This window comes from Tachyglossus aculeatus, chromosome 6, assembly GCF_015852505.1.
Source record: "Tachyglossus aculeatus isolate mTacAcu1 chromosome 6, mTacAcu1.pri, whole genome shotgun sequence".
In the NCBI taxonomy this organism is placed as follows: Eukaryota; Metazoa; Chordata; class Mammalia; order Monotremata; family Tachyglossidae; genus Tachyglossus; species Tachyglossus aculeatus.
In genome coordinates, this window is record NC_052071.1 from 6,384,619 (window position 1) to 6,455,049 (window position 70,431).

Consider the following 70,431-nt stretch of genomic DNA (forward strand, 5'->3'; position numbering starts at 1 on the left):
GGATGAAGACTGCGAACCCCCCCGCGGGGCAACCCGATCACCTTGTAACCTCCCCAGCGCTTAGAACAGGGCTTTGCACATAGTAAGCGCTTGATAGATGCCATTATTAGTATTAGTCTACTACCAGCCCCTCCCCTCCCTGCTATTGGTCCGGACCCTCCCTGAAGGCCCCGCCCCTCGCCTCTTCCTATAGATCCCGTCTCCTACAAGCCCCGCCCCCCGGCGTCGCGGGCGGAGAGAGACGTCACTTCCGCTTCCGGCGGCCGAGGCCGGGTGAGGAGAACCGTTCCGCCCTGCCCCGCCCCGCCCCCTCTGCAGCCGCCGCAGTGCTTAGGACATAGTAAGTGCCTAACGGCTGCCGTCCTTGTCGTCGCCGCCTTTGTCAAGAGGGTCGGGGGGCCGCAAAACCGCCAATTTCCCCGGCCGGAAGTGGGCGCCCGACCGGAAGTCCGGGCCCTGGGGGCCGCCCCTGCCATCGCTCCCGGCAGCCCTTGCGGCCTGGCCCTCCCTCGCCTCAGCTACCCTAACCCCGACATTCATTCATTCATTCATTCATTCATTCAATCGTATTTATAATAATGATAATGGCATTTATTAAGCGCTTACTATGTACAAAGCACTGTTCTAAGCGCTGGGGAGGTTCCAAGGTAACCAGGTTGCCCCCCAGGGGGCTCACCAGCTTCCTCCCCATTTTACAGATGAGGAAACAGGCGCAGAAAAGTTGTGACTTTTTTTAATAGTATTTGTTAAGCGCTTACTATGTGCCAAGCACTGTGCTAAGCGCTGGGGAGGTTCCAAGGTAACCAGGTTGCCCCCCAGGGGGCTCACCAGCTTCATCCCCATTTTACAGATGAGGGAACTGAGGCGCAGAAAAGTTGTGACTTTTTTTAATAGTACTTATTAAGCGCTTACTATGTGCAAAGCACTGTTCTAAGCGCTGGGGAGGTTACAAGGTGATTAGGTTGTCCCCCGGGGGCGCTCACAGTCTTCATCCCCATTTGACAGATGAGGGAACTGAGGCCCAGAGAAATTACTTTTTTTTTAATGGCATTTATTAAGCGCTTACTATGTGCCAAGCACTGTTCTAATCGCTGGGGAGGTTACAAGGTGATCAGGTTGCCCCCCAGGGGACTCACCAGCTTCCTCCCCATTTTACAGATGAGGGAACTGAGGCGCAGAAAAGTTGTGACTTTTTTATTATGGCATTTATTAAGCGCTTACTATGTGCAAAGCACTGTTCTAAGCGCTGGGGAGGTTACAAGGTGATCAAGTTGTCCCCCGGGGGCTCACAGTCTTCATCCCCATTTTACAGATGAGGGAACTGAGGCCCAGAGAAGTGAAGTTACTTTTTTTTTTAACGGCATTTATTAAGCGCTTACTATGTGCTAAGCACCGTTCTAAGCGCTGGGGAGGTTACAAGGTGATCAGGTTGTCCCCCGTGGGGCTCACAGTCTTCATCCCCATTTTACAGATGAGGGAACTGAGGCGCAGAAAAGTTGTGACCTTTTTTTAATGGCATTTATTGAGCGCTTACTATGTGTCAAGCACTGTTCTAAGCGCTGGGGAGGTTACAAGGTGATCAGGTTGTCCCCCGTGGGGCTCATAGTCTTCATCCCCATTTGACAGATGAGGGAACTGAGGCCCAGTGAAGTGACTTTTTTTTAATGGCATTTATTAAGCGCTTACTATGTGCAAAGCACTGTAATAAGCAATGGGGAGCTTACAAGGTGATTAGGTTGTCCCCCGTGGGGCTCACAGTCTTCATCCCCATTTTACAGATGAGGGAACTGAGGCGCAGAAAAGTGAAGTGACTTTTTTTAATGGCATTTATTAAGCGCTTGCTGTGTGCAAAGCACTCTTCATCGCTGGGGAGGTTACAAGGTGACCAGGTTGCCCCCCGTGGGGCTCACAATCTTCATCCCCATTTTACAGATGAGGTCACTGAGGCACAGGGAAGTGAAGTGACTTGCCCAAGGTCCCACAGCTGACAATTGGCTGGGTGGGGATTTGAACCCACGACCTCTGACTCCCAAGCCCGGGCTTGGGAGCCACGCTGCTTCTCTTCCGCTTATTGTGTGCAGAGCGCTGTACTGAGCGCTTCAGAAGTACAAGTCGGCAACATATAGAGACAGTCCCTACCCAACAATGGGCAGTGGTTAGTTCAGCTCGTCTACTACAGCGTGTCTGCCAGACGTAGTGAGCGCCTTGTCCCCCTAGCCTGGCCGCACCAGAGCACAGGCCCCAGAGTCAGAGGGTCTTGGGTTCTAATCCTACCCCGCCATTTGTCTGCTGGGTGACCTTGGGTGAGTCACTGCACTTCTCCGGGCCTCCGTTCCCTCACCTGTAAAATGGGTTGAGGCTGGGAGCCCCACAGGGGACAGGGTCCTACCCAATTTGCTTGTGTCCAGTCCGGCGCTTAGTACAGTGCTTGACACATAGTAAGCGCTTAACAAATACAGTTATTTTGATTTTTGCTGTAGGGTCACCGAAAGCCGAGCTCCCCCTCCTTCCCCCTCCCTCCCCCACCCTTTTTAATAATGGTATTTTTTAAGCACTTACTATGTGCCAGGCACTGGACTAAGCGCTGCAGTAGGTAGGAAGCAGCGTGGCTCAGTGGGAAGAGCCCGGGCTTAGGAGTAAGAGACCGTGGGTTCAAATCCTGGCTCCGCCACTTGCCCGCTGTGTCACTTTGGGCGAGTCACTTAACTTCTCGGTGCCTCAGTTACCTCATCTGTAAAATGGGGATTAAGACTGTGAGCCCCATGTGACGACCTTGTATCTCCCCCGGTGCTTAGAATGGTGCTTGGCACGTAGTAGGCGCTTAACAAATACCATTATTATTATTATTATTATTATTATTATTATTATTATTATTATTATTATTTTACAAGATAGGTTGGACACAGTCCCCGTCCCACATGGAGCTCCCAATCTTCACTCCCTTTTTCCAGATGCCCTTTTCCCTCCCTTTCCCAGTTCTCCTGGGAGTCAGAAGGTCATGGGTTCCAATCCCTCCTCTGCTACTTTTTTTTTTTAATATCAATCAATCAATCATTTATTGAGCGCTTACTGTGTGCAGAGCACTGTACTAAGCGCTTGGGAAGTACAAGCTGGCAACATATAGAGACAGTCCCTACCCAACAGTGGGCTCACAGTCTAGAAGGGGGAGACAGAAAACCAAACCAAACATACTAACAAAATAAAATAAAAGCATTTATTAAGCGCTTACTATGTGCAAAGCACTGTTCTAAGCGCTGGGGAGGTTACAAGGTGATCAGATTGCCCCACGGGGGGGCTCACAGCCTTGCTCCCCATTTTACAGACGAGGGAACTGAGGCCCAGAGAAGTGAAGTGACTGGCCCAAAGTCACACAGCCGACAGTTGGCGGAGCCGGGATTTGAACCCATGACTTCCGACTCTAAAGCCCGGGCTCTTTCCAGTGAGCCACGCTGCTTCTCACGTGGCCTCGGGCAAGTCACTTCCCTTCCCTGTGCCTCAGTTCCCCCATCTGTAAAACGGGGATCGAGACAGGGAGCCCCACGCGGGACAGGGACTGTGTCCAGCTTGATTTGCTTGTACCCTCCCCAGCTCTTAGTCCAGTAAGCGCTCGGTAAATACGATTGAATGAGTCGATGAATGAATAGCACGGTGTCCGGCACATAGTAGGCGCCTACCAAATACTGCTATTATTATTTTTCTTTCCTCCGCCCTTCCCCTGTTTCCCTCCCTCCACCCTTCGCCCCCCGTGGGGTCACCGTGCCAGGGTGGGAGCGGGCACAGGCCGCTTCTCGACTGTGAGCCCGTTGGTGGGTAGGGTCCGTCCCTATATGTCACCGACTTGTTCTTCCCGAGCGCTCAGTACAGTGCCCTGCCCACAGTAAGCGCTCAATAAATACGACTGAACGAATGACCAGGCCCCGGGGCAAGGCACTGGTACCCTGTTGGATCTAATCCTCATTACCCTGCAGGCAGTTGGTGGGGCTTTTCCTCCAGCTCTGAGCAGAGAAAGGCCTGAAACTTTAGTCATCATCATCATCAATTGTATTTATTGAGCGCTTACTATGTGCACAGCACTCTACTAAGCGCTCGGGAAGTACAAATTGGCAACATATAGAGACAGTCCCTACCCAACAGCGGGCTCACAGTCGAAAAGGGGGAGACGGAGAACAAAACCAAACGTACTAACAGAATAAAATAAATACAGTCGACTAAAGTACTGCCTCCTCCAAGAAGCCTTCCCTGATAAAGCCCTATTTCCTCCCGCCCGGCGCCCTCTCCCTTCTGTAGCATCTTATGTATTTGGATCTGTGACCTTTGGGCGGTTGATAATCGCCCCAGAGCACTCGCGTACCCACCTGTAAACGATATATTATAAATTATTTAAATTAACGTCTGCTTCTTCCTCTAGACTGGAAACCGTGGGAAGGGTGGGCGTCTGCGGGGTTGTATCCTCCTCTCCCGAGGGCTTAGTACAGTGGCTCTGCCCACCCTCAGTGCCCTATAAATAATAATGATAATAATAATGTTGGCATTTGTTAAGCGCTTACTATGTGCAAAGCACTGTTCTAAGCGCTTGGGGGGCTACAAAGTGATCAGGTTGTCCCACGTGGGGCTCACAGTCTTAGTCCCCATTTTACAGATGAGGTCACTGAGGCTCAGAGAAGTTAAGTGACTTGCCCAAGGTCACACAGCAGACATGTGGCAGAGCCGGGATTCGAACCCATGACCTCGGACTCCAAATCCCGGGCTCCTTCCACTGAGCCACGCTGCTTCTACCCCCAGTGAAGCCAGTTTAGTCTTGGGCGGAAGCAAGGCGGACTCTGGACTGGGCCCGGGAGCCAGACTTAGTCAACTGTATTTACTGAACGCTTACTTTGTGCAGAGCACTGTACGAAGCACAGGGGAGAGGACTGTGTAACGACAATAATAATGATGATGGTGTTTGTTAAGCGCTTACTATGTGGCAAGCTCTGTTCTACGCGCTGGGGGGATACAAGGTAATCGGGTGGTCCCCCGTGGGGCTCCCAGTCTCCATCCCCGTTTTCCAGATGAGGTCACCGAGGCCCAGAGAAGCGACTTGCCCAAAGCCGCACAGCCGACAAGTGGCGGAGCGGGGATTAGAACCCGCCACCTCGAAGGGGGGCTTAGTCCGGGAAGAGATGGGCCTTCAGTAAGGCTTTGAAGAATAATAATAATAATGTCGGTATTTGTTAAGAAAAGGGTCGTATTTCAGGCTAGAAGCCGTGGTTAGAATGCCGTTCGCCACCTGTGTGACTCGACTTCCCCGGGGCCTCAGTTTCCCTCCTGCCAAACGGGGATTCCCATCCCCGTCCTCCCTCCCTCTTGGACCTTGGGTTCCGTGTGGTCGTGGGACTGACCCGGCCGTCGTCCACCCTAGCTTTTGGCATGAAGTAGGCGCCTCTGTGTCACGTCACCCTCGTCTCGGTCGTTACCAAGGAGCCGTCGGGGGGGTCTGGCGGACGACGTCTCGGGTCACGGTTTAGCAACAGCCTTTATTGAGCACCCACTGGGTGCCTTAGTAAGTGCCGGGGATACACAGGGCCAAGAAACGCGCCCACGGGGGGCTTCCAGGGGACGCGAAGATACCGTTTTAGGCCAATTCCGTGCGATCGGGGGGCGTCCTGCTCACCACCCTCCATCCCCTCACCCGCAGCGGCGCCGCCTCTCCTCCTCGGCTCTCTGCGGGCGTCTGCTAAAGCGCTCCGGGGGTGCCCCTGCCTTCAAGGAGCTTATGCTGTAGCGTGGGAGACGGAGCACCGTCAGCGGTACCTATTGAGCACCTGGTGCGTGCAGAACACTGTACTGAACGCTGCCGGGGGGGGTGTCCCAGTGAGTTGGGAGGCACGCTCCCTGTCCTCAAAGAGCTTACGCTGTAGCGTGGGAGACAAACACGGTCAACAGGAACTATTGAGCACCTCTTTTTAGACTGTGAGCCCACTGTTGGGTAGGGGCTGTCTCTATATGTTAACTTGTACTGCCCAAGCGCTTAGTACAGTGCTCTGCACACAGTAAGCGCTCAATAAAAACGATCGATGATGATAGTGTGTGCAGAACACTGTACTAAACACCGCCCGGGAAGGGGGGGGGGGTCCCAGTGAGTCGGCAGACACGCTCCCTGCCCTCAAGGAGCTTAGGGTCTTGCGTGAGAGCAGGCCCCACGCGGCAGTACCTACTGAACTGTGTGCAGAGCACTGTACTAAACGCTCCGGACGAGGGGGTCCCACCGAGTCGGCAGACACGGTCCCTGCCCTCAAGGAGCCAGCGCGGGAGACGGGCCCTAGTCAGCAGGATCGGTCGAGCGCCCGCTGCGTGCGGAGAGCGCTGTACTAAACGCTCCGGTGGGGTCGCGTCGAGTCAGCGGACGCGCTCCGCACCCTCAAAGACCTGACGACGCGGCGTGGGAGACGGCGCACCGTCCGTGGGCAGTGTCCACAGCGCACTGTACTGAGCGCTTGGGCGAGGACAACAGCGCTCTTATGGCTGATGTCCTGCCCTCGGGGAGCTTCCAGCCGACAATCCAGAGCGGGCGCGACCGGATCGGGGCGTCCATACACTTCTCCTGCCACCCGGGACCCCTCCTTCCTTGCCTCCCGATGCCCCAGGTGTCCTTTCCGCGGCCTGGGCAGGGAATGTGTCCGTTGATTGTTCTACTGTCCTCTCCCCAGCGCTCAGCACAGTGCTCTGCGCACGGGACGCGCTAGCTAAATACCACCGAATGAACGAGTGGCTGAACCTAGGTCCCCCTCTCCACCGTCCGCTCGTCGTGGGCAGGGAATGTGTCTGTTTATTGAACTCTCCCAAGCGCCTAGTCCAGTGCTGTGCACCCAGGACGCGCTCAATAAACGCGACTGAACGAACGGACCTGCGGCCCCTCTAGGCTGTCAGCTTGTCGTGGGCAGGGAAGGCACCTGTTTATCGTTCAGTACAGTGCTGTGCACACGTACGTATGACTGATCTATCGATTCTGAATCGCCGGCGTGAGGAGGTTTCGGCCTCGGGGGCGTCTCGCTCCCAGGACCCCCGTCCCCGCAGGCCGTCCTCCAAGGGAGCGGGGGGTGCGAGTGGGAGGGGGATATTTTATGGACGGGCCTAGCCAAGGGAAAGAGCTATAGCTCAGGGCAGTGCTGTCCTCTTTCGCGTGACGTAGAAATGTACACACTTTGTTTAAATACTACGCAGCGCGGCGGGGGTCCCGTCAGTTGGCCCAAGGGAGGTCAGAGGTCAGGCTGAGCATCCCCCAGCCTCCTCCCGCCCCCCGGCACCGGCCACGGGGGGCTTCTGGAAGTTTGGGGGGCCCCCCGGCCGGACCGCCCGCCGCCCCCCCCGGGGAAAGCCACGGGTTCCCACCGAGCTGAACGCCTCCCGACCGGGCGGAGGGAGAGGCGGAGGAGGCCGGGATGCGGAGGGCCCCCTTTATCGGGGCGAGGGTCCGGGGCGTCAGGCCCAGCGTCCTCTGGAAGCGAAGCCGCGGCTGAAGGAGAAGCCCACGTCGGAGGCCTTGTACTTGCCCCAGGCCCCGAAGGGAACCACCACGGCCGTGCTGTTGTCCTCCGCGCCAAACTGGATGGCCTGCGGGCCCGACGGACAGGAGGGTCAGAGGTCGGGGGTCGCCCGGTCGGCGGGGACGCGGGCGGAGGGGTCGGGGGACAAGGAGGACGCGGGCGGGAGGTCGGGGGTCACCTGGTCGGTGAGGACGCGGGCGGCGTCGGCGGGGCTGGGGGCCTGGCTGACGCAGTCGCAGATCTCCTGGCTGTTGACGGTGAAGTTGATGCCGTCGGTGGTCAGCACCAGGAACCCGTCGTCGCCGTGATTCAGCTGCCGTCGGCGGGACCCCGGTGGGGGAGAGGGGGGCGGGGAATGAGCCCGGACCCCGCGCCCGCCGCTGCCCCGTCGGACACGGTCCCCGCCCCGGGGACTCTCGGTCTGATGCGGGGGAAGCAGGGGTGGGGGGCTTACCCCCATCTTACAAGGGATGATGATAATAATAATGATGGTATTTGCCAAGCGCTTCCTATGTGCCAAGACTGCTCGAAGCGCTGGGGGAGATACAGGGTTGCCCCAGGACTCACCGTCTTAATCCCCGTTTTCCAGATGAGGCCACGGAGGGCCAGAGAAGTGAAGTGACTTGCCCAAAGTCACACAGCAGACAAGTGGCGGGGCCGGGATCAGAAGCCACGGCCTCCACCGAGCCACGCCACCCGAAAGGCGCCGGGCCCCTCTCTGGCTTAGCCGCTCGAGGGCCGGGGTCACGTCTCCTAAGTCCACTAATAGTAATAATAATAATAATAATGGCATTTATTAAGCGCTTACTATGTGCAAAGCACCGTTCTAAGCGCTGGGGAGGTTCCGAGGTGATCAGGTTGTCCCACGGGGGGCTCACAGTCCCCATTTTCCAGATGAGGTCACTGAGGCCCAGAGAAGTGAAGTGGCTTGCCCAAAGTCACCCAGCTGACAGGTGGCGGAGCCGGGATTTGAACCCATGACCTCTGACTCCAAAGCCCGGGCTCTTTTCCACTGAGCCACGCTGCTTCCCACTGTCCTCTCTTTTTTTACTCTATTTATGTATTTATTTATTTTATTTGTCCATATCTATTCTATTTATTTTATTTTGTTAGTATGTTTGGTTTTCTTCTCTGTCTCCCCCTTTTAGACTGTGAGCCCGCTGTTGGGTAGGGACTGTCTCTAGATGTTGCCAATTGGTACTTCCCAAGCGCTTAGTACAGTGCTCTGCACATAGTAAGCGCTCAATAAATATGATTGATGATGATGATGATGATGTCCTCAGGGATCTTGTCTGCGGCCTAACTCGACTGTCCTCTCCCAAGCGCTTAGCCCAGCGCTCTGCACACGGGGGTCTGTGAAGTCCTTGAAGGTGGGGGGGTCGCGCCTACTGATGTTATCATCCTCTTCCCAACATTTCGCCCAGCGCTCGGCACATGCTCCGGTCCACGGGTGGGATCGAAAGCCGAAGGGGGTCAGAGGTTGGGGGTCACCTGGTTAGTATACAGGACTGGAGTACTCTCCCAAGGCCCCCGTCGCCCCTTATTTTGGGGGGCGGGGTTCGGGCATTCTGCCCCCTGCCCCCAATTAATATTAATAATGATGGCATTTATTAAGCGCTTACTATGTGCAAAGCACCGTTCTAAGCTCTGGGGAGGTTACAAGGGGATCAGGTTGTCCCAGTTTTAATCCCCATTTTACAGACGAGGGAACTGAGGCCCAGAGAAGTGAAGTGACTTGCCCAAAGTCACCCAGCTGACAGGTGGCGGAGCGGGGATTTGAACCCGTGACCTCTGACTCCAGAGTCCACTAAGCCATGCTGCTCGGGCCTGAGGTCTTCAGTGCCAGGTTGTCCCACGGGGGGCTCACAGTCTTCATCCCCATTTTACAGATGAGGGAACCGAGGCCCAGAGAAGTGAAGTGACTGGCCCAAAGCCACCCAGCTGACAGGTGGCGGAGTGGGGATTTGAACCCATGACCTCTGAATCCAAAGGCCGGTGCAGTTTCCACTGAGCCACACTGCTTATTATTATTATGATTATTATTATTATTATTATTAATCTGCCCAGGATCAGGGGGCGAGAGGGGACAGCCCCTCGCGGACCTGATGAGCTTGGGTCCACTCCAGCGCTTAGCACAGTGCCTGGCACATGGTCAGCTCTTCCCACATTCCGTAAAGAGGAAAAGGAACGAGGCTGCCCGCAGTGTCGGACCGTCCTCTCTGACTTGCCCAAAGTCACACAGCTGACCGTTGGAGGAGCCGGGATTTGAACCCATGACCTCTGAGTCCAAAGGCCGGTGCGGTTTCCACTGAGCCACACTGCTTCTCGTTATTATTATAATTATTCATCATCACCATCAATCGTATTTATTGAGCGCTTACTATGTGCAGAGCACTGTACTAAGCGCTTGGGAAGTACAAATTGGCAACACATAGAGACAGTCCCTACCCAACAGTGGGCTCCCAGTCTAAAAGATTAATAATAATCATTATTATTATTATTATTAATCTGCCCAGGATCAGGGGGCGAGAGGGGACGGCCCCTCGCGGACCTGATGAGCTTGGGTCCACTCCAGCGCTTAGCACAGTGCCTGGCACATGGTCAGCTCTTCCCACATTCCGTAAAGAGGAAAAGGAACGAGGCTGCCCGCAGTGTCGGACCGTCCTCTCTGACTTGCCCAAAGTCACACAGCTGACCGTTGGAGGAGCCGGGATTTGAACCCATGACCTCTGAGTCCAGAGGTGCGGTTTCCACTGAGCCACACTGCTTCTCATTATTATTATAATTATTCATCATCACCATCAATCGTATTTATTGAGCGCTTACTATGCGCAGAGCACTGTACTAAGCGCTTGGGAAGTACAAATTGGCAACACATAGAGACAGTCCCTACCCAACAGTGGGCTCCCAGTCTAAAAGATTAATAATAATCATTATTATTATTATTATTGTTAATCTGCCCAGGATCAGGGGGCGAGAGGGGACAGCCCCTGGTGGACCTGATGAGCTTGGGTCCACTCCAGCGCTTAGCACAGTGCCTGGCACATGGTCAGCTCTTCCCACATTCCGTAAAGAGGAAAAGGAACATGGCTGCCCGCTGCGTCGAACCCGTCCTCTCCCGAGCGCTCAGCCCAGTGTCCCGCACGCAGTCGGGGCTCACTCAGCCCGGAGGACCCGCGCGTTTTGGGGGAGGTAGGAGGGCCGGGTGGGCGGTGCGGGGGGGGGGGGGGTCCCTCACCATGATCCGTTTAGTTTCGGGCTCGGCGATGACCCCGCTGGCCTTGAGGTCGAGGTCTCCGATGCTGCGGGTCATGGCCAGCCGGCCGTTGACCAGGGGCTGCCCCAGGCTGTTCCAGGCCACGAACCCGCCGCTCCTCTTGATCCTGCCCGACGACACGGGGGCCCCGGGTGGAGCGGGGGTCTCCGGGGGCGTGGGGCCCGAGGGGAGGGGGACGGGCATCACCGGGCACGGGGCCGGACGGAGGTGATGATGGCACTGATTAAGCGCTACGGTGTGCCAAGCACTGTCCTAAGCTCTGGGGAGGTTACAAGGGGATCAGGTTGCCCCAGTTTTAATCCCCATTTTACAGATGAGGGAACTGAGGCCCAGAGAAGTGAAGTGACCTGCCCGAAGTCACCCAGCTGACAGGTGGCGGAGCGGGGATTTGAACCCGTGACCTCTGACTCCAGAGTCCACTAAGCCATGCTGCTCGGGCCTGGGGTCTTCAGTGCCAGGTTGTCCCACGGGGGGCTCACAGTCTTCATCCCCATTTTCCAGATGAGGGAACTGAGGCCCAGAGAAGTGAAGTGACCTGCCCAGTCACCCAGCTGACAGGTGGCGGAGCGGGGATTTGAACCCGTGACCTCTGACTCCAGAGTCCACTAAGCCATGCTGCTCGGGCCTGGGGTCTTCAGTGCCAGGTTGTCCCACGGGGGGCTCACAGTCTTCATCCCCATTTTCCAGATGAGGGAACTGAGGCCCAGAGAAGTGAAGTGACTTGCCCGAAGTCACCCAGCTGACAGCTCCCCCTTTTAGACTGTGAGCCCACTGTTGGGTAGGAACTGTCTCTATATGTTGCCAATTTGTACTTCCCAAGCGCTTAGTACAGTGCTCTGCACATAGTAAGCGCTCAATAAATACGATTGATGATGATGATGATGACGACAGGTGGCGGAGCGGGGATTTGAACCCGTGACCTCTGACTCCAGACCCACTAAGCCATGCTGCTCGGGCCTGAGGTCTTCAGTGCCTTCAGTGAAGCAGCGTGGCTCAGTGGAAAGAGCCCGGGCTTTGGAGGCAGAGGTCATGGGTTCAAATCCCAGCTCCGCCAACTGTCAGCTGTGTGACTCTGGGCAAGTCACTTCTCTGGGCCTCAGTTCCCTCATCTGTAAAATGGGGATGAAGACCATGAGCCCCACGAGGGGCAACCTGATCGCCTTGTAACCTCCCCAGCGCTTAGAACAGGGCACATAGTAAGCGCTTAATAAATGCCATCATTATTATTATTATTATGCAGTGCAGAGGCCCCCGGGTGCCCGGAACAGGGTCCTGGCCCATGAGAGGTGCCCAGGACAGTGCCCTTCTCAGGGTAGGGGCCCAGTACAGTGCCCTGCTCATAGTAGAGCCCCAATAGAGCGCCCTGCACGAGGCAGGTCTCCCAACCAATGTGTTGCCCATGCAAACTAGGCACTGTGTCCAGTGCCCGACCCATGACAGGCACCCAGTACAGCACCCTGCCTGAAGTAGGGACCCGGTATGACCCCCCGCCCACAGGATGGGGGGGCGCGGGGCGGGTACCTGGCCTTCTCGTCCTTCCTCTCGGGGGTGTGGTCGGTGGTCAGCTTGAGGGGCTTCCCGGCGCGGCAGAGGAGGGCGCGGCTGTCCCCGACGCTGCCCACCACCAGCTCGATGCCGTCCCGCAGCAGGGCCACCGTCGCCGTCGTGCCCGAAGTCTGCCCGGCACCTGCAGGGAGGGTGCCCACGGGGCCGCGGGTCAGGGGTCGCCGGGGGGATCTTCCCGGCGGCGGGGATCGTCCTCTCCCGGGCGCTCAGTTCAGTGCTCGGCACACGGGAGACTGTGGACGCAGCGGTCTCGTCTACCAACTCTGTTGGATTGTCCTCTCCCCCGTGCTCAGTACCGGGCTCTGCGTACAGCAGAGCGCTCAGTAAATACCATCGATGGATGGAGCTCGGGGATGCCGACGGGAACCCCGGGCTGACCGCTTTCGCTGGGGGCTGGACTCCGAGATACAAGAGAAAACAGTTTTTCTTTTTGGTTTGTTCCTTCTCTGTTTTTTTGTTAGGGTATCAACTGTTTCCTATACGCCAGGCACTGTACTAAGCGCTGGGGTAGATCCAAGCTAATCAGTTCGGACCCAATCCCTATCCCACTTGGGGCTCACAGTCCCAGTCCCCATTTTCCAGATGAGGGAACCGAGGCCCAGAGAAGGGAGGCGACTTGCCCAGGCGGCGGAGCCGGGATTTGAACCCGGCCGTGCTGCTCCTTGTTAAGTGAAGGGACTCACCCAAGGTCTCTCACCAGACAAGCGGCCGAGCCGGGGATTAGAGCCAGGTCCTCTGATTCCCAGGCCCGGGCTCTATCCACTAGGCCGTACTGCTTCTCTTGGCAAAGTTCCCTGCGAATGTCTCTCAAGGAAGGAAGCCCCCTTCCATTCTTGTGCGTTGGGTGGGAATGGGGCGGGCAGATTTGTTTTGGCGAAGACGTAAGCCACCCCTGGGGTCTCGCATTACCCCGGCTTTAAATAGCCCCAACTCTCCCTGGAGAAATTCCCGCGAGCTCCTCGCTCCCCTCTCCTTCCCAACAGGCCGAGGGAAGCCAGGGATATTTTGGGCGGGGTGAGCTGGAGTTTCTGGCCTGGAGAATTTCCAGACCGGAGAGTCCCCCAGGGCTGGAACCGTTCTCTCCTGGAGAACCTCCAGTCTGGAGGGTTTCCAACCTCAGAGAGCCCTCGGTCCTGGAGTTTCTGGTCTGGACAGCCGTCGGCCTGGACGGCTTCTCCCCTGGAGAGCCCCTGGTCTGGGGACGTTCCCGTCTGGAGAAATCCCCCTCCTGGTTGGGAGCGTCCATTTCGGAGCACCCTCGGTCTTGGAGATTCAGATCCGGAGCTTTTCTGTTCCGGAGGACCCCCGCTCTGATGGGTTTCTGTTTCTGGAGAGCCCCTGATCTGGGGAGTTTCTGGTCCGGAGACATGCCCCTTCTGTCCCAGTCCGGACAGTTTCTCGTCTGGACAGCCCCTGACGTGAGGAGTTTCTGGTCCGGAGAGCCCCCGGGCTGGATAGTTTCTCTTCTGGAGAGACTCCCCCCGACCCCGACCAATCTGGAGTTTCCATTTTAGAGTGTCCTCAGTCGTTCTAGTCTTGTGAGCCCCCACACTGGACAGTTTCTCTTCTGGAGAGCTCCCAATCTGACCAGTTTGTAGTCTGGAGAGATTTCCCCCGACCCCCATCTGGCATTTCCATTTTGGAGCATCCTCGGTGTTGGGGTTTCTGATCCGGAGAGTTTCCGTTTCTGGAGAACCCCCGGTCTGAGGAGCGTCTGTCTGGAGAGACCCCCCCTCAATCCCACTCTGGACAGTTTCTCTTGTGGAGAACCCCCGGTCTGAGGAGTTTCTGGTCTGGAGAGGCACCGCCTTGGACGGTTTCTCTTCTGGAGAGCCTCTGGCGTAAGGATTTTCTGGCCTGGAGGGGCCCTGGTCTGGACAGTTTCTCTTCTGGAGGGTCTCCGGTCTGGTCTGATCGATTCATCGGTTGATTGATTGGAAAGTGACCCAACTCATAGATCTTCCCAGAAGGTTGGCTTTCTACCCAAATCCCCACCTCAGCCTGGCGTGCTGGCAAAGATGGCCACACCTTGGGAAAGCCCACGAGCAGTGCAGCCTAGTGGGTAGAGCCCGGGCCCGGGACTCTGAGGACCTGGGTTCTCGTCCCGGCTCCTCCGTTTATCTGCCGGATGACCCTGGGCAAGTCACTTGGCTTCTCCGGACCCCCCCCCCGCAGAACGGGGATTCGATCCCTGTTCTTCCTCCTGCTTAGAGCGGGAGGCTCACGCGAGGCCTGAGGATGCTTAGTGCGGTGCTTGGCTAAGAGCAAAAACAGCACAGCGACGGACACTCTGAGCCCACCTCTCAGCTTCACAGAAGCCGAGTCCCGAATCCCCCCCGCCCGGCTCCCCTTCCCGACTCGGCCGGCCCACGCCCCTCCGGGGCCGGGCGGGCGCCGCCGACCCACCGTCCGCTGCCAGCCGAGTGCTCTGGGCAAACGCTCGGTCGATGTCCAGAAACGCCCTGGTCAGCGCCGCTTCCAGGTCCTCGTCTTTAGCCAGGAAGTCCCTGCCAAAAATCCCTGGATGAGAAGCGGGCCTCAGCCTCAGAGCGGCTTCAAACCGCTGCCTCCGCCCTGGCCTCTGCCTCGGCCTCGGCTCTTTTCTCAGCCTCAACCGTAGGCTCGGCTTCAGCCTCAGCCCCAAGCCAACGGCGCCTGTGTTCTCCCCTGCCCTCCACCCTCGTGCTGGGGGACCCTCCCGGAGATCCTTGTCTCCCCCAGGGACCCTGTCTCTCCCGGGAATGCAGACCCTCCTGGGGGGCTCTGTCTCTCCTCAGGGCCATGTCTCTCCCATGGCCCCGTGTCTCGTGAGGACACGGACCATCCCGGGCATCCTGTCTCTCCCGGGGGCCTGTCTTTCAGTCAGTCGTACTAATTGAGATGTCTCTCCCTGGGGCCCGATGTCTCCCAGGGGCACGGGCCATCCTGGTGGCTTTGTCTCTCTGCGGGAATCCTGTCTCTGCTTGGGGCCTTGTCTCTCCCGGGGAGTCCTGTCTCTCCTTGAGGCCCTGTCCCTTCTGGGGCCCGATGACTCCCAGGGATACAGACCATTCTGGGGCCCTGTCTCTCTCAGGGAATTCTGTCTCTCCCGGGAGGCGGTGTCTCCCGGGGACCCCATCTCTTCTGGGGACTGATGTCTACGAGGGACACAGATCATCCCAGGGGCCCTGTCTCTCTTAGAGCCCCTTCTCTCCTAGTGTCTCCCTGTTGCTCACAAGGCCATCTTTCCGGGGCCTGGTGCCTCCCGGGAATCCCATCTCTCTGTGGACCGGTGTCTCGCGGGGGCCCTGTCTCTCCCAGGGGCCTAGCGTCTGTCTCGGGACCGATGCCCGTCGAGGGGCCTATCTCTCCCGGGAGCCGGAAGGTCCCCGGGGTGGGGCGGGGGCGGCCGTACAGGATGTGCTTCTCCATGTGAGTGTTGCAGAAGTCGGCGGCGGCGGGGCCCCCGTGCCCGTCGTAGACGGCGAAGTAGAGGAGGCGGTCGCCGAGGCGGGCCCGTCCGTAGCGGTCCTCGTTCTCCCGCCGCTTGCCGATCTGGCTGGCGCAGCCCACGTTGCGCAGGCTGAGGCTGGGGATGGGGTGGCCGTAGTGGATGCTGGGCGGCAGCAGGATGGGCTCGTCCAGGCGGTTGTCCCAGGCCCCAAAGGCGTCCCAGGCGGCCGAGGGCCGGGCCGGGGGCGGGTCCGGGGGCCCGGAGGCCGGGCGGCGCCGCGACGTGGAGCCCCAGCGGGGGCCGGGGGCCGGGGCGGGCGGCAGGCGGGAGGCCAGCAGGGCTCGCCGGCGGGCCTGGCTCCCTCCGCCCCGCGCCACGGACAGGAGGGCCGCCGTGGTCATCGCGCCGGCCCGGGGGCCGGCCGGTCTTGTGGGCCTGTGGGGGAGAGACAGAGGGAGTGACAGAGATGGAAAAGGGAGACGTATGGGGAGAGAGACGGTGAGAGAAATGGAAAAGAGAGAAAGGTGAGAAAGTGGTTGGTGAGAGAGAGGGAAAGAGCGAGAAGGGGGACACAGAATGGGGACAGAGAGACGCACAGAGAGGGAGAGGCAAAGACGGAGACGGAGAGAGGGAAAGGGAGAGATGTGGGAAAGAGAAGGGGGAGTGAGAAGTGAAAAAGAGAAGGGGAGAAAGTGAATGGCAAGAGGAGAGGGAGAGAGAGAGAAAGGGGACACAGAGAATGGGGAGAAACAGAAGGAGAGAGAATGAGAGAGAGAGAGGGAGAGGCAAAGACAGATATAGAGATGTGGGAAAGAGAAGGGGGAGTGAGAAGTGAAGAAGAGAAGGGGAGAAAGTGAACGGTGAGAGGAGAGGGAAAGAGAGAGAAGGGGGACACAGAGAATGGGGAGAAACAGAAGGAGAGAGAATGAGAGAGAGAGACAGAGGGAGAGGCAAAGACAGACGTAGTGAGAGATGTGGGAAAGAAAAGGGGGAGTGAGAAGTGAAAAAGAGAAGGGGAGAAAGTGAATGGCGAGAGGAGAGGGAAAGAGAGAGAAGGGGGACACAGAGAATGGGGAGAAACAGAAGGAGAGAGAATGAGAGAGAGAGAGAGACACAGAGGGAGAGGCAAAGACAGACATAGAGAGGGAAAGGGAGAGAGTGGGAAGGGGAGAGACAGAGCGAGAGAGGTGGGAAAGAGAGAGAAAAGGAGACAGTGAGAGATGGGAAAAAGAGAGAGAATGGGGAGAGAGGGAGAGATGGAGAGAGGGACAGAGAATGGGGAGAGGGAAAGAGAGATGGGAGGGACAGAGAGGAGGGAGAGGGGAGCGAGAGTGGAAGTTATTGCCCACAGGAAAGGCCAACAGGTCCTGCCTGTCCTCATGAGCGGAAGCCCTGCCCACCTCAAAACTTGTGGCTCAGAGCTCCAAGCCTGGATAGAAGCCCATTAGACTGGGTGCGCCTCAAAGGCTAATTAGGTTGGATCCAGTCCCTGTCCCACAAGGGGCTCACACTCATCATCCCCATTTTACAGATGCGCTCACTGAGGCCCAAGTGAACCGAGTCGCCCAAGGTCACACGTGGCGGAACCCAGTTCCTTCTGACTCCCGGGGCCAGATTTGCCGGGCGCTGGCGGGCGGCCGGGCAGCGAATGGCACGCCGCCCGTCCGAGACCCCCCCGGTCTGCACTGCTGCCTGGGTTACGCACAGTGCTTTGCGCTATGTTCGCTCTCCCCGGGGACACCCCGCTCTCCCGGAAGCCTCCGCGGCGAGGTGGTGGGCCCGCTTCTCCGGGCTCCTCGGAGGGTCTTGTGACGCCGTCACAAAGGAACCCCCCCTCCTCCTCCCCTGCCCCTCGCCCCCCTCCCCGGAGGGGCCGGCCAGAGGCAGCCAGCCTGCCCTCGGGGAGCTCACAGTCGCCCTGGTACAAAGGGAACAAGGTGGTAAACCGCCACCTCGTCTCCTCGTGACGGGAAAAGGAAATGACGACTGGATAAGACTGGAAGCTCCTTGAGGGCAGGGGTCATGTCTGTCAGCTCTGTCGTCCTCTCCGAAGCGCTCAGTACAGTGCTCTGCACACAGTAAGCACTCAATAAATTGCATTATGACTCCCCCCATTGGAGCAGAAGCTCCTTGAGGGCAGGGGTCACGTCTGTCAGCTCTGTTGTCCTCTCCGAAGCGCTCAGTACACTGCTCTGCACACAGTAAGCACTCAATGAATTGCATTATGACTCCCCCCATTGGAGCAGAAGCTCCTTGAGGGCAGGGGTCATGTCTGTCAACTCTGTTGTCCTCTCCCAAGCGCTCAGCACAGTGCTCTGCACACAGTAAGCACTCAGTAAATTGCATTATGACTCCCCCCATTGGAGCAGAAGGGCCTGGTGGGCAGGAAACAGGTCATGTTGTTGTTCTGTACTTCCCAAGTGCCTAACTCCTCGCTTTAGACTGTAAGCCCCTCATGGGGGGGGGGGGGGAATGTACTAAGCGCTTAGTACAGTGCACCGCTCAATAAGTAGGAGTGAATGAATGAAATGTGCCTACCAACTCTCGTATTGGACTCTCCCAAGCCCTGAATACAGTGCTCTGCACGCGGTAAGCGCTAAATATAATCGATAGATCGATCGGTTGATTGATCGGTTCTCCAGGCTTGAAGTCAAGGATGTTATCGATGATGATAATCACCACAATAATAATAATAATGCAGTTTGTTCCACAGTTACTGCGTGCCGGGCGCTGTGCTAAGCACGGGGGTAATCCCCATTTGACAGGTGAGAAAACCGAGGCCCGGAGAAGTGAAGTGACTTGCCCGGGGTCACACAGCAGACGGCTGGCAGAGTCGGAATCGGAACCCAGGTCCTTCTGATTCCCAGGCCCGGGCTCTTTCCGCTGCCTGCAATGGGTGGGTTTTTCTAGTAGGGCGGTTTGGTTTTTTGGGCGGTTGATTTTTTTTTAATTGTACTTGTTAAGGGTTTACTGTGGGCCAGGCAGTGTACTAAGCACTGTGGGAGCTGTTCTTGGCAAGCTTGGGGGCTCGAGGGGGGTGGTCTCAGCCTGGGGTCACCCCGAATTGCTCCCTTTATTCCCCCCTCCCTCAGCCCCAACGCACTTGCGTCCAGATCCGTCATTTAATTTCTCCCCGTGTCCGTCTCCCCCGCTAGACCGTCAGCTCGCTGTGGGCAGGGAACGTGTCCATCCACTCTGTTCTGCCGCCCTCCCCCAAGCACTTAGTCTGGGGCGCTGCACACAGTAAGCGCTCAATAAATACCATCGACTGATTGATTCGATTAAGGATTCCTCGGGCCCCTCAACCCTGTCAATCGATCGATTGATCTGTGCGCTGAGCACTGGACTAAGGCCTTGGGGCTTTAAAAATATCACAGACACATTCCCTCTCCCCCTCGTCCCCCTCTCCATCCCCCCCATCTTACCTCCTTCCCTTCCCCACAGCACCTGTATATATGTTTGTACATATTTATTACTCTATTTATTTATTTATTTTACTTGTACATATATGTATATATGTTTGTACATATTTATTACTCTATTTATTTATTTATTTTACTTGTACATATCTATTCTATTTATTTTATTTTGTTAGTACGTTTGGTTTTGTTCTCTGTCTCCCCCTTTTAGACGGTGAGCCCACTGTCGGGTAGGGACCGTCTCTAGATGTTGCCAATTTGTACTTCCCAAGCGCTTAGTTCAGTGCTCTGCACATAGTAAGCGCTCAATAAATACAACTGATGATGATGATGATGATGTATATATGTTTGTGCATATTTATTACTCTATTTTACTTGTACATATCTATTCTATTTATTTTATTTTGTTAGTACGTTTGGTTTTGTCCTCTGTCTCCCCCTTTTAGACGGTGAGCCCGCTGTCGGGTAGGGACCGTCTCTATATGCTGCCAATTTGTACTTCCCAAGCGCTTAGTACAGTGCTCTGCACATAGTAAGCACTCAATAAATACGACTGATGATGATGACAGTCAAGGGGGGGGATAGCAATAGATATAAAGAAAATTAAGGATTTGGACGTAAGTGCCGCGGGGGGGATGAATCGAGGGAGCGGGTTGGGGCCTCTTGGAGGAGATGGGCCTTCGATACGGCTTGGAATGGGGGAAGAGCCATTGTCTGTGGGATCTGAGGAGGGAATGCGTTCCAGGCCGGAGGCGGGATCAATCCATCAATCAATCATATTTATTGAGCGCTTACTATGTGCAGAGCACTGTACTAAGCGCTTGGGAAGTACAAATTGGCAACACACAGAGACAGTCCCTACCCAACAGTGGGCTCACAGTCTAAAAGGGGATGTGGGCGAGAGGTTGGTGGCGAGACAGACGAGAGGGAGGCACAGTGAGTACCGTGCCCAGGCCTCAGGGAGGAAAGGCAACGGCCGTGGATGAGGGTGACACCTCGGAGGGGCCCGGAGGTGGTGGTGGTGGTGACGGGCCAGGGCCCGGACAGCTGCCAAGGTCACCGTCCCGGCCCCGGACGCGGGAGGCGGATTGGCTTTCGGGGCTGGCATCCCACCGCCGGGGCCACGGGCCATTGGAGTTCCCGGCCCCATGCCAGGGCCCGGGGAGAGCGGCCGGGCTGCTTCCTTCCCATAATGCCAAAATAATTTAATTAATTATTTATTTATTTATTTTACTTGTACGTAGCTATTCTATTTATTGTATTTATTTATTTAGAGAAGCAGCGTGGCTCAGTGGGAAAGAGCCCGGGTTTTGGAGTCAGAGGTCACGGGTTCAAATCCCAGCTCTGCCAACTGTCAGCTGTGTGACTTTGGGCAAGTCGCTTTACTTCCCTGGGCCTCCGTTCCCTCATCTGTAAAATGGGGATTAAGACTGTGAGCCCCCCCGTGGGACAGCCTGATCACCTTGTAACCTGAACGGTGCTTTGCACGTAGGAAGCGCTTAATAGATGCCATCGTTATTATTATCATTATTATTATTATTATTTTAAGCGCTTAGTACGGTGCTCTGCACATAGTAAGCGCTCAATAAATACGATTGATGATGATTTTGGTAGTATGTTTGGTTTTGTTCTCCGTCTCCCCCTTTTAGACTGTGAGCCCGCTGTTGGGTAGGGACTGTCTCTATATGTTGCCAGTTTGTACTTCCCAAGCGCTTAGTACAGTGCTCTGCGCATAGTAAGCGCTCAATAAATACGGTTGATGATGATTTTGTTAGTATGTTTGGTTTTGTTCTCCGTCTCCCCCTTTTAGGCTGTGAGCCCGCTGTTGGGTAGGGACTGTCTCTATATGTTGCCAATTTGTACTTCCCAAGCGCCTAGTACAGTGCTCTGCGCATAGTAAGCGCTCAATAAATACGATCGATGATGATTTTGTTAGTATGTTTGGTTTTGTCCTCCGTCTCCCCCTTTTAGACTGTGAGCCCGCTGTTGGGTAGGGACCGTCTCTATATGTTGCCAATTTGTACTTCCCAAGCGCTTAGTGCAGTGCTCTGCGCATAGTAAGCGCTCAATAAATACGATTGATGATGATGATGATGCCCAGACTGTGCCAAGCAGAGCAGTGGTTGCGACAACAGCAGCGGTGGCAGTAGTCATCATCGTAATGACGACGGTATTTGCTAAGCGCTTACACTGTGCCAGACACTGTACTATGGGCTGGGGTGGATCCAACCCACTTGGGTCGGACGCAGTCCCTGTCCCACTTGGGGCTCGCGGTTTCAATCCCCCCTTTTACAGTTGAGGCACAGAGGGGGAGAGTGACTCGCCCAAGGTCACACAGCGGACGAGTGGCGGAGCCGGGATCAGAAGCCATGACCTTCCTACTCCCAGGCCCGGGTTCTACCCGCTAGTAGCAGCAGTAATAATTGCGGCGTTTTTTAAGCGCTTACTATGTGCCAGACACTGTACGGCGGTCGATACAAGGTAATCAATCAATCGGTCGTATTTATTGAGCGCTTACGGTGTGCAGAGCACTGGACTAAGCGCTTGGGAAGTACAAGTTGGCAACATATAACCGGACTGGGCGCGGTCCCATTTCACGTCGGGCTCACGGTCTTAACCCCCATTTTACAGGTGAAGGAACCGAGGCCCGGGGAAGTGACTTGCCCCAGGTCACACGGCAGACAGGTGGTGGAGCTCAGCCCAAGCTTCCCCACCCCTCGAAAACCCTCCAGTGGTGGCCCATCTACAGGAGCTCCTCGGAAGGTAAGCCCACTGCCGACAGGGAATGGAGCTGTTTATTGTTCTGTCGCCCTCTCCCCAGCGCTTAGTCCGGTGCTCCGCACCCAGGAAGCGCTCGATAAATACGATTGATTGATTGATTGAATGAATGAATGAATGAATGAATGAAAGACGGGCCTCTAAGGGGAGGGGTGCCCTTGGTCGGGGGCTAGGCCTGTTTCTGTTTGGAGGGGGCTTCACCTTTAGCATCATCATCATCATCAATCGTATTTATTGAGCGCTTACTATGTGCAGAGCACTGTACTAAGCGCTTGGGAAGTACAAATTGGCAACATATAGAGACAGTCCCTACCCAACAGTGGGCATCAACTTTGGAGGGAGCCGGGACGCCTTGGCCACGTTTCCCGGCGCTCAGCAGCGTGCCTGGCGTATAGTAAGCGCTCAACAAATACCATCATTATTATTATTATTATTAGTGTTTCATCACCACCTCACATCCGGGCTTCCCTCGTCTGTAAAAAGGAAGATTTTTTTTTTTTTTCTTCTACACACAGCCCCCTCCCCGGTGTAGGAGGCAGGGACTTGGGGGTCTCTCTCTCGCCCTACACCCCAAAAAGTGGTCAGCTCCAAGGCAACGCGGCCTAGGGGGTCGGGCCTGGGAATCGGAAGGACCCGGCCCCGCCACTCGCCCGCTGCGTGACCTTGGGCCTCGGTTACCTTATCTGTAAGATGGGGATTAAGCGCGGGAGCCCCAAGTCGGGCAGGGATCGCGTCCAACCTGATTAGCTTGGCTGTGCCCCAGGGCCTGGCATAGAGTAGTCGCTTAACAAATACCACAAGTATTATCTGTCCTTAGCGCTGGCTCCCCGCCTTGATGAATCACAGAAAGCCCGGGGAGGCATCGAGCAAACCCAGTGGGAGCAAACGTCCAAACTGGGGGGGACACACGGAGGGTCGAGGGTCGGACTGGACAGAGCGGCCGGTATTTACTGAACGCTTACTGATTTACAAAGATATTTACTGAGTGCTTACCGAGTGTACGCACTGCTCTAGGAGCTCGGGAGAGTCCGACTGAACGGAGTCGGTAGGCGTGTTCCCTGCCCACGTGGAGCTGACGGTCTAGTTCTGTTCTCTGTCCCCCCCCTTTTAGACTGTGAGCCCACTGTTGGGTAGGGACTGTCTCTGTGTGATGCCAATTTGTACTTCCCAAGCGCTTAGTACAGTGCTCTGCACATAGTAAGCGCTCAATAAATACGATTGATTGATTGATTAGAGGGGGACACAGGCGTCTGTCGGTCAGTCGACCAGTGGTATTTATTGAGCGCTGACTCTGTGCAGGGCACTGTACTAAGCGCTTGGAAGAGCGCAATTCAGGTTTTGTCTCCCCTTTTAGACTGTGAGCCCACTGTTGGGTAGGGACTGTCTCTATGTGATGCCAATTTGTACTTCCCAAGCGCTTAGTACAGTGCTCTGCACATAGTAAGCGCTCAATAAATACGATTGATTGATTGATTGATTAGAGGGGGACACAGGCGTCTGTCGGTCAGTCGACCAGTGGTATTTATTGAGCGCTGACTCTGTGCAGGGCACTGTACTAAGCGCTTGGAAGAGCGCAACTCAGGTTTTGTCCCCCCTTTTAGACTGTGAGCCCACTGCTGGGTAGGGACTGTCTCTATACGTTGCCAATTTGTACTTCCCAAGAGCTTAGTACAGTGCTCTGCACACAGTAAGCGCTCAATAAATACGATTGATGATGATGATGATTCATTCAATCGTATTGAGCGCTGACTGCGTGCAGAGCACTGTACTGAGCTCTTGGGAAGGACGAGTCGGCAACGTATGGAGACGGTCCCTACCCAACAACGGGCTCACAGGCTAGAAGGGGGAGACAGATAACGAAACATAACATGTAGACAGGTGTCAAAATCGTCAGAACAAACAGAACTGAAGCTATATGTACATCATTAACAAAATAGAATAGTAAATATGTACAAATAGAATAGAGTAATAAATCTGTACAAATAGAGGAGCAGCGTGGCTCTGTGGAAAGAGCCCGGGCTTTGGAGTCAGAGGGCATGGGTCCAAATCCCGGCTCTGCCAACTGTCAGCTGTGTGACTTTGGGCAAGTCGCTTCACTTCTCTGGGCCTCAGTTACCTCATCTGTAAAATGGGGATTAAGACTGTGAGCCCCCCCAGGACAACCTGATCACCTTGTAACCGCCCCAGCGCTTAGAACTGTGCTTTGCACATAGTAAGCGCTTAACAAATACCATTATTATCAACAATCGTATTTATTGAGCACTTACTATGTGCAGAGCACTGTACTAAGCGCTTATTATTATATATAATATATATATAATAATAATAATTATTATTATTATCATTACAAGTGCTGTGGGGAGGGGAAAGAGGTAGGTCGAGGGGGATGGGGAGGAGGAGAGGAAAAAGGGGGCTCAGTCTGGGAAGGCCTACAACAGAGTCGGTAGACGTATTCCCTGCTCACAAGGAATTGATGGTTTACCGTGTGCCGAGCCCTGGACCGAGCGTCTGGGGGGACGACAGCGTTGGCAGACACGTTCCCCGCCCTCAAGAAGCTGACAGTCTACCGTGTGCGAAGCACTGGACTGAGCGCTCGGGAGAGGAGAAGAGCCCGGGCTTGGGAGTCCAAGGTAATAATAATAATAATAATAATGGCATTTGTTAAGCGCTTACTATGTGCAAAGCCCTGTTCTAAGCGCTGGGGGGGATACAAGGTGATCAGGTTGTCCCACATGGGACTTACAGTCATCATCCCCATTTTACAGATGAGGTAACTGAGGCTCCGATGGGCTCTCCATCCCCCCATCTTACCTCCTTCCCTTCCCCACAGCACCTGTATATATGTATATATAGTTGTACATATTTATTACTCTATTTTACTTGTACATATCTATTCTATTTATTTTATTTTGTTGGTATGTTTGGTTTTGTTCTCTGTCTCCCCCTTTTAGACTGTGAGCCCACTGTTGGGCAGGGACCGTCTCTATGTGTTGCCAATTTGTACTTCCCAAGCGCTTAGTCCAGTGCTCTGCACACAGTAAGCGCTCAATAAATACGATTGATGATGATGATGATGATGATGATGGGGATTAAGACCGGGAGCTCCAGATGGGACAACCTGATGACCCCGTCTCCATCCCAGCGCTTAGAAGGGGGCGCGTAGTGAGTGCTTGATAACTACCACCACCATCATCATCATTATTATCATGATTACCCCTGCCCTCAGGATAAACTGAGTCTCTGGTGTGCCAAGCGTGGGACTGAGCGTCTTCCCCCTGCCCCTGGGTCAGCTGTGGGCGGCCTCCCCACCCACCCCGGGGCCGGGCAGGACCGGCCAGGGCAGCTGTAGTGGACGCCTTCCCTGCCCCCGCTGGGGCCTGGCCCCGGGGAGAGGGATGGAGCCCATGCCAACCGCGGCCCACATCCATCAATCAATCAGTCAATCGTATTTATTGAGCGCTTACTGTGTGCAGAGCACTGGACTAAGCGCTTGGAAAGTCCAAGTTGGCAACATAGAGAGACGGTCCCTACCCAACAGCGGGCTCTCAGTCTAAAAGGGGGAGACGGAGAACAAAACCAAACATATTAACAAAATAAAATAAATAGAATAGATATGTGCTAGTAAAATAAAGTAATAAATATGTACAAACATATAGTCCAAGTAAAATAAATAAATAAATAGAGTAATAAATATGTACAAACATATAGTCCACTCCAGAAATCAGAGGGAAAGAAGAGATTTGGAGTGAAAACTGCCTAGTTAACCCTCTTGAGTTATTATTATTATTAATGATTAAGTGCCATTGAGTCATTTCCAATTCATCGTGACTCCGTGGATATGCTTTCTCCAGAATGACCTGTCCTTGGCCGTAATCTGCAACTCCTCTAACGGTTCTACCGGTATCTTGCTTAGGTTCTCCATCCATCTGGCTGCTGGTCTGCCTCTTCCACGTTTTCCCTGGACTTTTCCTAAGCATCAGTGTCTTCTCCAGAGAATTAGTCCTCCTGATTAATATGTCCAGAATATGCTAATCTTAGTCGAGTTATTTGGCTTTCCAAAGACCGCTTTGATGGAATTTGCTCTAAAATCCATTCGTTTGTTTTTCGGGCAGTCCATAGTATTTGCAAAAAACATCCCGGCCGGGGCGGGCCTGCCCTTTCCACCCCTTCCCAGGCCCCAGACCTGTCCTGCCCCTCCCCTCCTGTCACACAGCCCTGCACTGAACCCACTCTGACTCTCCTCTATCAATCAATCAATCAATCGTATCCTATCCTATCCTATTTATTTTATTTTGTTGGTATGTTTGGTTTTGTTCTCTGTCTCCCCCTTTTAGACTGTGAGCCCACTGTTGGGTAGGGACTGTCTCTATGTGTTGCCAATTTGTACTTCCCAAGCGCTTAGTACAGTGCTCTGCACATAGTAAGCGCTCAATAAATACGATTGATTGATTGATTGATTGATTTATTGAGCGCTTACTGTGTGCAGAGCACTGGACTGAGCGCTTGGGAAGTCCAAGTCGGCAACACATAGAGACGATCCCTACCCAACAGCGGGCTCACAGTCGAGAAGGGGGAGACAGAGAACAAAACCAAATATACTAACAAAATAAAATAGACTAGATATGTACATGTAATACAAGGCCCTACTGAGAGCTCACCTCCTCCAGGAGGCCTTCCCAGACTGAGCCCCTTCCCTCCTCTCCCCCTCGTCCCCCTCTCCATCCCCCCACCTTACCTCCTTCCCTTCCCCACAGCACCTGTATATATGTTTGTACATATTTATTACTCTATTTATTTTACTTGTACATATCTATTCTATTTATTTTATTTTGTTAGTATGTTTGGTTTTGTTCTCTGTCTCCCCCTTTTAGACTGTGAGCCCGCTGTTGGGCAGGGACTGTCTCTATATGGTGCCAATTTGTCCTTCCCAAGCGCTTAGTACAGTGCTCTGCACACAGTAAGCGCTCAATAAATACGATTGATGATGATGATGATGATAAGATAAATAAATAGAGTAATCAGTATGTACCCTGCCCCTGAACCCAATCTGACTTTCCTCTGCCCCGCCTCCCCCTGCCCCTCAGCCTGCCCTGGCCCTTCCCTGCCCCTGGACGACCTCCCCCGACCACCCCCTTGGGAGTCAGAGGTCATGGGTTCAAATCCCGACTCTGCCATTCATTCATTCATTCATTCAGTCGTATTTATTGAGCGCTTACCGTGTGCAGAGCACTGCACTGAGCGCTTGGGAAGGACAAGGTGGCAATGTATAGAGGCGGTCCCTACCCAACAGCGGGCTCACAGTCTGTACGGGGGAGACAGACCACAAAACAAAGCATATTAACAAAATAAAATAAATAGAATAAATATGGACAAGCAAAATAAATAGAGTAATAAATATGGACAAACATACATATATACAGGTGCTGTGGGGAGGGGAAGGAGGTAGGGCCGGGGGGAGGGGGAGGGATGTCTGCCTCCCCTGGCGTGGCCTGTAAGCTCGTTGTGGGCAGGGAATGTCACTGTTTATGGTTGTACTGTACTTTCCCAAGCGCTTAGTACAGTGCCCTGCACACAGTAAGTGTTCAATAAATACATTGAATGAATGAATTAAATTGTCAGCTGTGTGACTTTGGGCAAGTCACTTGACTTCTCTGGGCCTCAGTTCCCTCATCTGTAAAATGGGGATGAAGACTGTGAGCTCCCCATGGGACAACCTGATCACCTTGTAACCTCCCCAGCGCTTAGAACAGTGCTTAGCACATAGTAAGCGCTTAATAAATCCCATTATTATTATTATTCTCTGTGCCTTAGTTACCTCATCTGTAAAATGGGGATGAAGACTGTGAGCCCCACGTTTGACAACCTGATGACCTCGTATCCTCCCCAGCGCTTAGAACAGTGCTTTGCACGTAGTAAGCACTTAATAAATGCCATTAGTAGTAGTAGTAGTAGTAGTAAGTGCTTAATAAATGCCATCATCATTATTATTATTATTACTACTATCCCCTGCCCCTGTCTTGGATCTAGTAAGCACTTAATAAATGCTATTATTATTATTATTATTATTATTATTATTATTATCCCCTGCCCCTGTCTTGGATCTAGTAAGCGCTTAATAAATGCCATCATTATTATTATTATTATCATCCCCTGCCCCTGCCCTCCCCCTGTCCAGGCCCTGCCCCAGCCCTGGAACCCCCAGCCCCCCTGTACATATTTCCTATTCTGTTAATTTGTTAATGATGTGCCTTTAATAATAATAATACTGATGATGATGGCATTTGTTAAACACTTAACTATGTGCAAAGCAGTGTCCCAAGTAGCTTTAACCGTATTTGTCCCGACAACTTTGAAACCTGTCCACGCGTTTGGTTTGGTTGCCCGTCTCCCTGAGCCCGTTGTTGGGTAGGGGCCGTCTCTAGATAATAATAATAATAATAATAATAGCATTTATTAAGTGCTTACTATGTGCAAAACACTGTTCTAATTGCTGGGGAGGATATGAGGTGATCAGGTTGTCCCACGTGGGGCTCACAGTCTTCATCCCCATTTTACAGATGAGGGAACTGAGGCACAGAGAATACTGATAATGTTGGCATTTATTGAGCGCTTACTATGTGCAAAGCACTGTTCTAAGTGCTGGGGGCGTTACAAGGTTTTCAGGTATTTATTAAGTGCTTACTACCACTACTACTAATAATGATGGCATTTATTAAGTGCTTACTATGTGCAAAGCACTGTTCTAAGTGCTGGGGGCGTTACAAGGTTTTCAGGTGTTTATTAAGCGCTTACTACTACTACTACTACTAATGATGGCATCTATTAAGCGCTCACTATGTGCCAAGCACTGTTCTAAGCGCTGGGGAGGATACGAGGTGATCAGGTTGTCCCACGTGGGGCTCACAGTCTTCCTCCCCATTTTACAGATGAGGCAACTGAGGCACAGAGAATACTAATCATGATGATGGCATTTATTAAGCGCTTACTATGTGCAAAGCACTGTTCTATGTGGTGGTGGGGTTACAAGGTTTTCAGGTGTTTATTAAGCGCTTACTACTACTAATAATAATGATGGCATTTATTAAGCGCTTACTATGTGCCAAGCACCGTTCTAAGCGCTGGGGAGGATACGAGGTGATCAGGTTGTCCCACCTGGGGCTCACAGTCTTCCTCCCCACTTTACAGATGAGGCAACTGAGGCACAGAGAATACTAATCATGATGATGGCATTTATTAAGCGCTTACTATGTGCAAAGCACTGTTCTAAGTGGTGGTGGGGTTACAAGGTTTTCAGGTGTTTATTAAGCGCTTACTACTACTAATAATAATGATGGCATTTATTAAGCGCTTACTATGTGCCAAGCACCGTTCTAAGCGCTGGGGAGGATACGAGGTAGGTGATCAGGTTGTCCCACCTGGGGCTCACAGTCTTCCTCCCCACTTTACAGATGAGGCAACTGAGGCACAGAGAATACTAAGAATGATGATGGCATTTATTAAGCGCTTACTATGTGCAAAGCACTGTTCTAAGTGGTGGGGGGGTTACAAGGTTTTCAGGTGTTAAGCGCCTACTACTACTACTAATGATGGCATTTATTAAGCGCTTACTATGTGCCAAGCCCTGGTCTAAGCGCTGGGCGCGTTACAAGGTTTTCAGGTGTTTATTAAGCGCCTACTACTGCTAATAATGATGGCATTTATTAAGCGCTTACTATGTGCAAAGCCCTGTTCTAAGCGCTGGGCGCGTTACAAGGTTTTCAGGTGTTTATTAAGCGCTTACTACTACTACTACTACTAATGATGGCATTTATTAAGCGCTTACTATGTGCAAAGCACTGTTCTAAGCGCTGGGCGCGTTACAAGGTTTTCAGGTGTTTATTAAGCGCCTACTACTACTACTAATAATGATGGCATTTATTAAGCGCTTACTATGTGCAAAGCACTGTTCTAAGTGCTGGGCGCGTTACAAGGTTTTCAGGTGTTTATTAAGCGCCTACTACTACTACTAATGATGGCATTTATTAAGCGCTTATTATGTGCAAAGCACTGTTCTAAGTGCTGGGCCCGTTACAAGGTTTTCAGGTGTTTATTAAGCGCTTACTACTACTACTACTAATGATGGCATTTATTAAGCGCTTACTATGTGCAAAGCACTGTTCTAAGTGGTGAGGGGGGATTACAAGATTTTCAGGTGTTTATTAAGCGCCTACTACTACTACTAATGATGGCATTTATTAAGCGCTTACTATGTGCAAAGCACTGTTCTAAGTGGTGAGGGGGGATTACAAGGTTTTCAGGTGTTTATTAAGCGCCTACTACCACTACTACTAATGATGGCATTTATTAAGCGCTTACTATGTGCAAAGCCCTGTTCTAAGCGCTGGGCGCGTTACAAGGTTTTCAGGTGTTTATTAAGCGCCTACTACTACTACTACTAATGATGGCATTTATTAAGCGCTTACTATGTGCAAAGCACTGTTCTAAGTGGTGGGGGGTTACAAGGTTTTCAGGTGTTTATTAAGCGCCTACTACTACTAATAATAATGATGGCATGTATTAAGCGCTTACTAGGTGCCAAGCAGGGTTCCAATCAATCAATCAATCAATCAATCGTATTTATTGAGCGCTTACTATGTGCAGAGCACTGTACTAAGCGCTTGGGAAGTACAAATTGGCATCACATAGAGACAGTCCCTACCCAACAGTGGGCTCACAGTCTAAAAGGGGGAGACAGAGAACAGAACCAAACATACCAACAAAATAAAATAAGTAGGATAGAAATGTACAAGTAAAATAAATAAATAAATAAATAAATAAATAGAGTAATAAATATGTACAACCATATATACATGGGAGGCCCTCCCAGGCGCTTAGTACAGTGCTGTGCACACGGTGAGCGCTCAGTACATAGGGCTGACTGACTGAAACAGTCTAAAACTGTTGGGTAGGGACTGTCTCTGTATGTTGCCAATTTGTCCTTCCCAAGCGCTCAGTACAGTGCTCTGCACGCAGTAGGCGCTCAATAAATACGATTGATGATGATGATGATGAATGAATGAATGAATGAATGAATGAATGTCCCCTCCCCCCCCCAAAGATGCCCCCCCTCCCCTTCCCTCCCTTGGGCCGTCACCTGGTCCGGGCCGATCAACGGGGGAAATCCGGAGGCCTCCTCGGGAGTGGCAGCGCCCGCGCGCCCCCGCGCCCCCCTGCGCGCGCACCCCCCCCCCCCCCGCGCGCGCTCGCAACGGCCAATGGGGAGGCGAGGGCGGTGGCGCGCGCGAGCCCGCCCCTCCGGGCAACCGGCCAATCGCCGCGCCGCGGCCGAACGAGCCCCCCGAGGGGGCGGGGCCTCGGGGAGGCGCGGCCCAATGGACGGGAGGAATCGCCCCGGGCGGCCAATCGGAGGCCGGGGGCGCGGCGCGGGCTGCTTTAGCCCCGGGGAGCCGAGCGCTGTATGTGTGCGTGTGTGTGTGCGCGTTTAGGGCGGGGAGGGTGGTTGGTCAGAGGCGGCAGGGCGGAGGTGCGCATGCGCGGCCGCCCCCTCCGCTCTATGGGGGCGGTGCCGAGGCGACTAGAGCGAGGTGCGCATGCGCGCGCTGGGGCGCACGCTCAGTAGAGGACCTGGTTTGCCTGTGTTTGCGCATGCTCAGTACGGGGGTTTAGGGAGTCGAGCCGAGGCCGTGCATCTGCTCGTTGTAATAATAATAATAATTGATGATGATGATGATGATGATGCCCTGCGCATGCTCAGTATGGGGGCTTGGGGACTCGGGGAGTCGAGCTGAGGCGAGGCCGTGAATCTGCTCGTTGTAATAATAATAATTGATGATGATGCTGATGCTCCGCGCATGCCCAGTATGGGGGCTTGGGGACTCGGGGAGTCGAGCTGAGGCGAGGCCGTGAATCTGCTCGTTGTAATAATAATAATAATGATGATGCTCCGCGCACGCTCAGTAGAGGACCCGGTTTGCCCGGTTGTGCGCATGCTCAGTATGGGGGCGTAGGGACTCGGGGAGCCGAGCTGAGGCGAGGCCGTGAATTTGCGCCTTATAATAATAACAATAATAATAATAATAATGATGATGCTCCGCGCACGCTCAGTAGAGGACCCGGTTTGCCCGGGGGTGCGCATGCGCAGTATGGGGGCCTAGGGACTCGGGGAGCCGAGCTGAGGCGAGGCCGTGAATTTGCGCCTTATAAGAATAACAATTATAATAATGATGCTGATGATGCTCCGCGCACGCTCAGTAGAGGACCCGGTTTTCCCGGGTGTGCGCATGCTCAGTATGGGGGCCTAGGGACTGGGGGAGCCGAGCTGAGGCGAGGCCGTGAATCTGCTCGTTATAATAATAATAGTAATAATAATAATCAATCGTATTTAATGAGCGCTTACTGTGTGGAGAGCACTGTACTAACCGCTTGGGGAGTACAAGGTGGCAACATATAGAGACGGTCCCTACCCCACAGTGGGCTCATAGTCTAGAATAATGATAATAATAATAATAATAATAATAATAGTCTAGAATAATAATAATAATGATGATGATGCTCCGTGCAAGCTCAGTAGAGGACCCGGTTTGCCCGGTTGTGCGCATGCTCAGTATGGGGGCCTAGGGACTGGGGGAGCCGAGCTGAGGCGGGGCCGTGAATCTGCTCGTTGTAATAATAATAATAATAATAATAATAATAAATCGTATTTATTTAGCGCTTATGTGTGCAGAGCACTGTACTAAGTGCTTGGGGAGTACAAGGTGGCAACATATAGAGACGGTCCCTACCCAACAGTGGGCTCTCAGTTTAGAATAATGATAATAACAATGATGATTCTCCGCGCATGCTCAGTAGAGGACCCGGTTTGCCCGGGTGTGCGCATGCTCAGTATGTGGGCCTAGGGACTCGGGGAGCCGAGTTAATAATAATAATAATAATGTTGGTATTTGTTAAGCGCTTACTATGTGCCAAGCACTGTTCTAAGCGCTGGGGTAGATACAAGGTAATCAGGTTGTCCCACGTGGGGCTCACACTATTAATCCCCATTTTACAGATGAGGGAACTGAGGCCCAGAGAAGTGAAGTGACTGGCCCAAAGCCACACAGCTGACAAGTGGCGGAGCCGGGATTTGAACCCCTGACCTCTGACTCCAAAGCCCGTGCTCTTTCCACTGAGCCACGCTGCTTCCCTAAGGCAAGGCGAGGCCGTGAATCTGCTCGTTATAATAATAATAATAATAATAATGATGCTCCGCGCACGCTCAGTAGAGGACCCGGTTTGGCGGGTTGTAGACATGCTCAGTATGGGGGCCTTGGGGAGCCGGTCTGAGGAGAGGCCGTGAATATGCGCATTATAATAATAATAATAATGATGATGACATTTATTAAGCGCTTACTATGTGCCAAGCACCGTTCTAAGCGCTGGGGAGGATACAAGGTGATCAGGTTGTCCCACGGGGTGCTCACAGTCTTCATCCCCAGTGATGAGGTAATTGAGGCCCAGAGAAGTGAAGCGACTGGCCCAAAGTCACACAGCTGACAAGGGGTGGAACCGGGATTTGAACCCATGACCTCTGACTCTCAAGCCCGTGCTCTTTCCACTGAGCCACGCTGCTTCTCTGTGATATTTGTTAAGCGCTTAATTTGTGCAAAGCACTGCCCTAAGCGCCGGGGAGGATACAATAATAATGATGGCGTTTATTAAGCGTTTACTGTGTGCAAGGCACTGTTCTAAGCGCTGGGGTAGATACAAGGTGATCAGGTTGCCCCATACGGGGCTCTCAGTCTTCATCCCCACTTTAAAGATGAGGTAACTGAGGCACAGAGAAGTTAAGTGACTTGCCCAAACTCACAGTTGACAAGTGGCGGCGGAGCCGGGATTAGAACCCTCGACCTTCTGACTCCCAATTTCTATTCATTTATAATTCATTCATATTAATAATATTAATAACGTTGGTATTTGTTAAGCGCTTACTAGGTGCCAAGCACCGTTCTAAGCACCGGGGTACATACAAGGTGATCAGGTTATCCCACGTGGTGCTTACAGTCTTCATCCCCATTTTACAGATGAGGGAACTGAGGCCCGGAGAAGTGAAGTGACTGGCCCAAAGTCACACAGCAGATCAGTGGCGGAGCCGGGATTCGAACCCATGACCTCTGACTCCAAAGCCCGGGCTCTTTCCACTGAGCCACGCTGCTTCCCCAGTGTGAATTCTCCAGGGATGAGGGGGCCGGGGGCACAGGGGGCTTGAGGAGGGAGTTGAACGTCTGGAAGAACTGGCGAGGACGATGGGTATGCCCACCTCCTCCAAGAGGCCTTCCCAGACTGAGCCCCCTTTTTCCTCTCCTCCTCCCCATCCCCCCCCGCCCTACCTCCTTCCCCTCCCCACAGCTCCTATATGTACGTTTGTACAGATTTATTACCCTATTTCACTTGTACATATTTGCTATTCTATTTATTTTGTTAATAAATAGCTTTAATTCTATTTATTCTGACGACTTGACACCCGTCCACATGTTTTGTTTCCTTGTCTGTCTCCCCCTTCTAGACCGTGAGCCCGTTGTCGGGTAGGGACCGTCTCTAGACGTTGCCGACCTGTACCTCCCAAGCGCCTAGTACAGTGCTCTGCACACAGTAAGCGCTCAATAAATACGATTGAATGAACGGATGAAAGAGAAAGAATTTGGCCGGGCAGAGTTAGAGCAGGCAAGGATGGATCTGTAATAATGATGGCATTTATTAAGCGCTTACTATGTGCTAAGCGCTGGAGAGCGATGAGGTGGGCCTGATATCTGGATTTCCGCCAGCGGCGCTCGGCGGCTCGTGCCCGGGAGCGAAGGAGGCGGGCTGTCCAGGTGATGATGAGGAGGAGGAATCCCGGCTCCCTAGCTTGCTGCGTGACCTTGGGCAAGTCACTTAACGTCTCTGCGCCTCAGTTTCCTCCTCTGTAAATTTGGGCTTCGATACCTGTCATCGTCCCCACCCCCCCTTAGACCTTGAGTCCCTTGCGGGACGGGGCCTTGAGTTAATTATAGTGTATCTACCCTAGTGCGTAGTCCAGTAGACTGTAAACTCGTTGTGGGCAGGAAGCATGCGCTCAGTACAGTGCTGTGCACACAATCTGCGCTGCGTAGGGACCTTGATCAATCAATCAATCAATCATATTTATTGAGCGCTTACTATGTGCAGAGCACTGTACTAAGCGCTTGGGAAGTACAAATTGGCAACACATAGAGACGGTCCCTACCCAACAGTGGGCTCACAATCTAAAAGGGGGAGACAGAGAACAGAACCAAACATACCAACAAAATAAAATAAATAGGATAGAAATGTACAAGTAAAATAAATAAATAATTAGAGTAATTGATGGATTGCCTGATGACCCCGGATCGCTACCCCCCCGTTTGTAGAGAAGCAGCGGAAAGAACACCGGCTTTGGAGTTCGAATCCCCCGGATTGAGGGCTGCTGGAAGACCGAGCGCCACATTCATCGTCATCATCATCGATCGTATTTATTGAGCGCTTACTATGTGCAGAGCACTGTACTAAGCGCTTGGGAAGGACAAACTGGCAACATATAGAGACAGTCCCCACCCAACAGTGGGCTCACAGTCTGAAAGGGGGAGACGGAGAACAAAACCAAACATACTAACAAAATAAAATAAATAGAATAGATAGGTACAAGTAAAATAAATAAATAGAGTAATAAATATGTACAAACATATATAGAGGGGCTGAGGGGAAGGGAAGGAGGTAAGATGGGGGGGATGGAGAGGGGGACGAGGGGGAGAGGGAGAATGCACATTTGTGCATTCAGTTGTATTTATTGAGCGCCCACTGCGCAGAGCACTGTACTGAGCGCTCGGGAGAGTCCCATCCGACAATCAACAGGCTCCGAACGAACACCGGGTCTGCGGCCAACCCAGTCACCTTGGATCTGCCACCGCGCCTAGTACAGTGCTTGGCACACGGTAAGCGCTTAACAAACACCGGTATTATTGTTGTTATTATTAATGACAAGTATTCTGTCCTTGGCTTGCACATTTATTGCATGTTTTGCCCAAATGCCCTTGTGCTTTTTGCCCGAAAGACAAGATTTTCCTTCACTACTTGGAAGCGTTCAAGGACAGCCCCCTCGTAAATCTGCTGGATTCACCTTTTCTGGGGTCATCCATCGCCCCTCCCGAACCCTGACACAGAATCCGTGCCCCGAAGCCGTGTGGGCTAGTGGTTAGAGCGTGGACCATCATTCATTCGATCATATTTATTGAGCGCTTTCCATGTGCCAAGCACTGTACTATGCGCTTGGGAAATACCCTAATATATTCCCTAGGCCCTAGCCACTCAGTGATCACTGTTGATCGGATGGATGATGTATTTAATCACCGATCAAAACGCTTCCGGCTTCTAAACTGTCTTTTTCCTCCCCCTTCCTTCCCCACAGCGTCTTTCACTGATGGTCAAGAGGGAGCAGCTTTGGGAAGACTTCGTGAAGTATTTTAAGTTTCAAAAAACTGTCAAATTTGTTCCCATCCTCAGAGTAAGTCCCATGACCTTATTTCTTTTGAGCCGCACTGAGTTTTGTATTTTTTTTTCTCCCATTATGAATGAAGAGGGAGACAGGAAAACTGTCAGATTGTTTTTTTCGTGGTATCTGTTAAGCGCTATGGGCCGGACACCGTTCTAAGCACGGAGGTAATCGGGGTAGAGTCTCTGTCCAATATGGGGCTCGGTCTTCATCCCCGTTTTACAGATGAGCGAACTGAGGTCCAGAGAAGTGAATCAGTCCATCGGTCGTATTTATTGAGCGCTGACTGAGTGCAGAGCACCGTACTGAGCCCTTGGGAAAGGACGACGTAACAATAGGACGGACACACTCCCTGCCCATGAGCCGAGTTAGTGATTTGTCCGAGGCCAAGCAGCAGCCGAGTGGTGGAGCGGGATTAGAACCCAGAGCCTCTGGCGCCCAGGCTCTACCCAGTAGGCCACGCTCCTTCTCCAATGGTTTTATAAAGCCACAGTTTTGCTCTTGCCCGTAGGGAAACTAGAGTAGGCAGTTATATGCCCTGAATCTTTGCAGTACAGTTGCAGAATCTGCTCAGTAATGGACGGGCCCCGCATTTCCGTGTGAATTTTTATTAATTTCTCTCCCATCCACCCTCCCGTGGCCGTGACCTTTAAAAACGGAGGCAAAAGGAAGACTCATACACAGTCAGTGATTCCATCAGCTTCCTGTTTTATTTCAGATTTTTTCATTTTCGTATCACATCCGGTCAGCGAGCGTTTACGTTGCTGTAGCTTGCAAGGTGATTCAGCACGGCTCATTCCATTAGCCATTTAACGCCCCATTATGACTATTTTTTATTGAATGGCATTTATTAAGCCCCTGCTCTGCGTTAAGCACTGTCGTAAGCACTAGATGCGGGATCATCCGGTGGGTCGCGGTCCCCGTCCCACGTGGGGCTCACGGTCAAGCAGGCGGGAGAACAGGTGCTGAATCCCCAGTTGAGGAAAGAGGCCCGGAGGAAGGGAAGTGACTTGTCCAAGGTCACGCAGCGGGCGAGTGGTGGATCTGGGATTAGAACCCAGGGCCTCTGATTCCCAGGTCCAACTCTTTCCACTCCGCTTCCCCCATCGACTGTGTTCCGTCGTCCTCCCAAGCGCTTATTACAGTGCTGTGCACGCAGTAAGCGCTCCAGAAAGATGATTTACTGACAGACAGGGGTCCGGTGCCCGTCATCGTGATGTCTCCACGGGAGGGAGGAGGCGTCAGGCGGTCTGTAAGCGGGACACCGAAACTTGGGCCTACCTCCCCCGGGTCGGGGGGGGAACAGCGTGGACGCCCCGCGGGCAGGCGGGCGCTAGTTGTGGCGGAAGAGCTTGATGCCCATCCAGGCCCAGAGGTGGAAGAAGACGAAGACGGGCCCGGTGAGCGGTAGCAGCAGGCTGTAGAAACAGAGGCTGGTGGCACTGGTACAGCTGCGGGGGAAGGCCGGGTCCAGCCGGGCGGACCACAGCAGGCCCGCCAGGGAGACCAGGGGCACCAGCACCGTCAGGGTGGGCAACGACAGCGCCATGCTGGGCGGGCTACGGGCGCGCCACCGTCCTGGCGGCCTGCGGGATGAGGTTGGGCACGCCGTCCACGACGGGGTAGGCGATCCCCAGCTCCTCGTTCACCAGCTCCTGGCTTGACTCCTCGTACCTGGGCGAGGCAAGGATAATAATCGCGGTGATGGCACTGTTAAGCGTTTACTGGGGGCCGGGCGCTGCACTAAGCGCCGGGGTGCTTGCAAGCAAATCGGGTTGGACGCGGTCCCTGTCCCACGTGGGGCAAATACCGAAATTATTATAATTATCCCCCCTCCCATGGGTGCTTAGAGCAGTGCTCGGCCCACAGTAAGCGCTTAACAAAGACTGTAATTATTATTACTGCCCCATTTCAAACCGCCTCCCATCAGCGCTTAGCACAGTGCTTGGCACATAGTAGAGAAGCAGCGTAGCTCAGAGGAGAGAGCACGGGCTTGGGAGTCAGAGATCGTGGGCTCTAATCCCAGCTCCGCCGCTTGTCGGCTGTGTGACTTTGGGCAAGTCGCTTAACTCCTCTGGGCCTCAGTTCCCTCGTCTGTAAAATGGGGATGAAGACTGTAAGCCCCAGGTGGGACAACCTGATTACCTTGTGTTTCCCCCAGCGCTTAGAACAGTGCTTGGCACACAGTAAGCGCGTAACAAATACTAACATTGTTATTATTATTCTCTGGGCCTCGTTGACCTCATCTGTAAAATGGGGATTAAGACTGTGAACCCCCAGGGGGGACAACCTTGATGACCTTGTATCCACCCCAGTGCTCAGAACATAGTAACCACTTAACAAATGCCATCATTATTATTATTATCAGCGCTTAATACAGTGCATGGCACATAGTAAGCGTATCACAAATCCCTTATTATTATTATCCCCCCTCCCCAAACCACCTCCTCCCTTCCATTAGCGCTTAGAACAGTGCTTGGCACATCGTGAACGCTTAAAACTATTCTATTTATTTTGTTAATGATGTGCATATAGCTATAATTCTGTTTGTTCTGACGGTTTTGACACCTGTCCCCACGTTTTGTTTTGTTGTCCGTCTCCCCCTTCTAGACTGTGAGCCCGTTAATGATGGCATTTATTAAGTGCTTACTACGTGCAAAGCACTGTTCTAAGCGCCGAGGAGGTCCACGGAGGGGGGGGGGGGGGGCTCACAGTCTTAGTCCCCATTTTACAGATGAGGTAACTGAGGCACAGAGACTTGCCCAAAGTCACACAGCTGACGATTGGCGTTGTCGGGATTTGAACCCATGACCTCGGACTCCAAAGCCCGGGCTCTTTCCACTGAGCCACGCTGCTTCTCTGTCGGGTAGGGACCGTCTCTAGATGTTGCCGACTTGGACTTCCCAAGCGCTTAGTACAGTGCTCTGCACACAGTGAGCGCTCAATAAATACGATTGAATGAATGAATAATTACTAATAATTATTATATATTATTATTATATATTATTATATTATGTTATATTATATATTATAAGATATATATTATATATAATAATATATTATATATTATATTATTATATTATAGCGCAGTGCAGTATATATAGTGCAGTCTATAGTGCAGTACTATATATTATAGTACAGTGCTCTGCACACAGTAAGCGCTCAATAAATACGATTGATGATGAATAATTACTATTAACTATTCTTATTATTCTTCCCCCCATCCCGCGGGTGGGCGGGGCCGCACCAGGGAGGGGCGCGGTGATTGGCCGGCTCGGCCCCGCCCCCTCGGGGGAGCGCGGTGATTGGCCCGTCTGACCCCAGGCCCCGCCCCTGCAGTGGAGCGCGGTGATTGGCAGCCCCGCCCCGCGGAGGAGCGCGGTGATTGGCCGGCCTGACCCCGGGCCCCGCCCCCTCGGAGGAACGCGGTGATTGACAGCCCCGCCCCCGCAGAGGAGCGCGGTGATTGGCCGGCCCCGGGCCCCGCCCCCCCCCCGACCTGAGCGGCTTCCTGGAGAGCGGGCAGACGAGCAGGTCCAGCAGGGCCGGATCCAGCGGCTGCTCCCGTCGCTCCTCCGCCCCGCCGGGGGAAGAGGAGGACGACGAGGAGGAGGAGGAAGGGCCGGGCCCGGATCCCGAGCCCGAGGCCCAGCCCCGCACCGCCCTCCCCGCCGCCGCCCCGAGCCCGGCCCGCGCCGCCCGGGCCCTCAGCATCCCCCGACACCCACGTCCAACCGCCCAACCTCCCCACTTCCGGCGACTCGCGACCCGCCTCCGTCTCGCCCTGTCCGCCAATCAGAGGCTTCCCTGAGCGCGAGCCTCGAGGCCACGCCCCCTCACGCCCCACCCGCCAATCAGGTTTCCCTGAGCGAGAGCCCCGATGCCACGCCCCCTCCCTGCCCGCCAATCAGAAGCTTCCCTGAGAGCGAGCCCCGATGCCACGCCCCCGCCTCTCCCTGCCCGCCAATCAGAGGCTTCCCTGAGCGCGAGCCTCGAGGCCCCGCCCCCGCCCTGCCCGCCAATCAGAAGCTTCCCTGAGCGCGAGCCCCGATGCAACGCCCCCGCCTCTCCCTGCCCGCCAATCAGAGGCTTCCCTGAGCGCGAGCCTCGAGGCCCCGCCCCCTCCCTGCCCGCCGATCAGAAGCTTCCCTGAGCGCGAGCCCCGATGCCACGCCCCCCGTCTCGCCCTGCTCGCCAATCAGAGGCTTCCCTGAGCGCGAGCCTCGAGGCCACGCCCTGCCCGCCAATCAGAGGCTTCCCTGAGCGCGAGCCCCGAGGCCACGCCCCCTCTCGCCTCACCCGCCAATCAGAGGCTTCCCTGAGCGCGAGCCTCGAGGCCACGCCCCCTCTCGCCCCACCCGCCAATCGGAGGCTTCCCGGAGCGCGAGCCTCGAGGCCCCGCCCCCTCCCTGCCCGCCAATCAGAGGCTTCCCTGAGCGCGAGCCCCGAGGCAACGCCCCCGCCTCGCGTGCCCGCCAATCAGAGGCTTCCCTGAGCGCGAGCCTCGAGGCCACGCCCCCTCTCCCCCCGCCCGCCAATCAGAGGCTTCCCTGAGCGTGAGCCTCGAGGCCCCGCCCTCGCCCTGCCCGCCAATCAGAGGCTTCCCTGAGCGCGAGCCTCGAGGCCACGCCCCCGCCTCGCCGTGCCCGCCAATCAGAGGCTTCCCTGAGCGAGAACCTCGAGGCCACGCCCTCTCCCCCCCGCCTGCCAATCAGAGGCTTCCCTGAGCGCGAGCCTCGAGGCCACGCCCCCCGCCTCGCCCTGCCCGCCAATCAGAGGCCTCCCTGAGAGCGAGCCCCCCGAGGCCACGCCCCCCGGGGCGGGGCTCCCTCCCCCTCCACTTATCGATTCCTCAATCGATCCGCCAATCGATCGCATTTACTGAGCGCTTACCGCGTGCGGAGCGCTGCACTGAGCGCCTCCGAGAGGGCAGTGGGACAGGTTGGAAGACCCGGCCCCTGCCCACAACGAGCCGACAGTCTAGAGGGGGAGACAGGCGGTAATAATAATAATAATAATGATAGTAATGGTGGGATTTGTTAAGCGCTTACCATGTGCCAAGCACTGTTCTAATCAACCAATCAATCGTATTTATTGAGCGCTTACTGTGTGCAGAGCACTGTACTAAGCGCTTGGGAAGGACAAGTTGGCAACATCTAGAGACAGTCCCTACCCAACTCACAGTCTAAAAGGGGGAGACAAGCGCTGTTCTAAGCGCTGGGGGGGATGCAATAATAATAATTACAATAATACAATACAAATTACATTACAAATACAATAATAGTAATAATAATGGCATTTATTAAACGCTTACCATGCACCGTCGGCTTCACCTCGCCCCCTCCTAACCTCACCTCCCTTCTGCCCTTCTCCAGCTCCTCTCCTCTGCCGCCGCTAACCTCCTCAATCAATCAATCAATCGTATTTATTGAGCGCTTACTGTGTGCTGAGCACTGTACTAAGGGCTTGGGAAGTACAAGTGGGCAACATATAGAGACCGTCCCTACCCAACAGCCGGCTCACAGTCTAGAAGGGGGAGACAGAGAACAAAACCAAACATACTAACAAAATAAAATAAATAGAATAGATAGGTACAAGTAAAATAAATAAATAAATAGAGTAATAAATACGTACAAACATATCTACATACATACAGGTGCAGTGGGGAAGGGAAGGAGGTAAGATGAGGGGGATGGAGAGGGGGATGGGGGGAGAGGAAGGAAGGGGCCTCATCACTGGGCCTCGTTCTGGCCTGTCATCATCATCATCATCAATCGCATTTATTGAGCGCTTACTATGTGCAGAGCACTGTACTAAGCGCTTGGGAAATACAAATTGGCAACATAGTCCCGCCGTCGACCCCCGGCCCACGTCCTCCCCCTGGCCCTGAATGCCCTCCCTCTGCCCATCCACCAAGCTAGCTCTCTTCCTCCCTTCAAAGCCCTACTGAGAGCTCACCTCCTCCAGGAGGCCTTCCCAGACTGAGCCCCCTCCTTCCTCTACCCCTCATCTCCCTCTCCATCCCCCTCATCTTACCTCCTTCCCTTCCCCACAGCCCCTGTATATATGTAAATATGTGCAGATCTATTTATGTACATAAATAGAGTACATATAATGTACTTATCCTCATCACTACTACGGTACGATTGTTATTCTTACCAATTTCGTCATTGTTATCATCATAAGCGTTTAGTACAGTGCTTTGCACATGGGAAGCGCTCAGTAAATATGATTGAATGAAATACGATTGAATTTTATCATTATCATTATTGTTACTACGTTATTGTTATCAAACTCCTTAACATTTCTTCATTATCATTAATGATAATGAAGCAGCATGGCTCAGTGGAAAGAGCCCGGGCTTTGGAGTCAGAGGTCATGGGTTCTAATTCCACCTCCACCACTTGTGAGCTGTGAGACTTTGGGAAAGTCACTTCACTTCTCTGAGCCTCAGTTCCCTCATCTGTAAAAATGGGGATTAAGACTGTGAGCCCCACGTGGTACAACTTGATCACATTGTATCCCCCCCAGCGCTTAGAACAGTGCTTTGCACATAGTAAGCGCTTAACAAATGCCATTATTATTATTATTATTATTACCTTATTATCATTATCTTACCTCCTTCCCTTCCCCACAGCACCTGTATATATGTATATATGTTTGTACATATTTATTACTCTATTTATTTATTTATTTTACTTGTACGTGTCTATTCTATTTATTTTATTTTGTTAGTGTGTTTGGTTTCGTTCTCTATCTCCCCCTTTTAGACTGTGAGCCCACGGTTGGGTAGGGACTGTCTCTATATGTTGCCAACTTGTACTTCCCAAGCGCTTAGTACAGTGGTCTGCACACAGTAAGCGCTCAATTAATACGATTGATTGATTGATTACCAATTTTGTTATTGTTATCATAAGTGTTTAGTACAGTGCTTTGCACATGGTAAGCGCTCAGTAAATGATTGAATGAAATACGATTGAATTTTATCATTATCATTATCGTTACTACATTATTGTTGTTATCAAACTCCTTACCATTTCTTCATTATCATTATTTTAACCATGACCATTATCATTACTACGTTGTTATTGTTACTACTATCATTACTATCCTTATTATTACTTCATTGCTGTGATGACTTTTCGCTCATTCATTTGGGCGCTTACCGTGTGCAAAGCAGTATACTAAGCGCCTGGGAGAGGACAATATAACAGATACATTTCCCGCCCACAAAGAGGTCACGGTCTAGAGACAGGCATTAATATAAAGAAATAAGTAGTTCAATAAATAAGTTGCAGATACATAGAGATATTACTTATTATGTTATTGTCGTGATTATCACTGACGATCCGATTTTCCATGGCAGGAATTGCCAGCCCATCCTGAGAGATGATGATGAATATTTCCAGGATCCGATGCTTAATTTCCCAGTGAGTCACCCGCCTCTCCAGCTTATTTATTAAGCGCTTACTGTGTGCAGAGCACTGTACTAAGTGCTTGGGGACCGCATACAGGTTTTAATGTTTAGGGAAGCAGCATGGCCTGGGAGTCCGAAGGACCTGGGTTCTAATCCCGGCTCCGCCACTTGTCTGCCGGGTGACTTTGGGCAAGTCACTTCGCTTCTCTGGGCCTCGGTGACCTCATCTGGAAAATGGGGATTGAGACCGTGAAGCCCCACGTGGGACTTTTAGACTATGAGCCCACTGTTGGGTAGGGACTGTCTCTATGTGTTGCCAAGTTGTACTTCCCAAGCGCTTAGTACAGTGCTCTGCACATAGTAAGCGCTCAATAAATACGATTGATGATGATGATGACGGGGACTGCGTCCAACCCGATTTGCTTGGACCCACCCCAGCACTTAGAGCAGCGCCTGGCACATAGTAAGCGCTTAACAGATACCACAGTTATTATTATGATTAAGCACTCAGCAAATACCACTGCTCGACCGGAGCGAAGGCAGGCTGACGGAGAGCAGCTTCTGGCTCCGACAGTGGAGCAAGCCGGGAATGCATGTGTTATATTGTTCTCTTGTCCTCTCCCAAGCGCTCAGTACAGTGCCCCACCCACAGTAAGCGCTCAATAGGTACCACAGATGGATTGATTGTTGGGCTGTGACTTTCCACCCTTAGATTGTGAAGGAACAAGCAGGATCCGTGACTCGCGTGCAGCTGAAGGAGGATGGGGCGGACCTTCCCACTGTATCTAACAGGTGAGTCTCCTGGTATTGTCTTCCGGATCCTCCAATCAGCCGGCCACCAGCGCTACTGTACTGAGCGCCTAGGGGAAGCCAAGAGACAGTTGGTAGACCCGAACCCTGCCTTCAAGGAGCTTCCCCCTCTCCCCCTCGCCTCCCTCTCCATCCCTCCCGTCTTACCTCCTTCCATTCCCCACAGCACCTGTATATATGTATATATGTTTGTACATATTTATTACTCTATTTATTTATTTATTTTACTTGTACATATCTATTCTATTTATTTTATTTTGTTAATATGTTTGGTTTTGTTCTCTGTCTCCCCCTTCTAGACTGGGAGCCCACTGTTGGGTAGGGGCCGTCTCTATATGTTGCCAACTTGGACTTCCCAAGCGCTTAGTCCAGTGCTCTGCACACAGTAAGCGCTCAATAAATACGATTGATTGATTGATTGATTGATTCCGGTCCACTGGGTGAAGAGCAGCGTGCCGAGCGACAGCAACTGAACCAGTAGGCCCAATCCCGGCCCCGGTGGAGCCGGCAACGTCCTGCGTGCGAAAGGCCGTGCCCAGCTCCATCGAGTCGGTAGACGGGATTCGGTGAGGACCGCTGGACCCACAGGTTTCCCTGCGGTCTCCTCAGGGCAGAATACGCGGCCGCCTATGTGGACTACATCTTCAACAGGGCCGTGGATGAACAGTTTCAAGCCTTCGCCCGGGGATTTGTCCGGGGCTGCCCGACTCACTTCCTCCCCGGCGAGTTGAGGACCGTGGTCAACGGACACATCCCCTACGACTGGACACATCCCCTACGACTGGACGCATCTCGAAAAGGTGCCGCCTCCATCTCCCCGACCCCCATCCGTTGGTTCGTTCATGCGATCGTATCTCTTGAGTACCTGCTCTGCGCGGAGCACCCTACCAAGCGCTTGGGACAGGACAGTAATGATAATAATGATGGTACTTGTTAAGCGCTTACTCTGTACCAGGCACTGTTCTAAGCATTGGGGGTGATACAAGGTAATCGGGCTGTCCCACTTGAAGCTCACAGTCTTCATCCCCATCTGACAGATGAGGGAACCGAGGCCCATTCGTTCAGTCGCATTTATTGAGCACCTACTGTGTGCAGAGCACTGGACTGAGCCCTTGGAAAGTACAACTTGGCAACAGGGACAGTCCCTACCCAACAACGGGCTCACAGTCTTGAAGGGGGGAAGCAGACAACCAAACAAGTAGACAGGCATCAATAGCATCAAGATAGATAAATAGTATTATAAATCTGGGCACGTCATTAATAAAATAAATAGAGTCATAAATAGGTAGAAATAGACACAAGGGCTGTGGGGCGGGGAAGGGGGTGGAGCAGAGGGAGGGACTGGGGGCGACGGGGAGGGGAGGAGGAGAAGTGGAAAAGGGGGGCTCAGTGTGGGAAGGCCTCCTGGAGGAGGTGAGCTTTCAGTATTATATATATATATATATTAATGGCATTTATTAAGCGCTTACTATGTGCAGAGCGCTGTTCTAAGTGCTGGGGGGGGATACAAGGTGATCAAGTTGTCCCACGTGGGGCTCACAGTCTTAATCCCCATTTTACAGATGAGGGAACTGAGGTGCAGAGAAGTGATGAGGCCCAGAGAATAAATATGTACAAGTAAAATAAATACGGTAATAAATATGTACAAATGTATACACAGATATATATATAGATGCACATCATTAATAAGATAAATAGGATAGTAAATAATAAATAATAATAATAATGATGGTATTTGTTACTATGTGCAGAGAGCACTGTTCTAAGCGCTGGGGGGGGGACACAAGGTGACCAAGTTGTCCCACGTGGGGCTCACAGTCTTAATCCCCATTTTACGGATGAGGTAACTGAGGCGCAGAGAAATTAAGTGACTTGCCCAAGGTCACACAGCGGACGTGCGGTGGGGTCGGCATTCGAACCCATGGGCTTTGGGGGTGCCAGGGCTGCGGGGGAGAGGGCCAGCCTGACTGCCACGGAGGCTTCACACCCTCTTGGTTGCCCCCCAATAAAACGCCAAGTACATGGGCTACAAAGAAATGGGGATTTTGGGTTCTGTTTCACGAACTCTAGGAGGAAATGAAGAAAACGGTTCTCGATAATAAACCCGCCTCTTTCCATACTAACGACAACAGTATCGATGATAATGATGATCAAAACAAGTCACCCGAGTAGAAGGGGGTGGTTAGGTGTTTCCCAGGGAGTTTTGGATCTCAGCACCATCATCATGACAAGGGTGGTATTTATTAAGTGCTTTCTATGTGCCAAGCACTGTACTAAGCGCTGGGGTAGATGCAAGATCATCAGGTCAGACATAGTCCCTGTCCCGCATGAGGCCCACCGTGTAAGTAATAATAATAATGATAATGATGACGGTATTTGTGATCCCGTTGTTGGGTAGGGACCATCTCTTTATGTTGCTGACTTGTACTTCCCAAACGCTTAGTACAGTGCTCTGCACACAGTAAGCGCTCAATAAATACAATTGAATGAATGAATTTGTTAAGCGCTTACTGTGTGCCAAGCACTGTTCTAAGCACTGAGGGAGATGCAAGGTCATCAGATTGTCCCCCGTGGGGCTCATGGTCTTAATCCCCATTTTACAGATGAGGGAAACGAGGCCCAGAGAAATGAAGTGACTTGCCCCAAGTCACATAGCTGATAAGTGGGGATGGTGGGATAACAAGTACTTAGTACAGTGCTCTGCACACAGTAAGCGCTCAATAAATACGATTGATGATGATGATTAGAACCCACGGCCTCCGACTCCCAAGCCCGGGCTCTTTCCACTAAGCCACGCTGCTTCTCTGTAGGAGAGAGAACAGGGGTTGAAGCCCCCATTTTACAGATGAGGAGACCGAGGCCCAGAGAAGCGAAGCAACTTGCCCAAGGTCACACAGCAAGCAGATGTCAGTGAACTCAGGCCCCTGGCCTGGTCTTTGGCTGGATTCCCCACTGTGGGACCCTCGTGTTGATTGAACCAGTCAATTGTGTGCTTATTGAGCGCTCACTGCGTGGGGAGCACTGTACTAAGCGCTTGGGAGAGTGCGATATAACAATATAACAGACACATCCCCCGCCCACCACGAGCTCGCTATCTAGAGGAGAAGCTCGTCGTGGGCAGGGAGCGTGTCTGCCGACTCTGTTCTGTTGGACTCTCCCAAGCGCTCAGTACAGCGCTCGGCACAGGGAAGCGCAGTATAGGCCAGTGCTCTGCTCACAGGAAGCGCTCAGTCAATAGCCAGGGAAGCAGCAGGGTCTAGAGGATGTCAGGAGGTCCTGGGTTCGAATCCCTGCCCCTCCACTTGTCTGCTGTGTGATCTTGGGCAAGTCACTCACTCCACTGGGCCTCGGTGACCTCATCCGTAAACTGAGGGGGACAGGGACCGTGTCCAACCTGCTTAGCTTAATAAATATGGTTGATTGATTGATTAGCTTGTATCTGCCGTGGTGTCTAGCACATGGAAAGCACTTAAAAAAATGCCATTAAAAGGGAAACAAAAAGGAGAGACAGAGTGGGGAGGCCTCATCAAAAGCTTGAGTTCATTGACTCATCCGTTATTATTTACTGAATGTTCTCCGGGGTACAAAGCAATGTCCTAAGCGCCGGGATGAGAATTAGACCCGATCCTCATGGAGTAGGTGAATGGGCTGCAGGTGTGTCTAATAAAGGCTGTTTTTCCAGCTGCTTTTAACAATGCCCAGCTGCAAATGCCCTTCTTAATTGCCTCCTGCCTCTTCCTTCCCTGCCCTTACAGCCCCACCCGCAGAAATGCCACGGGTTTTTCGTGGGGGAAAAGGCCCTGCCCATTTCTTTTCCCCATATTGGGGCTGTGGAGAGGAGGTGGAAGATGCCCCTCGGGGGGCTTTGGTGAGTAGCCCCGTGATGGTTTTTTAGTTATTTTTTGTTCAGCTGTGATAGTTGAGGCCTGTTGCTTTGGGGGGGCTGAAGGGAGGTTGGTTTTGAGAGCTCAGGGGTGATTTGAGGTGTTGCTTTTGAGGGGTGGTGACAGGACTGGCCTAATTAATGTTGACGGGGCGTGGGGGGCAGTTGGTTTTGTGGGGATGATTCAGAAATGACTTGGGTATTTAGGGTTGGGGTACGTCGTTTCATTCAATCATATTTATTGAGCACTTACAGCATGCAAAGTAGTGTCATAACTACTTGCGAGAGTACAATAATAATTGCGGTATGTAAGTACTTACTATGTGCCAAGCAGTGTTCAAAGTGCTAGGGGAATAATAATGATATTTATATGCTTAGTACTTCCCAGGCGCTGAGTATAGTAGTTCACGCACACAGTAAGTGTTCAATAAATTCGGTTGAATGAATGCCAAGTTGTGTTCTAAGTGCTAGGGGAATAATAATGATATTTAGGCGCTTAGTATTGTACTCCGCGCACACAGTAAGTGCTCAATAAATTCGGATGAATGAATGCCAAGCAGTGTTCTAAGTGCTAGGGGAATGATAATATATTTATGTGCTTACTATAGTACTCCGCGCACACAGTAAGTGCTCAGTAAATAAGGTTGAATGAATGCCAAGCAGTGTTCTAAGTGCTAGGGGAATAATAATGATAATTAGGTGCTTAGTACTTCCCAAGCGCTTAGTATAGTACTCTGTGCACACAGTAAGTGCTCAATAAATACGGTTGAATGAATGCCAGGCACTGTTCTAAGTGCTAGGGGAATAATAATGACATTTAGGTGCTTAGTACTTCGCAGGCGCTTAGTATAGTACTCCGCGCACACAGTAAGTGCTAAATAAATACGATTGAATGAATGCCAAGCACTGTTATAAATGGTCCGGTAATCATAATAAAGAGGGTATTTAAGTGCTTATGTGCTGTTTTAAGTGCTGTGGGTAACAGTAATAATGATGATGGTATTTGTTAGGCTTATGTGTTGTTGCATGTGAAATGAAAGCTGTTTGTTGCTCCGCATGGTCAATGAGAGGCATACATGATTTCCACGGCCTCCAAATTTTATTGTGCACGATGGGCAAACACCACACCTCGGGAGGTGATTAGTGTAAGAACCCCAAAGGCACTTTTTAGGCTACATTTATACGCAAACAATAGCATCCCGATTTTCAGATAAGGTTATCTTCTTGACACACTGTTAATGGTCAGCAGTAAAATTCAGCAACTCCCAAGGATTCTCCAAACCAGAGGGAATTTTTTCGCTTTGACAATTGAAAAGTTAATGTTTTATTTTAAAAGTTCTTTTCCCTGTTCCTCAAAATGGTGTTACCTCATTTAAGGCTATGTTTCCACCAAATGGCGTGCACATTACTTTCCACACTGCCAAGCTCTGTTCTAAGTACTAGGGTAATAATAATGACGATAATAATAATAATGATATTTGCCAAGTGCTTAGTTGTTGCCAAGCACTGTTGTAAGTGCTAGGGTGATAATAATATTTAGGTGCTTAGTACAGTGCTCCGCACACAGTAAGTAAATAAGGTTGAGTGAATGAATGCCGAACACTGTTCTAAATGCTCCGGTAATCATAATAAAGAGGGCATTTGTTAAGTGCTTATGTGCTGTTTTAAGTGCTGTGGGTAATAGTAATGATGGTGGTATTTGTTAGGCTTACTTCTGTGTTGTTGCATATAAAATGATACCTGCTGGTTGGTCTACGTGGTCAATGAGAGGCATACTTGATTCCCACGGTCTCCAAATTTTATCCTGCAGCATGATCAAACACCACACCTCGGGAGGTGATTAGTATAAGACCCCCAAAGACACTTTTTAGGTTACATTTATACGCAAACAATAGCCCCCCCCCCCCCCCCCCCTTCCCTCCCCTCCATGCACATTTCAATCACTGACCACGGGCATCTTGATTCTCAGATATGGTTATCTTCTTGACACACTGTTAATGGTCAGCAGTAAAATTCAGCAACTCCCAAGGATTCTGTAATCCAGAGGGAATTTTTTCGCATTGACAATTGAAAAGTTAATATTTTAAAAGTTCTCTTCCCTGTTCCTCAAAATAGTGTTACCTCATTTAAGGCTATGTTTCCACCAAATGGCATGCACATTACTTTCCACACTGCCAAGCTCTGTTCTAAGTACTAGGCTAATAATAATGATGATGATAATAATAATAATGATATTTGCCAAGTGCTTAGTTGTTGCCAAGCACTGTTGTAAGTGCTAGGGTGATAATAATATTTAGGTGCTTAGTACAGTGTTCCGCACACAGTAAGTGCCGAGTAAATAAGGTTGAGTGAATGAATGCCGAACACTGTTCTAAATGCTCCGGTAATCATAATAAAGAGGGTATTTGTTAAGTGCTTATGTGCTGTTTTAAGTGTTGTGGGTAATAGTAATGATGGTGGTATTTGTTAGGCTTCTGTGTTGTTGCATATAAAATGATACCTGCTGGTTGGTCTGCTTGGTCAATGAGAGGCATACATGATTCCCACGGTCTCCAAATTTTATTCTGCAGCATGATCAAACACCACACCTCGGGAGGTGATTAGTATAAGACCCCCAAAGACACTTTTTAGGTTACATTTATAGCAAACAATAGCCCCCCCCCCCTTCCCTCCCCTCCATGCACATTTCAATCACTGACCACGGGCGTCTTGATTCTCAGATAAGGTTATCTTACGCACACTGTAGACACTGTTAATGGTCAGCAGTAAAATTCAGCAGCTCCCAAGGATTCTCGAAGCCAGAGGGAATTTTTTCCGCATTGACAATTGAAAAGTTAACATTTGGTTTTGACGTTTTAAAAGCCCTGTCCCTCAAAATGGTGTTACCTCATTGAAGGCTATCTTTCCACACTGCCAAGCTCTGTTCTAAGTACTGGGGTAATAATAATAATGATATTTGCCAAGTGTTTAGTTGGCAAAACTGTTGGTTCATTCATTCAATCGTATTTATTGAGCGCTTACTGTGTGCAGAGCACTGTACCAAGCGCTTGGGAAGTCCAAGTTGGCAACATAAGTGGTGGTGTAATACAATAATGATGGTATGATGGTAAGCACTTAAAATGTGCCAAGCACTGTTCTAAGTGCTGGGATAATAATAATAATACTAATATTTAAGTGCTTACCGTATGCCAAGCACTGGAGTAGATATAAGGTAATGAGGTTGTCACATGGGGCTCAGTTTGAATCCCCATTTTAGTGATGAGGGAGCTGAGGCACAGAAGCGAAGTGGCTTGCCCAAAGTCACACAGCAGACAACTGACAAAACTAGGTTTAGAACTCACGGTCTCTGACTCGCAAGCCCTTGCTCTTGTTACTAAGCCATGCTGCTTCTCAATATAAGAATATATATATATAAAAGCAATGTGGCTCAGTGAAAAGAGCCCGGGCTTGAGAGCCAGAGGTCATGGGTTCTAATCCCGGCTCCGCCACTTGTCAGCCGTGTGACTTTGGGCAAGTAACTTCCCTTCTCTGGGCCTCAGTTACCTCATCTGGAAAATGGGGATTAATAATAATAATAATGGCATTTATTAAGTGCTTACTATGTGCCAAGCACTGTTCTAAGCACTGGGGAGGGTACAAGGTGACCAGGTTGTCCCATGGGGGGCTCAGAGCCTTCATCCCCATTTTCCAGATAAGGTCACTGAGGCCCAGAGAAGTGAAGTGACTTGCCTAAAGTCACACAGCTGACAATTGGCAGAGCTGGGATTTGCACCCACGACCTCTGACTCCAAAGCCCGGGCTCTTTCCACTGAGCCATGCTGTGAGCCCCACGTGGAACAAACTGATGACCTTGTTTCCCCCCCAGTGCTTAGAACAGTGCTTTGCACATAGTAAGCGCTTAATAAATGCCATTATTATTATTATTATTATTAACCTTGTTTGTGGCCCAGCCTCTGATTTGGCTACCGTCCTCACGCCCTGGAGGGGCAGGACATGTGGCAGGTTTTGGTTTTTGCTGACTGGGGCGTGGCTCAGTGGAAAGAGCCCGGGCTTTGGAGTCAGAAGTCATGGGTTCAAACCCCGGCTCCACCAATTGTTAGCTGTGTGACTTTGGGCAAGTCACTTCACTTCTCTGGGCCTCAGTTACCTCATCTGTAAATTGGGGAGGTTACAAGGTGATCAGGCTGTCCCACGGGGGGCTCACAGTTTTAATCCCCATTTTAGAGATGAGGGAACCAAGGCCCAGAGAAGTGAAGTGACTTGCCCAAAGTCACACAGCTGACAGTTGGCGGAGCGGGGATTTGAACCCATGACCTCTGACTCCAAAGCCCATGCTCTTTCCACTGAGCCACGCTGACTTGCCCAAAGTCACACAGTTGACAAGTGGCGGAGCCGGGATTAATAATAATAATAATAATGATGGCATTATTTAAGCGCTTACTATGTGCAAAGCACTGTTCTAAGCGCTGGGGAGGTTACAAGGTGATCAGGTTGTCCCACGGGGGGCTCACAGTCTTCATCCCCATTTTCCAGATGAGGGAACCGAGGCCCAGAGAAGTGAAGCGACTTAGCCAAAGTCACCCAGCGGACAATTGGCGGAGCTGGGATTTGCCCAAAGCCCGGGCTCTTTCCACTGAGCCACGCTGCTTCTGTAACCCATGGGATTCGAACCCATGACCTCCGTAACTCCCAAGCCCGGGCTCTTCTCACTGAGCCGCGCTGTTTCTCTTGATGCTATTGAGGCAGGGGTGGTGACGGGGGGACCCTGGCTCTCCAGGTGGGGGTTTCGGTGGTGGGAGAAAAGGATGGGGTGCGGGCTCACTGTCTCTTGGTGTCTCTGAAATCTCCTCCTGGTGCTCTTCGTCAGCCCCCAGTTAGCTAGTATTTCCCACTCAACCATAAAATCCCCCACGCCACTCCTATTCCTATAATAATATATATTATATAATAGGAATTCCTATAAAATTCCTATAATGTGTATAATTCCCACAACCTCAACCCAGGACGCTGTGCCTGGAATGGACTAGGAGGTGAGGAGCTGCTTCTGTAAGGCTCCTTGCCACCCCGTCGCACCCATCAGTCAATCAATCGTATTTATTGAGCGCTTACTGTGTGCCGAGCACTGTGCTAAGCGTTTGGGAAGTCCAAGTTGGCAACACATAGAGACGGTCCCTACCCAACAGTGGGCCCACAGTCTAGAAGTCCATAGTCCATCACCCACGAGGGGGACGCCCACCCAGCCTCCACCCCCCCAAACTGGAAATCTCCACCCTTTCCAGCGTGGCTCAGTGGAAAGTGGGAGTCAGAGGTCATGGGTTCGAATTCCGGCTCCGCCACATGTCTGCAGTGTGACCTTGGGCGAGTCACTTAGTCGTATTGATTGAGCGCTTACTGTGTGCAGAGCACTGTACTAAGCACTTGGGAAGTACAAGTTGGCAATATATAGAGACGGTCCCTACCCAACAGTGGGCTCACAGTCTAGAAGGGGGAGACAGAGAACAAAACCAAACATATTAACAAAATAAAATAAATAGAATATATATGTACAAGTAAAATAAATAGAGTAATAAATATGTACAAATATATACAGGTACTGTGGGGAAGGGAAGGAGGTAAGATGGGGGGGATGGAGAGGGGGACGGGGGGGCGGGGTTGGATAGTCACTGTCATTCACCGAGAAGCAGCGTGGCTCAGTGGAAAGAGCCCGGGCTTTGGAGTCAGAGGTCATGGGTTCTAATCCCGACTCGGTAAAGTAAAATAAATAAATAAATAGAGTAATAAATCCGTACAAACACATATACATATATATATAGGTGCTGCGGGGAAGGGAAGGAGGTAAGGGGTGGGGGGGGATGGAGAGGGGGAGGAGGAAACTTCTCTGAGCCTCGGCTTCCTCATCTGTAAAATGGGGATGAAGCCTGTGAGCCCCCCCCCCCCCCCCCTTGTATTGCCCCAGGGCTCAGAAAAGTGCTTTTAACAAATGCCATCATTATTATTGCCTCCACATCCTCAAGGCATCCAGTACCACGGGTCAGTATCAGTGTCAGACTGTGAGCCCCCCAGGGCAGGAATTGAGAGGGGTGGGGTGGCAGTGCCTTCATGCGCCCCTCAAGGGCTCCTAAATTGGAAGCCCCTCGCGTTCAGGGTGAGCCGACCTCAGCTGTCTGGCTGCGACCACCCTTTTTGGGCTTCCCAGTTCCTGTACCCCGTGATACGTGACCCATTCACCCCCGTGGGACTCCATTCCAGTCCCCCCAAAAGCCCCAGAAATGAGTTGGGGTTCAGTAGCCGCACGCTTCTGGGGTGGATGTTGAGCTTGTTGTGGGCAGGGAATGTGTCTGTTAGATTGTACTCTCCCAAGCACTTAGTACAGTGCTCTTGCGCTCAATAAATTCATTCATTCATTCAGTCGAATTGAGCGTAGAGCACTGTACTGTGACGGATTGAGCACCACAACCCTGGCAGCAGCAGCAGAAACTGAGTCCCCAACAGCATTCACTTCGTACTTAGATGGAGAGCACTGTGTTGATCACCGGGAGAATTGGGTTACAAAGGGCAAATCGCTCCTTATAATAATAATAATAATAATAATAATGGCATTTATTAAGCGCTTACTATGTGCAAAGCACTGTTCTAAGCGCCGGGGAGGTTACAAGGTGATCAGGTTGTCCCACGGTGGGCTCACAGTCTTAATCCCCAATTTACAGATGAGGTAAATGAGGGCCAGAGAAGTGAAGTGACTTGCCCAAAGTCACACAGGTGACAATTGGCGGAGCGGGGATTCGAACCCACGACCTCTGACTCCAAAGCCCGGGCTCTTTCCACTGAGCCACGCTGCTCCCTTGAGCCGGAAACCGGTCTGCAGAGTACTTCTGGAGGGCTTGCCGCCCAACTCGTCACGGCTCCTACTTAAATGGGTGCAGTTTATTTCTATTAAATAGAAATAGTCCGTAAGAGTGGGCAGCGAATCTGTGGATTGTTATATTGTGCTCTGTAATCAATCAATCAATCAATCATATTTATTGAGCACTTACTGTGTGCAGAGCACTGTACTAAGCGCTTGGGAAGTACAAGTTGGCAACATATAGACACAGTCCCTACCCAACAGTGGGCTCACAGTCTATAAGACTGTGTAGACAGTAAGTGCTGGATAAATGCAATTGACCAGCTGAAACGGGCGTCTTTAGCAACTGAGGCCTCTCACCCCCATCTGGCTGTTACTACACTGCCCTGTCAAATAGCGTTCAATAAATACTCTTGCTGTTTTAATGCAGCCCTGCCACCCTTTGCTTTACGTACTGATTTGCTCGGGTTTATTTTCTTCTACTTGTACTGCCGATTCAGCTCGCCTTGGGTTCAATATACACAATTTCTTGTATTTGCCATTCCACCTGTGTGTGACTCCATTGTGATGTCTGTCACCTAGACTGGAAGCCTGTTCTTTCATTCAATCGTATTTATTGAGCACTTGCTGTGCGCAGAGCACTGTACTAAGCGCTTGGGAAGTCCAAGCTGGCAACATCTAGAGACAGTCCCTACCCAACAGCGGGCTCACAGTCTAGAAGGGGGAGACAGAGAACAAAACCAAACATACTAACAAAATAAAATAAATAGATAGGTACAAGTAAAATAAATAAATAGAGTAATAAATATGTACAAAAATATGTAATAAATATTTAAAATAGTAATAAATATGTACTTCCCAAGCGCTTAGTACAGTGCTCTGCACACAGTAAGCGCTCAATAAATAATGACTGAATGAATGAATGAACCCAGGCCTGGAAGTCCAAAGGACGTGGGTTCTAATTCCACCTCTGCCACCTGCTTGCTGGGTAACGTGAGGCAAGTCACTCCACTTCTCTGCGCCGTGGTTTTCTCATCTCTAAAATGAGGATTCGATCCCTGTTTTCCCTGTGTAGGACAGGAGCTGTCTCTAACCTAATTAGCTGGTAACTCCTTAGCTGCCAGTACTTAGTTCAGTATTTGGCACAAAGTGCTTAATAAATACTCTTGTTCTCCTAATTATTTTGTTGGCTGGGTCTACGACTAAAGGTGTGACCGCTCAAGCAATCCGGGTATAATAATAATGGTGGTATTTGTTAAGCGCTTATTACGTGCCAAGCACTGTTCTAAGCGCTGGGGGAGATACAAGGTCATCAGGTTGTCCCCCGTGGGGCTCATGGTCTTAATCCCCATTTTACAGATGAGGGAACTGAGGCCCAGAGAAGTGAAGTGACTTGCCCAAAGTCACACAGCTGGCAAGTGGTGGAGCTGGGATTAGAACCCATGACCTTTGACTCCCAAGCCCGGGCTCTTGCCACTAAGCCACACTGCTACTCACCTGCGGGTGGGTTGATTGGTTCAAGCCCATATAATAATAATAACATTTATTAAGCGCTTATTAAGTGCAAAGCACTGTTCTAAGCGCTGGGGAGGTTACAAGGTGATCAGGTTGTCCCACAGATGCTTTGCCTTTCAGATGGTCCCTGGATACATACAAGTCATTGAGGGTGTTTGGGTTCAACCCAATTATCTGCAGACCCCAGAAATGACTCTATCCAGAGCATTCCCCGTCTTCCCCAGGCTTCAAGAAAGGATTTCTCGGAGACATTCAGCAGCCTGGGAAATGTTGAAGGCATTTCCTGTCCCATCACCTCCACCCATCTTTGAGAGCGACGACTCAAACTGAAGAGAAGGGAAGACCCTCAGACTCATGTTTGGAGTTAACAGAGAGTATTTATTATTCCCTGGGATTCTAGGCCAAAGGCTCCCCAGGCGTAACAAAGAGGGAAGGTTGGCTATGTTCAGCAATGGTCCCAGACTCCGGTGGGCATCCTGACGCAGTGGGCCGGGGCTGCCTCGGTAGGGGTGCTGATGAACGATGAGTCGGGGTTGCTTCCGGTTGGCGACAGGCATCTGTTCACGACTGGGCCCAGGAAGCTTTCGTCCGTAATAAGTGTTTGGTTCAGAGTGGGGTAGGAGCCTTGTGAAGGAAGAGAATGAAAAACGGAGGGAGGAGAATCGAAGGTGGTAGAGAGGAGGGGAGAAGCAGCCACCACCCCCAGAATCCCTCCTTTCCTCCCCCCACACCACACTGCCATCGTCCCCTCCCTGATATCCCTCCACTGAGGATCAGGGGGGCACATAATGGTGGTGTTGCAGTGGGATCAGATCTTCAGTTCCACCTCCTCACACCCAATGAGTCAAACCCTGTTCTCCCTCCTACTTAGGACTAAGAGCCCCATGCGGGACAGGGACGTTGTCAAACCTAATTAACTTGTACCTACCGTGTGTTCAGAGCAGGATTTGACACGTGGCAGGTCCTTAACAAATTCCATTGAAAAAGAACGTAAAAACTCTGAGGGATTTTCGGTCCACCACCTAATTGACCTCTACAGATCGCACCCCCTTTCAGAGAAGAGGCTCAGGCCGTGAAGGAGGGAAGACCTTCAGGCTCAAGATTGGGGTTAAAGCATTGTAGTTGTTGTTCCCAGGGATGCTAGTCCAGAGGCTCACCGGGTGTATCTAAGGGGGAGGGTTGGCGATGGTCAGCGACGGTTCCAGGCCCCGTTGGGCTTCCTGTGGCAGTGGTTCGGGGGCTGTCTCGGCTGCCGTGGTGAAGGAAGACGAGTCGGGATCGTTCCCGGGTGGCTACCGGCAGGCTGGTGGTCACTTCCGAGTGAGCGGTATCTCAGCTAGGCCGGAGGGCTGTGGTCCAGGAACCAACCGGAGGGAGCTGTTGTGGTTGAGGTCTTCTGGATAGCGGGAGGGAGGAGCGTGAGAGGGAAGGGGATGGAGACGGAAGATGGTGGAGAACCAGCCCCCACCCCAAACACTCCCCTCTTTCCCGTCCCTCCCTCCCCTGCACTGCCACCGTCCCCCCCGTACAGTCCCCTCACTGAGGATCGGGGGGCACCTAGTGGCAGTGCCGCAGTGGGATCAGAGCTTGCATTCTGGTGGCACACCCGGCGTCTCAACCCTTCGCCTCCCACCGCTCCCCTCCCGCCGTGCTGCCCCTGCCGCCCCCCTGCAATATGGGGCCGCAGGGGCAGTGGCCAGGGCACTGGTGCCAGTGTAGACACACCACTCCTTTGCTAGCCGGGGATGCCCTGTTGCTCCACCTGTATCTTCATCTCATTCTTCCTGGATACGGGAAGGCCGACAGACTCCTGCTGGAGGGAACAGAAGTCTCCCCCCCCGGATTTTGAAATGGAAAAGCCCGGGCAAATGCACGGCCCTTCTGTCGGCCCGATGCTTTTCCACCCTCGAAGCCCACTCCGAGGGTGACCGGTGAGCCTGTCCTTCCGGGAAATCTTCCCCGCCTCCTACCTCTGCCCAAGCGGCTGCCGAGGGCCTTTTCTGCACCCCACGAAGCCTCTGTGCTGCTCCTCCCGGATGGGGCCCGGTGCCTGCTGCCCCAGGTGTGTGAGGTTGAGCCCGGAACACTAACGCTTATGAACTAAATCCCTAGGCACTCGGTTCTGTGAGATGCAAAATAATAAAAAGTTCCCCAGTTGAAGGAGAAGCCGTCCTGGGTTTCCCAACAAAGAGCAAATATTTTAAAATCCAACCAATGCAGAGCTCTAAATCACTAGAAAACCAGGCTAGATTTTCCCCTGGAGCAAGCTGGTGAGCCCCCATGCGGGACAGCGACTTTTTGTAACCTAATTACCTAATACCTATCCAGGCGTTTAGTGCAGGGTTCGACACATGGCAGATGCTTAACAAACTTCCTTGGGAAAAAAAATACTCAAAGGCATTTTCTGTCTACCATCTGGTTGGCCTCCACAGATCGCATTCCCTTTCAGAGAAGCTTAAGTCACAAAGAAGCGAAGACCCTCAGGCTCAAAATTGGGGTTAACACAGAGTAGTTATGTTCCCCGGGATTCTAGTCCAGAGGGTCACCGGGCGTATCTAAGGGGGAGGGTTGGCAATGGTCAGCAACGGTCCTGGGCTCCGTTGGGCATCCTGTGGCAGTGGTTCGGGGGCTGTCTCGGCTGTGGTGATGAAGGATGGGTCAGGGTTGTTCCCGGATGGCTATCGGCAGGCTGGTGGTCACTGCCAAACGAGCGGGATCACGGCTAGGCCGGAGGGCTGTGGTCCAGGAACCGGAGGGAGCTATTGTGGTTGAGGTCTGGACTGAGGGGAGGGAGGAGCATGAGAGGGAAGGGGATGGAGACGGAGGGTGGTCGAGAACCAGCCCCCATCCCAAACACTCCCCTCTTTCCTGTCCCTCCCTCCCCTGCACTGCCACCGTCTCCCCCCGTACAATCCCCTCACTGGGGATCGGGGGGGGGGGGGGGGGGGGGGGGGGGGGCACCTAGTGGCAGTGCTGCCGTGGGATCAGAACTTGCGTTTCACTGCGGCACATCTGGTGTGTCAACCTTTTGCCTCCCACCGCTCCCCTCCCCACTGCGGCCCCTGCCGCCCCCTTGCAATATGGGGCCGCAGGGGCAGTAGCCCGGGCACCGGTGCCGATGTGGACACACCACTCCTTGGCTAGCCAGGGATGCCCTGTTGCTCCACCTGTATCTTCATCTCATTCTTCCTGGACGTGGGAAGGCCGACAGGCTCCTGCAGGTGGGAACAGAAGTCCTCCCCGCGGATTTTGAAACGGAAAGACCAGGGCGAATGCACGGCCCTTCTGTCGGCCCGACGCTTTTCCGCCCTCGAGGCCCATTCCGAGGGTGACCATCCTTCCGTGGAATTTCCCCCGCCCCCCACCCCCCGCCTCCTACCTCTGCTCAAGGGGTGCCAAGGGCCTTCTCTGCTCTTCACGGAGACTCCATGCTGCACCTCCCGGATGGGGCCCGGTGCCTGCTGCCTCGGGTGGGTGAGACCGAGCCCAGAGCACCGGACTCCACCTGCCTCACCGACTCCATCCCTAGACGCTCGGCGCTGTGAGAAGCCAGTACTCAAAAGTTCCCCAGGTGAAGAAGGAGCTGCCCTGGGTTTCCCAACAAACAGCAAGTATTTAAAAATCCAACAAATGCAGAACTCTAAATCACTAGAAAACCAGGCTGGATTCTCCCCTGCAGTGTGTTGGTGGGGCCTGATTTATCTTACTGAGCTCACTTCCTCATAGCCAGTTTTTTTTTTTTTAAATGGTATATTCTAATTGCTTACCCTGTGCCAGACAATGTACTGAGCACTGGGGTAGATAGAAGCTGCTCAGGTTGGACACAATCTCTTTCCCGTAAAGGGCTCACAGTCTTAGTCCCCATTTTACAGATGAGGGAACGGAGGGACAGAGAAATGGAGTGACTTGCCCAGGATCACCCAGCGGACATGTGGCGGGAACCGGGATTAGGATGTTTGATAACCAAAAAGACAAAGATACGCTTTCCCATCTCTCCTCTTCCGAATGCATAGACCCAAGAGGGTTATTTCTTTATTCTGAAAAAGCTCCACATATCCACGTCCAATGGAAATGACTATTATGTGCGTTTTATATGTCAGTGAGGCTTTTAATTCTTAATTTTAATGTTAAGCTATTTCATTGAGTTTTGTATTCCCAGCTTTATTTTATAATTATTTTACTTTAACTAGTTTATTGGTTTGAGTGTTCTGTGTTTTTCTATGTCAGTGAGGACTTTAATTCTTAATTTTAATTTTAAAGTATTTTACTGAGTTTTGTGTTTCCTAGCCTCATTTTATATTTTTATTTCATTTTAACTAGTTTATCGGCTTAAAAAATCTGATTTGATTCCTGGAGGACCTGTTTTTATCTTTACATTATCTAAATTAGATAAAAATAATATTCCATTGAACATGGATTGGGTGGTGGCAAATCCAGTATGTTTTTGTGGAAAACAATGGAGGGAGATGGGAAAGGATTTATCCCTGGGCTGGGCTTTAGTCATTTGGATGGTACATCATAATTTTGGTATGATGCCATAGAACTTTGCCCGTTTTTCTTGTTGAAATTTGAAACCCGGCCCTGTAGGCCAGAGGTTGATTTAAAAAAAAAAGCCCCAGATTATTCGGACTCTGCCCGGAGCCATTTCCCTCTTGGCTTCTGCAGATTTCCTTTCCTCCTGCCCTAAGCCCCAAAGACCAGGAGGAGCTGATGGTTTGATGGGGCTATACAGCAAGAAGTAATTTTCTCCCTCCCTTCAGCACCTGGGGCTTGAAGACTGGGGTGAGGGGAGAAGGAGTTCTTCCCAGGAGACTCCAGGGTTAAGATTAAACCAAGACTTTTTGCACAATGCAAATACTTTGTTTTCCCTTTCCAGTAGTCTGGGCCATAAAGACCGGAAGCTGCGGCTTGGACCCGCAACGGGTTTCTTTTAAGAGCTGCCTGATTTTTTCCAACCAGAGTTGCCGGATTTCCGTTGCTCTTCTCCAGCCGTGTACCACAGATGGAGTCTTTGTTCATCCACGCTGGCCCTGTAAGTGGGTGGAAAATAAGATTAAATTTTTGACTGTGCACACAGACAAAGAGATAGCCTACAGAATCAGCACTCATCCCTAGTAATTTTTCTCCTGAATAGAACCCAGTTATTATGTAGCGGGCTCCCTCCCAGAGCCAGTTCCGGGACCTGGGTCTGTATGATACTGCAGGCAACGGTCACTCTATCTGTGCCCCTAACACACCTCCTGAAGAGCTCCCACCTTAACTTTCTCTTTGGTCCTTTGAGGAGGCTGTGCTGAACCTTCCGAGGTTGCTGCTTCCATGGGAGAGGCAGGAGAGACGTGAGCTAATGACCCGATGGAGTGGGAGGGCTGCAAACCTGCAAATTCAGGGGAAGGAGAAGTCAGTTGTTGCAGAGCACACCCACTAACTCATTATTTGATCCTCAAGCTACATCAAGGTCATTGGCTCTAGAGCAAGCTGGGAGGCAAGAGCCCACAGGCCTACTGGTCTTTCTCTAGGCCTGTGGGATATCTAGAGGCTTCACAGAGAAATCCCATTTCAGGGAAAACACAAACCATTCTGGAAGCCCGACCGAGGACCGTTTCTCAGCGATTTCACACAGGCGAAAGGAAGTTGAGGGCTTGCGAGATATTTATTGCCCAGGCTCCATTTTGCCTTAGGTCTGAATTATATTCCATAGAACCTCAGAGCACATACTCAAGTACGATAACATTAAAATGTTTATCCCAGGGTGAAATGTTCACCCATTTATGGTGTCCTCAGGGCGCGTGTGGGATCCATCCTGCTTTCTTCCTAATGAGAATCCAAAGGACTCTCAAACGTGCCCTCCCCTAGAATACAGGTCCCATCCTCCCCGCAGCCCCTCTTACCTGATGCAGAGGACCTGCGGGACTCTGTCTTCTTCTGAGAAGGCTGAGCAGCCAGGGAGAGAGGATAAAGGGGAAACCCTTCCAGGGGTGGTGGGAGGAATTATCCCGAGGGTCTTCTCTACTGCCACCTCAAATGTTTGCTCTCTACCAGACAGTGCCATTAAGACCTGGGGTAGAGGGTGATCTGAGAGATTTTGCATGAAGCCAATCTCTCCTTTTTTCCTCAAATAATCTTTCAGTTCCCTGGAGAACACAGGCCCTAAAGACCTGAAGAGAAGGAGTTTAACGTGCTCTGAAAACCTGAAGGAGACAAATTAGTGGGAGAATTAAATAAGCCATGAAGACTTTTGAACAGACTGAGAGGACCTGTAGGAGAGAATTCAGCAGGCCGTAAAGACCCGCAAGGGAGAATTGAATGGAATAATGAAATCAGCCAGACAGTATGAATGTGGGAATTAAACAGGTCGACAAAACCTAAAAGTGAATTTGACAAGCCATGAAGGCCTGAGGGAGAGAATTAAGTGTGAGAATTAAACAGGCCAAGCAGACGGGGTGAACGGCATGAAGCCGGTCTCTCCTGTTCCCCAGCAAATATTCCTTTTCCATTAGAGTTCCCAGGCCATGAAGACCTGAAAGAGAGAATTAAACGGGAGAATGAAATAAGCCTTGAAGGCCTGCAGAGGAAACTCCAACAGGCCATGAAGACCCGAATGAGAGAATGAAACGGATTCGACGGGCCTTGAAGACCCGCAATGGGATGTCAAACAGGGTAAGTGGCATGAAGCCAATCACTCCTCATCCCCTCTATTATTCACTTGGATTTCGAGTGCCCAGCTTGTCAAGACCTGATGGAGAAAATTGAATGGGAACATTCAGCGGGCTGTGAAGACCCAATGAGGGATAATTAAATGGGAGAACTTAACAGGCCTCGAAGACCCGAAGTGGAATTTCAAACCGGATGAGTGTCCCCAAGCCAATCTCTCCTCTTCCCCCTCAAACATTTTCTCTGCTTCTGAGTACACAGGCCATGAAGACCTGAAGGAGAGAACTGAATGGGAGAATTAAAGAGGCCTTGAAGACCTGAAAGGAGATTGTTCAGTGATGTAAATCAACAAGCCTTGAAGACCTGCCACAGAAATTCAAATAGAGTGAATGGCCTGAAGCCCATCTCTTTTTTTTCCCCCTCAAATATTCTCTTTGCCTTCGAGTATGTAGGCAGTGAAGGCCTGTGGTGGAAATACAAATAGGCCATGAAGACCTGGAGGACAGTGGGAGAATTAAACAGGCCTTGAAGACCTGCAGTGGGAGTTCACAAAGGATATGTGGCATATAAGTCAAATCTCTCCTTTGCCCTTGAAACATTCTCTCTGTTCTCTGGAGAACGCAGGTCATAAAGACCTGTTGGAAATGATTGAACAGGCCATGGAGACCTGCAGGGGTAAACTGAATTGTGGAATGAAACAAGCCATGAAGACCTGCAGGGGACAATTGAATGGGACAAGAAAATAGGCCGTGAAGACCTGCAATAGAAATTCTGACAGGATAAATGGCATGAAGCCAGTCTCCCCTTTACCTCCTTAAATGTTCCCTCTGCTTTTGGCTACAAAGCCCGTGAAGACCTGAACGAGAGCATTACGTAGGCTATGAAGACCTGAAGGGAGATTCTTCAATGAGAGAATTCAAGAAGCCTTGAAGACTTGCCATAGAAATTCCAATGGGATGAAGGGCATGAAGCCCATCTCTCCTTTTCCCCCTCAAATACTTTCTTTGCTTTTGAGTACGCAGGCGGTGAAGACCTGCGGTGGAAAGACAAACAGGCCATGAAGACCTGGAGGACAGTGGGAGAACTGAACAGGCCTTGAAGACCTGCAGTAGAAATTCTGAAACGAGATGTGGCATATAATTCAAATCTCTCCTTTGCCCTTCAAGTATTCTCTCTGCTGGAGCACGCAGGTCACGAAGACCTGAACGAGAGGGTTAAACATGCCATGAAGACCTGTAGGGGAGAATTAATTTGAGGAATGAAATAAGCCCTGAAGACTTGCCGGGAAGAATTGAATGGGACAAGTAAACAGGCCCTGAAGACCTGTAGGGGAAATTCTGAGAGGTTAAACGGCATGAAGCCATTCTCTCCTTTCCCCCCTGAAATATACCCTCTGCTTTTGAATGCATGGGCCGTGAAGACATGAAGCAGAGAAATAAATGGATTAAATAAATAGACCATGAAGACCCAAACAGGAGATGATTCATTCAAAGGGAGCGTTAAACAGGCCTTAGATATCTGCAGTAGAATTTCAAATGGGATGAAGGGTACGTAGCCAAATCTTTCTTTTCTCTCCTTTCCCCCATTCTTGGGGATTCGAGTTCCCCAGGCCACAAGGACCTGAAGGAAAAAATTCAATGGGAGAAGTAAACTGGCCTTGAAGGCCTTCACTGGACTTTCTAAGAAGATGAATGGCATGAAGCCAATCTCTCCTTTTCCTTCTCCTTTTCAAGGCAAATGTTCTTCCCTGCTTTTGAGTACACAGGCCGTGAAGACCCGAAAGAGAGAATTAAACAATCCTCGAACACTGGAAGTGGAACTTCAAACAAGATACATGGAGCTGAAGTCCGTCTCTCTTATTAACCATCACTTTTTGTTTTCAAGTACTCAGGCCGTAAAGACCTGAAGGAGGGAATAAATGGGGGTAATAGGCAGTGAAGACTGAACAGGAGACCATTAAATAGGAGGACCGAACAGGCCATGAAGACCACCTCTTCCCCCTCAAATGTTCTCTTTGCTTTTTGAGGAGGCAGGCCTTGAAGACCTGAAGGAGAGAATCTGCAGGCCGTGAAGACCCGAAAGGAGATAGTTAAAGGAGAGAATTCAACAAGCCTTGAATACCTTCCATGGAAATTCAAACATGTCAAATGGCAAGAAGCCCATACTTTTCTCTCTCAAGTATTCTCTTGGCTTTCAAATTCGCAGGTGTTCAGGATGCACCGTGGGAAACTCAATCAGGCCATGAAGGGCAGTGGGGGCCTTCAACAGGCCTTGAAGACCTGCAGTGGAAATTCACTAAGGATACATGGCTCAAGTCAAATCTCCCCTTCACTCCTCACATTCTCTTTCGGCCCTCTGGAGAACACAGGCCATAAAGACTCGAAGGAGGCGATTTACTAGGTCTGAAGATCTGAAGGAGAGAATTAAATGGGAGAATTAAACAGGCTGTGAAAACCTGCAGTGGAAATTCAAGCAGGATATGGTGGCATGAATCTAGTTTCTCCTTTTCCCCCTTGCCCTCTCAGAAACACAGGCTGTGAAATGTTAAAGGGAAAAAAGTAACCAGGTCTTGAAGACCTGAAGAAAATTAAGCAGGATATTTGGCATGAAGCCAGTCGTTCACTCCAGGAGCTGGGACACAAAAATTGGAGTGTTTTTTTTTTTTTTTACTTAAGAAGCTGCACTAGATATTGCCGGGCAACACTTTCCTCTTTTCCCTTCAAATAAATGAATGGAGGTGGATTTCCTCTGCAGTTCTAGATGGATTTTGTGGAAAATGTGAATTTCTCTCCATTTTGATCTCAAATCTGGTTTTTCTCCCTCCACATTCCTGGCCATAAAGGCCTGGGGTGGAACTCTCCCAAGCCTCTGGAGGGGTGTCTTGGGTTTAAAAGAGTTTCCCTTTATCCATCTCTTTCCCAGTGGACTGCAGCTTGATCCATTCTTCTATTTTCCTCATCATTGTCTTCCTTCTTCCAAGTCACTTTACTTGCGGGAATCCAAGCCATTTGGAGTTTTTGACTTTTGGTCATATCCTTCGGAGGGGAAAAAATACAAGTCCAAACCCACTTTACCGACATCAAAATATGGATTCAAAATTAGCATGGTATTTTTTTGTCAGTTTGCCCCAGTTAATATTTTGGTTTTCTTGCTGAGTGTGGCAGACATGGCATCTTGAAGCCTCTCATGATTATGGACTATACACATAGAAAGGAGAAGGAACTAGTCACCCGAGCCCTTGCATACACATCACATACGAGCACGTGTGCTCAATTGGCTTTGAAGTGGTTTGTGCAGCGATGAAAAACTATTTAGGGAAGGAGTTGGGATAAGCACTATGAAATGATTGGAAACCCTCAAACCAGACAATTGCCCCAATTCGCCTTCTCCTCCCCTTAGAGGATCTGAATCCAGGTTTCCCTCACATCATCCTGCCCACATCTTCCCTTCTTTCTTACCTTTGGTGTCTGCCACCTTCTCAGCCCCGGGCCCTCCTCGCCCTCCCCTTGACTGAGTGCAGCTGCCCTCAAGATGCAGGTCTGAAGCTGGATTCCTTCCGGAGAACATCTTGTAACATCTTCCTGTGCCCGTGGATACGAAGGCTTCGGGGCGACGGTGCCTTTCTGTGAAAGCCGTGACGATGATGGGAAAGGGTGAGTGACTTCATTTTTAGATTCCTACTGATTACCTATTATTAACGGGCATCGTAACTAGCATTGGAGAACGAATGACAAACTTCTAAAAGGGCAAACATTTCCATCAGAAAGTACTTCTGAATCTAAGGAGGACTGGAGCCTGTAGGGAAACAAATGACTGGGACTATAATTCAGTCCTGTATTAAAGTGTGCTTTTTGTCAATGGGAAAACCAGTCATTCCCTCTTAATTTTACCCTTAGCCGGACGACTCCTCACCTTGTGACCGGCTACTAGGGACCACATTTCCTCCTCGGAACAGAATGGTTTTCTGCTGCTGCTGCAACTGCCTGGGGTCTTTCCCCCTTTTACTTTTTCTTCCTTTTTTAAAAAAATCAATCCAGAAAGTCTCAATTTAATCACAAGTATATTTAAAAACTACAATGAATACTGACAGTCAGGTATTCCTTAGAGACCTATTGTAAGTTATTGTATTCACTCAAAGAAAATATTCAAGAAGCCTGCTATAAACCTATATTATGTGACCACTACTTCATTTTCTCAATACAACTTTATGAGAAGCAGCGTGGCTCAGTGGAAAGAGCACAGGCTTTGGAGCCAGAGGTCATGGGTTCAAATCTCGGCTCCGCCAATTGTCAGCTATGTGACTTTCGGCAAGTCACTTCACTTCTCTGGGCCTCAGTTACCTCATCTGTAAAATGGGGGTTAAGACGGTGAGCCCCCCGTGGGACAACCTGATCCCTTTGTAACCTCCCCAGTGCTTAGAAAAGTGCTTTGCACATAGTAAGTGCTTAATAAATGCCATTATTATTATTATTACTATTATTATTTTTAATATGGCACCACAGTTAATGGAACTTTCTGGACCTCTGTGGGGTGCAAACCTTCCGGCCAAGCAGTTGGGACAGTACAACAGAAGTTGAGTGACTTCTGTCCTTCAGAGTTGTCATTGTTCCCCTCTATCCCATTATTGGTAAAGATCTGAACAGACTAGTTTGCTATCTCGAGTTCAGAGTATAAAATTCCCGTTATTTTCAGAATCAATTATTCAGGGAAACATTTTAGAAGTAAAATAACCATTCCCCACATCACCTAACTTGTGTTTCTCATTGAAAAATTTATTTTAAAAGACTCATCCCAGGAATGACGGTACATAAAGTTTAGAGGACGCAAATTCAGTCCCGCTCCTCAGCATTTTGTTCAAGGGTTCTTCCAATACTGATTAACGTATGCATCCCTCAACAACAGATGGTCCTTGGCTCTTCCCTACACCTAATCCTTTTAATTGGAGAATTTGCCACTCACCGTCTTCCCTTTCTGCCGCTGCAGGTAGCACGTGAGTGTCCGAGGGGTAAACACGACTCTCGCAGCGGAGAACCTACTGGGCCGAGGCAGCCGAAGCTGGAACTGGCACCTGGGGGATCCCGGCCGGAAGCGTCCCCTGAACTCCGGTGATGCAGGTGACTGACTCGGTGAGTACAGAATTCCTGAAAAGAATCAGTGGAGTCTGAGGGCAAAGTTTCACCAAAATTTACCTCAATAACTGAGACTCATTCTCCGATAAGGCGACATCACAGAATTACAGGCCTAAGAAATTTCACTGCTCTTGATAAAAAAAAGTTTTTCAATTTCCTCACTTAGAACAATGCCCAATGTCAGTAGTCAGGGGAGAAAATCAAACCTATCACTATCACTCCTAATAGGATTATTTTTTGGTTTTTAAGTATGTTTCCTGAGGAAATAAGCACTAAATTTCCTTGTTACCTACTCTTAGAATTTCCACTTCACACTTGCCCTAGTTAACTTCAGTTTCCATTCTGTTTAACTGTGGCTAGTTGACTTGGTCAACTGCACTGCCTATCCCTGCCTGCCTGAAATGTCAAGGTACAGAACACCTCGAGTTTCTTCCCCTGAAAACAAATTTGGGAAAAGTTCTTTGAGGAAAGTATTAAGAAGTTTCCCTAGTTTTATTTTGGATATCGAGTTTAAGAGCAGTATATTTGAGATGAAAAAAACAACCGTGGAAAACAGCTTTTTCCAAGGTATATTTGGAAAACTAAAAAACAGAATTTTTTCTACAACATTAGAAATGAATTGCGATACTTATTTTTTTTTTTTTTGAGTCTTGTGGTCGGCTCCATATCTCCTTTCAGTGAATTTCCCGATCTCTACAGGTCTGCTGGATCAGCTCCCCTCCTCCAGTGAGCCCAGCTCTGTCCCCCATGGATTCCCTCGTGGTATTTCCTCAAGCACCTGAGTGCAGAACAGACACCCAGCAGTCTCACTCCCCTTTTCCTTTTCCCCTCCAAGGAGGCCAAATCCCTTCCTAAATTCTTCAGACAAAAATCTGAAGAACAGCAAATCAAACCCACAAATTCATCTGCTGACAGGCTACAGCAGAAATCGATCTACCTGTTCATCCGTCAACGGTAGGTTCTACCTTGCCTCCTTCACCCAATCCTTAGAATGGGAATTTCTCACTTACCATCTTCAGGCCCTGTAGCTGTTTCCAGCATAGTAGTCGATATCTGAGGGGTAGACCTGTTTGTCCCTGTTGGATGGAGGCAGCTGCTCCACTTCAGTGTTCCTGACCTGAGAGGTCCCCTTCACTCCACAGTCATGTGGGCATCCCAGGTCCCTGAAAAGAATTAACCTGGCTTGATCACAAACCCTCACCAAAATTTTCCAAGATTACCACAGGGATTCCTTCTACAGTAGTGCCGCGACACAGAACGAGAGGCCTAAGAAATTTCACCGATGTCTCTAAAAATTGCTTTTTCTCACAAAAAATATTACCCAGTGCCAGTTGTCAGTAGAGAAATTGTATCTGTCACAGTGATTTCTAATCTATCTATATGGTTTTAAGGAGATTTTAAGTCAATTTCCATAGGAAAATTACCATCAAATTCCTTTTTGTTTACTTTTAAAATTTCCTGTTCTTCTTTTTTCCCACTTAAGCTCAGTTAACATTCTGTTTTACTTGGCCTAATTGCCACAAAGCTTACCTTTACCACCTATCTCTTCACGCCTGAAATTCAAAGGTATAAAGCTGAGAAGGTCTAGTTTTCTTAACACTGAAAACAGACAGGAGAAAAAAGTGAGAAAAATATCATCTAATGTCCATCTTTTCATCAGTCCAT

The 70,431-nt window shown here is 51.1% G+C and overlaps 2 protein-coding genes and 2 long non-coding RNA genes across 6 annotated transcripts; 1 reads left to right on the forward strand and 3 right to left on the reverse strand.

Annotated features, from left to right (window-relative positions):
* Positions 1-6,892: 6,892 nt before the first annotated feature.
* PPM1K (protein phosphatase, Mg2+/Mn2+ dependent 1K) lies at positions 6,893-31,188 on the reverse strand. 3 transcript variants are annotated; one of them, XM_038748238.1, is made up of 7 exons: positions 31,130-31,188; positions 15,761-16,234; positions 14,773-14,873; positions 12,322-12,487; positions 10,762-10,906; positions 7,702-7,836; positions 6,893-7,590 (listed from the first exon to the last, which is right to left on the reverse strand). In XM_038748238.1, the coding sequence occupies exons 2-7, from the start codon at positions 16,198-16,200 to the stop codon at positions 7,459-7,461; spliced, it is 1,119 nt and encodes a 372-aa protein (XP_038604166.1). In that variant the 5' UTR covers positions 16,201-16,234; positions 31,130-31,188; the 3' UTR covers positions 6,893-7,458. The 3 variants fall into 3 exon arrangements, with proteins under 3 accessions (XP_038604166.1, XP_038604167.1, XP_038604168.1); XM_038748239.1 differs by lacking the exon at positions 31,130-31,188 and adding an exon at positions 17,505-17,524; XM_038748240.1 differs by lacking the exon at positions 31,130-31,188 and adding an exon at positions 17,200-17,219.
* On the forward strand, positions 21,858-36,621 carry LOC119929895. The gene is made up of 3 exons (XR_005451597.1): positions 21,858-21,981; positions 35,835-35,960; positions 36,434-36,621. It is a non-coding gene; the product is annotated as an uncharacterized LOC119929895 (long non-coding RNA).
* Positions 36,622-37,205: 584 nt separating this feature from the next.
* PIGY (phosphatidylinositol glycan anchor biosynthesis class Y) lies at positions 37,206-40,104 on the reverse strand. The gene is made up of 2 exons (XM_038748242.1): positions 40,017-40,104; positions 37,206-38,191 (listed from the first exon to the last, which is right to left on the reverse strand). The coding sequence occupies exon 2, from the start codon at positions 38,064-38,066 to the stop codon at positions 37,851-37,853; it is 216 nt and encodes a 71-aa protein (XP_038604170.1). The 5' UTR covers positions 38,067-38,191; positions 40,017-40,104; the 3' UTR covers positions 37,206-37,850.
* Positions 40,105-60,866: 20,762 nt separating this feature from the next.
* LOC119929484 lies at positions 60,867-63,811 on the reverse strand. The gene is made up of 3 exons (XR_005451562.1): positions 62,875-63,811; positions 62,242-62,360; positions 60,867-62,016 (listed from the first exon to the last, which is right to left on the reverse strand). It is a non-coding gene; the product is annotated as an uncharacterized LOC119929484 (long non-coding RNA).
* Between the last annotated feature and the right edge of the window lie 6,620 nt (positions 63,812-70,431).

Excerpts from the sequence above, each read along its gene's own strand:
- PPM1K (XM_038748238.1), bottom strand. The coding sequence starts at position 16,200 with ATGACCACGGCGGCCCTCCTGTCCGTGGCGCGGGGCGGAGGGAGCCAG. Across the intron at positions 7,837-10,761 it reads CCGAAACTAAACGGATCATG|CTGAATCACGGCGACGACGG; the intron begins GTGAGGGACCCC and ends CGCCGACGGCAG. Across the intron at positions 7,591-7,701 it reads CCCGCGTCCTCACCGACCAG|GCCATCCAGTTTGGCGCGGA; the intron begins GTGACCCCCGAC and ends TCGGGCCCGCAG.
- PIGY (XM_038748242.1), bottom strand. The coding sequence starts at position 38,066 with ATGGCGCTGTCGTTGCCCACCCTGACGGTGCTGGTGCCCCTGGTCTCC.